Source organism: Zea mays, chromosome 3 (genome assembly GCF_902167145.1).
Source record: "Zea mays cultivar B73 chromosome 3, Zm-B73-REFERENCE-NAM-5.0, whole genome shotgun sequence".
In the NCBI taxonomy this organism is placed as follows: Eukaryota; Viridiplantae; Streptophyta; class Magnoliopsida; order Poales; family Poaceae; genus Zea; species Zea mays.
The window spans coordinates 22,590,197-22,662,046 of NC_050098.1; the positions used below are offsets into that span (position 1 = coordinate 22,590,197).

A 71,850-nucleotide genomic window follows, 5' to 3' on the forward strand; every position below is an offset into this window, starting at 1 on the left:
TAGGGAGATCACCATCCTCCGGCATGCCAAGATGGTTGCCTTCGGTGGGATCCCCTAGCTCGATGTGGAAACATTCGCGGCTTGGGCCACAGCTCTTGTCGCCAAGGCTGCGGCTTCCATCGGAACAGTCGGATAGGCAGTAGTCACATGCAGTCATGAAGTCCCGCACGGCACTGGGGTTGCCAAGTCCGGAGAAATCCCAACCGATGCCGGGATCGTCATCTTCCTCGGACCCAGAGGGCCCGTAGGTCGAGACGTCCGTCAGTCGGTCCCAAGGCGACCGCATACGGAACCTCAGTGGGGTTGCACTCGCCTCAATGGGAGCGCCCGCCAAAACGAGGTCGTTTGGCGGGTTGAGGCCGAGTCGAAATGACGCAAGATGGGAGTTAGTCGTTACCTTTTGGTCGACGAGGAGCGACGTAGTCAAATCGGGGACTGGTTGCGCCGTCATCTCTGGTTCGAGGGCGACGTCCCGCAGGCTTTCCGCGAGCGCGCCGGCGTCGTCTTCTTGCTCGGGGTCAGCGCGCCGCGGGGGGACAGCGCTTGCCTCCGTCTTGAACGCGAGGTCGACGTCCGGCGTGCCTTCCGTCGGGGCGTTGGGGGCGTCGATTCGCTCGACGGCCGAGGAAGCGCGGCCTCCCGTCTGGCCTTGACGGCCCCGCCTCCTCCTCCGTTGGCGGGGGAGGGAACGGAGCGAGCCCGAATGTTGCTCTTCCACCATGCGGGGAAGACGTCGTCGATTCCGCCGCCGGCGGGCGGGTTGTCGGCCGCCATTGTCGTAGTCGCGCGGCGGTGGAAGGAGTATCATGTCGTAGCTGCCGTCGAAGGACATGAACTCAAGAGTCCCGAAACGAAGCATCATCCCGGGCCGGAGAGGTTGCTGGAGACTGCCCATCTGGAGCTTGACGGGGAGCTGTTCGTCAGCACGCAGCGTGCCCCTACCTGGCGCGCCAACTGTCAGCGTTTCGAGACAGGGGGGTCCCTAAGCCGACGAGTGAGTGTGCTGCGTGCCCCAGCCCAGATGGGTCGAGCGCGTGGGCGAGCGCGAAGGGGGGAGAGGCGAGGTGGCCGGAGTCGACCGTGAGAGAGGTGTAAGTCCCGCGGCCTTCGTGTTCGTCCCGCGCCCAGGTCGGGTGCGCTTGCAGTAGGGGGGTTACAAGCGTCCACGCGGGTGAGGGAAGCGAGCGGCCCCAAGAGAGCGCCTGTCCCGTCCTCGGTCCCGCGCGGCCAACCCTCTCTGAGAAGGCCCTGGTCCTTCCTTTTATAGTCGTAAGGAGAGGATCCAGGTGTACAATGGGGATGTAGCAGAATGCTACGTGTCTAGTGGAGGGAGAGCTAGCGCCCTAGGTACATGCCAATGTGGCAGCCGGAGAGATCTGGGCACCCTGCTGGCGTGATGTCGTGGCTGTCGGAGGTGCGGCGGAGCCTGATGGAGGGACAGCTGTTGGAGCGGTCGACTCCCTGCTGACGTTGTCCTGCTTCCGTAAGAGAGCCGGGGGCCGCTGTCGTCACAGAGCTTGCGGAGCGCCATCATTGCCCCTCCGGCGGAGCTGGCCGGATGGGACGCCGGTCTTGTTCTCCGTGACCCGAGTCGATTCGGGGTAGGATGATGATGGCGCCTCCTGTTGGCGTGGCGGTCTATGCCCTAGGCAGGGCGACGTGGGGGTTCCTCCGAAGCCAAGGTTGAGTTTGCCTTTTGTTGCCGTGGCCGAGCCCGAGCCAAGGGGTCGGGCGAGGCGGAAGTCGTTCGGCCGAGGCCAGGGCGGAGTCCGAGCCCTAGGGTCGGGCGAAGCGGAGTTTCGTCGTCTTCCGGGTGCTAGCCCGAGTCCGAGCCCTGGGGTCGGGCGGAGCGGAGTTCGCCGTCTTCCGGGTCTTAGCCCGAGTCCGAGCCCTGGGGTCGGGCGGAGCGGAGTTCGCCGTCTTCCGGGTCTTAGCCCGAGTCCGAGCCCTGGGGTCGGGCGGAGCGGAGTTCGCCGTCTTCCGGGTCTTAGCCCGAGTCCGAGCCCTGGGGTCGGGCGGAGCGGAGTTTGCCGTCTTCCGGGTCTTAGCCCGAGTCCGAGCCCTGGGGTCGGGCGGAGCGGAGTTCGCCGTCTTCCGGGTCTTAGCCCGAGTCCGAGCCCTGGGGTCGGGCGGAGCGGAGTTCGCCGTCTTCCGGGTCTTAGCCCGAGTCCGAGCCCTGGGGTCGGGCGGAGCGGAGTTCGCCGTGGCGCCTTTGGCAAGGCCTGACTGCCTGTCAGACTCACTCTGTCGAGTGGCACTGCAGTCGGGGTGGCGCAGGCGGCGCTGTCCTTCTGTCAGACTGGCCAGTGGAGCAGTGGAGTGACGGCGGTCACTTCGGCTCTGCCGGGGGCGCGTGTCAGGATAGAGGTGTCAGGCCACCTTTGCGTTAAATGCCCCCGCAATTTGGTCAGTCGGTGCGGCGATTTAGTCAAGGTTGCTTCTGAGCGAAGCCAAGGCCTCGGGCAAGCCGGTGATGTGTCCGCCATAAAAAGGGGGCCTCGGGCGAGACGGAAGTCTCTCGAGGTCGGCTGCCTTTGGCCGAGGCTAGGCTCGGGTGAAGCGTGATCGAGTCACTCGTGTGGACTGATCCCTGACTTAATCGTACCCATCAGGCCTTTGCAGCTTTATGCTGATGGGGGTTACCAGCTGAGAATTAGGCGTCTTGAGGGTACCCCTAATTATGGTCCCCGACAATATCCTTCTTTGAGCTTGAATTTCCAGGAATAAATAATGTTTCATATAAAGAGCTCAAGGAAGAAAATGAGAGGCTAAGAATGAGCTTGACACAACTGAAAGGGAAGTGCATTGCTCAACCTTCTCAAGATAACCATGATGACATGGTGAAGAAGCTTGAGTCGGGAACAACCGTGGCATGCACAAAATCTCTCAAGAAAAATGTTAAGGACTTGAGGAATGTCAAGAGGAAGCAATGTTGGAACTTGCTCTCTGTCGCAAGGGGATCCAACGGGGGTGTGTGGTGACGTAAACAGGGTTCTCGCGCAAGATGGCAATAGCTCTGTTAATCTAGCCTCTCAAGGGCACTGTGCGGGGGTATTTATAGGTATCTGAGTGCCCAGCGTCTTGTGTTAAGGACGCATGTGCCCTCAGACACCTAGGTTATCCCCAGAATATTCCCATAAAGCGGGGTTACAGACTGTAATTACAGGGATGCCTTTACAAATTAGGCCCGTAACACGCAGCGGCCACGCAGGGCCCGTTACAATGGGCCGGATCACACGTGGGCCTCCATGCTGGACAAGGCCGCAGGTGGGATGACTTCGTCATAGGTCTTCGTTCGATGTCGTATGGGGCGAAGGGTGTCCCTGCCCGTTGTCTTGTCTCCGTTGGACCAACGACTACGGCGAAGGCCTCGAGCGAAGGGTGGCGTCTTCGCCTTCGCCCCAACATTTGCCCTTCGAGGGACCAGTTCGACTAAGTCATCTGGTGTCGAAGACGTCGCTAGATGGCGGAGACGCTGCCCTCGCTCGAAGTGGTTCCGCGGGGGTTTTTGACATGACCGTTGATTGACACCGTACTGTTGGACTGCGGGTTTCCCGAAGCGCCGTGCCCTGTGTATAAAAGGGGGCGGGGGGCGGCGCGTTTTGAACTTTATCTTTCCGCATTCCGTGAAAACCCTAGCCGCCTTTTCCACCGTCTTGCTGCTCGTCTGCCCTCCTTGCTCTTGTTCGCCGGAGATCTGGCTCGAGTGAAGCAGACCGCCCGCCGCCGCCGACGGTACGTAGCGATGTCGACCTCTTCTTCTTCTGCTGCCGCTACGCCGCCGGCCGACGCTTCGTCTGAGGAAACGCTGAGTACTGTGGTGGCGGAGGAGTTGCGCGCCGGCGATACGGTGGATTTTGGTGTGTCGCGGATGTCGTCGGTCCGCGTGCAGGATATGCAGCGGCTGGGTTACTTTGGCGGCGGAGTCGCTCGTGTCCCGGGGACGGAGGAAGTCCCCGAGCCGGAAGGCGAGTTGGTTGTGTTCGAGGCGTTCTTCGCCGCTGGTCTCCGCCTGCCTGCGCACCGATTTGTTGGGGAAGTCCTGCGCAGATTTAACGTTCAGATCCATCAGCTGACTCTGAATGCCGTGGTGGCTCTGTCGAAGTATGTCTGGGCGACGACTTCGTACGACGGACAGCCATCAGTCGAAGTCTTCGCGAAGTACTATTGCCTGCACTGGCAGAAGAGGATGATTGGAGATGAAGTTGCCCAGTTTGGGTCTTGTACATTTACGCCGAAGACCAGCAAGACCACGATGGAGGTAGTTGAGTTGGTTCCTTGCGCCCGCAACAAGTGGGGCAATTGGCATGAGTTTTGGTTCTACGTCGCGGAGGGTACAGTCGAAGACCATCCGGGGCTCCCCGTGTCCGAGATGTGCTCGCATTTTTACTCAGCATACCCGCCTTTTGAAGTGGCGGAGGAGGATGCGGACGAAGGGGCCCTTCGGTGCGCCGCCGGCCTGAGCAGCGGGCGCGATTTGGTTGAGGAATTTGTGGCGTACGGGGTATGGCCTTTGGCGCATGGCTGGGCGTTGGGCGAAGTGTGCCCTCGCCAGATGCCTTCCCATGGTGGGAAGCTGGTGCGAAGTCCTGCCTTCGCGCTGGATCTGCATAGCCGCGATCTGGCCGCCTTTGTGCGTGAGGCGGAGGATGGGGCGGTGCAGATCGTTGGTCGGTACGTGCCGAGGACAGAGGGCCAGCGTAGCTGGGATATTCGCGGGTCGAATGACCGCTTGAACAGGGTTTTTGAGTTGAATCATCTGCCGTATGGCGGTTATCCCGGCCAAGACGATGTGGATCGTCGCGGGAAGAAACCGTGGTAGAGTCTGGAGACGACCCCGCGCCGGCGGCCGCCCCGTCCTCTAAGAAGAGGAAACTAGGTACTTCTATGGGAGGACTTGGGGTTTCCGATGGTTTTGCTAGAGAATTGATGAGGACATGCGCGGCCCCGGCGGGAAGGATGTCTTCACCCGAGCTCCGGGAGTCTTCGGCGCGGATGCTGAGGGTTACCGGGGGTTGGTGGCCTAAGAATGTTCCTATCCCCCGCGCGGCCGGCGAAGACTTTTTTACATCTCGCATGGTTCGTGAATGGAAAGTGTTTCCTTACGGGCGGAATATTGCTGGTGTTGTGTCGGTAGTGATGGACAAGGATTGCCAGGGAGCTGCACAGAAGCGCCAGGCGGTCGTCAGACTTCATGAAGCCAGGCCGAAGAGGCAGCGGGGGGTTGCGAAGGCTACTGCCCCCGGCGGAGGCCAGCCGCCGCTGGCGATGAAGTCGGCCGTCCCTGCATCCAGCAGGGCGCCAGAGGCTGCGGCTGCCGCCGGTGGTTCCAAGTCTGCAAAGGCTGCACCAGCGTCCAGCAGGGTGCCGGAGGCCGCGAAGGCGGCCCGAGAGTTGCTGCCGCCGGGCAAGCGCGTCGTCGACTTCGCCACCGACATTAGCGTGGACGACTATCTTGTTGGTAAGCCGTTGGCTCGATTTTTTTTGTAATTTGTTGATACGTCGCAGGGTCGGACGAAGGCCAACTTGTTGTTGTTCCGCCAGTCGCGGCGACCACGGCGGCTGCCGTAGTGCCAAAGGCGAAGGGCGGTGCTCTTAGAGCCGGCGGCGAGATACCGACACTCACTGCTGTCAGAGACGAGGCGGGCGCTGTGTCCCGCCGACTGAAGGAGATGAAGGAGGCACTAAGTCAGGTACGTTGAGCTAGACTTTGTTTTTTTACCGGCTTTGTTGGGGCTGCGGCCTTATGTGTGTTTTGCAGGCGGCTGACTTCGCAGACCGCGCGGCGTCGGGGGCCCTCACGGCAGTTGTGTCTGCCGAAGTCGAGAGACTTCGGATGCAACATGATGACGTCGTCCGGGAAAAGTCGGCCGCCGATAGTAAATGCCGCAAGCTGGCGGATAAGGTGGACGTGCTGGAGAGTGAGAAGACTGTCCTCCGGCGCCAACTGGTGGAGGAGAGGAAGGAGGCCAATGAGGCCCTCACCAAGGCGCAGTCTGCGCAGGCGGAGGCCAATTTGGCGCGGGCGGAGGGCAGTCTTGCCAAGCAGCGCGCCGAGCAGTTGGAGGAGCGGCTCAGCGCTCTGCAGGCTCGTGTGGAGAGGGCCGAGGCCTCGACGCGCGCGGAGGCAGAGCGGACACGCAAACAGCTTATGGATTCATACCATGAGCTGGGCGTGCGGACCGCTGATTTCGAAGTGCCGGACCGAGAGCCCGGACTTCGCTGCCTTGAGTGGGTACAGGAGGAGTTGCAGGCGCTCCCCACCATCGTGGAGGGGTTTATGTCTTATGCCTCCCTAGTCACCTGCGAGGGGGCGATGAACGCGCTCTCTCGCGAAGGGTGCCGACACTATGAGGTCTTTGACCAAGCTGATGAGGATTTCGAGTGTGATATCTACAAGGTTGAGGACCCTATAGTGAAGGAATCCGCCGGAGCCCTCTACGACTGGATGTGGGGCCCCCACGGTCGAGAGGTGGTCAGGGAGCGGGCCGAGACGGCGAGGGGTCAGGTAATGTTTGGCTTTTGTTTGGTGTTTGTTGAATGTGGGCTATGTACGGGTTTGCTGAATTTGTGTGCTGTGTCTCAGGCGGCGCGTGGCGAGAGGGTGGATGACTTTGGGGCTTTGAACAGTGCGCTGCCTGACCCGGAGTCGAACCTGGCGGCGGCTGTGTCCGAGGCTGCCCTGGAGCCGCCCCCGAAAACCGCCGAAGGCGCTCCTGATGCCCCCGCAGCCGCCGTGGCCGGCGGGGGCCCGCCGCCAACTGCTGCGCCGAGGGCTGAGGATCCTGTGACGGTGGCGGCGGAGGCGACAGCGGAGGCTCCCGCGACGGCTGGGTCTTCGCAGGTGGCCTAGTGGGTGTGGGTAGTTAGGAAATTTTGGATATTGTTGCTGAACCTTGGTTGCTGCGCAGGTTCAAGATTTTGGGCCTGCGCACGCAACCGCTACTGCTAATTTTTTGGCGGCTTCGACTGTGGATGATCGGAATAAATCGGATGAGTCTGCATCTAGGTTTTCCGAGTTTGGTGATTCTGGGAGCTCTGTTGAGTGGACCGAAGAGTCGTCGGATGAGGACTTGGACTACTTTGCGGCCTTGGATGTGGCAGCGGCGGAGGCTTCGTCGCATGCTGCGGATGCTGAAGCTATGCCTGGTCCGAGTGCTGGGCGCAGGCGGCGAACGGCGGTTGCGAAGCGTAGAGTGAGTGAGGCGGACGACGGTTGGCTTCGTGTGAGCAGGGCTGGCAGGCAAGAACTGTTGTCCTTGCCGGCCACTATGAGTTCAGGTGAGGGGGAGCTGCGAAGTCTTTTTGCGGGTGAGGAGCAGAGGATAATGTTGTTTAACTATAAGGAGATGGGAATTATTCCGAAGGTTGAGCCGATGTAAGGTGTGATGCCCTCGCTTGTGCATATGTAATGGCTTGTATGATGAGGTTGTGTGCCTTCGCACGTTCGGCTATGCTCACGAAGGCATGACGTTGTCTGGTGTATTTGTTGTGTTAGTCGGGTACGCATGTAGCCGGTATTTGCACGGACAGATTGGTGTATGCTTGTTAAGCTTCGCCCGACTGCACCCTTAGGCGACCGTTGTGCGGATAGTTTTCGCGGAAGACTTCGATTTGTCGCATTTGTTGTGCTAGTCCGGCTGCACCCTTAGGCGACTTTTGCACGGATAGTCTTTGCGTAAGACTTCGATTGTTCGCAATTGTTGTGCTGGTCCGGCTGCACCCTTAGGCGACTTCTGCACGCATAGTCTTCGCGTAAGACTTCGATTTTACGCACTTGTTGTGCTGGTCCGGCTGCACCCTTAGGCGACTTCTGCACGGATAGTCTTCGCGTAAGACTTCGATTTTTCGCACTTGTTGTGCTGTTCCGGCTGCACCCTTAGGCGACTTTTGCACGGATAGTCTTCGCGTAAGACTTCGATTTTTTGCACTTGTTGTGCTGGTTCGGCTGCACCCTTAGGCGACTTTTGCACGGATAGTCTTCGCGTAAGACTTCGATTTTTCGCACTTGGTGTGCTAGTCCGGCTGCACCCTTAGGCGACTTCTGCACGGATAGTATTCGCACTTGTGCACGGAGTTGTCGCACGCAAGGGTGGTTAGCGCTGAGCCTCGCGGTGACTTTGTTTTGGTCGAATGTTGAAGACCGTCGGCGCGGTCTTTTTTCGACGCGGGTTTTTGCGGGGGATTTTTCACTTGTATATTACATGACTCCGCCTCGTTAAAAACCTCACCCCCCGAGAGGAAAAGAGTGCGGGCCAGAATAAAATTGTTTTCGCGAATTACAAGGGCGAATCGGCCCTGATGAGTCAAACAAAAAATTTGCGGATATTGTCGATGTTCCAGGAGTGCTCCAGGTCTTCGCCGTTTCGCGTTGCGAGCCTGTAAGCGCTAGGGGAAGCCTTCGTCTTGACGATGAAAGGGCCCTCCCACTTGGGCTCCAGCTTGCCCCTGGACTCTGTCCGAGCTGTTCGGACGAGTACGAGGTCCCCTTCGCTGAATTCCCTCGGGATGACTGTGTGGTCGCGCCATGCTTTTGTCTGAGCTTGGTACTTATTGAGAGCCTATAGGGCGAAGACTTGGTCTCCATCGATGAGATCCTTCGAGGTGGGCTCGTCGACGTCGGGGACAACTGACGAAACTGTTCGTGGGGACCCATGTTTTATTTCTTGTGGGGTCATGGCCTCCGATCCATATAGGAGGCAGAAAGGGGTGAACCCGGTCGCCCTGCACTCAGTTGTGTTTAGCGCCCAGAACGCCTCAGGTAGCAAATCGGCCCACTTGCCCTTTTTTCGTCGAGGAGCATCTTTTTGACAGCTGTGAAAATTTTTCCATTGGCGCGTTCCACAACTCTGTTGGACTGGGGGTGATATACTAAGGCGAAGGCAAGCCTGGTGCCAATGGAGAAGCAAAAATCCTTGAAGTCTTGGCTGTCGAACTGCTTGCCGTTGTCGACTGTTAGTTCGGACGGTACTCCGAAGCGGCAAACAATGTTTTGCCAAAGGAATTTCTGTGCAGTCTTTGATGTTATTGTGGAAACAGCCCTCGCCTCGATCCATTTGGTGAAGTATTCGACAGCGACGAAGGCGAACTTAAGGTTCCCCTGAGCCATGGGCAGGGGCCCGACGATGTCTAGGCCCCAGCGCTGGAGAGGCCATGTGTGGGCGATCAGTTTTGTGAATTGCGAGGGGCTGCCTGAACGAGGAGAAAACTTCTGGCAGGCTTCGCAGGACCTTGCTACCCGATTTGCGGCGCAGATCATTGCGGGCCAGTAGAAACCTTGGCGGATCACCTTTGCGGCTAGGGCCCTCGGCCCTGCGTGAGAGCCGCAAGTACCACTGTGGACTTCGCGCAGGATTTGGACGCCTACGGTCTCGGTGACACATTTAAGCATTGGCTGACTGACCCCTTTCTTGTAGAGTTGGCCCTCAATCAGTGCGAAGTCCCGGCTTCGATGTTTGAGGCGCTTGGCCTCGTTGATGTCGGTTGGGTGGTAGTACCCCTGTAGGAACAGGGTTATTGGTACCCGCCAGTCTTCGGTCATAATAAGGTTGACTATGCGGTGGCCCTCGCTATCATTGGTTATTTGGAGCCCTTTGGGGCTCCGGACGACTGGCGTGCTGATGACGTGGTAGAACACGTCGGAGTGCAGGGACTCGCCTCTCGCGGCAGCCTTGGCCAGTGCGTCGGCCTCTTCATTCTTGGCCCGGTCCACATGCTGCAAGGTGAATCCCTTGAATTGTCTCTCGAGACTTCGGATGGCCGCGAGGTATTGCATAAGTGTAGGGTCCTTTGCTGCATAGTCTTTCTCGACTTGGCCGGCAACTACCTTGGAGTCTGTCCTGATAATGCAGGTGGTGACCCCAAGGGCCCTCAGCTTGCGGAGGCCGAGGATGACTGCTTCGTATTCTGCTATGTTATTTGTGCATCTGTCAGATTCTAGAGCGAAGCTGAGTCGTGCTGCATATCTGTGCTTGACCCCGGCGGGTGAGGTGATAACCGCAGCGGCGCCTGCCCCGCATGGCACCATGCGCCGTCGCAGTGGATCGTCCAAACCTTCTTTGCGGACGGGTCCGGCTGTGTTATTGGCCCAGTCTAGTCGACGACGAAGTCTGCCAGGACTTGTGACTTGATGGCTGTCCTGGGCTCGAAATTGATGTGGTAGCCGGAGAGTTCGGCCGCCCACTTGGCAATCCTCACCGATGCCTCCGGGTTTCTGAACAATTCACCGAGTCCCCTGTCTGAGGTGACTCGGACTTTGAATGCTTCAAAATAATGGCGCAATTTGCGCGAAGACATAACGACTGCGTAGGCAATCTTCTCTAGTTCTGTCATGTTACATTTTGACGGTGTCAGCACTTCGGAGACGTAATAAACTGCGCACTGCCTGATCGCGCCCTCAACTGTCTGCTCCTGCACCAGTGCCGCGCTGACCGCATGCGGCGAAGCCGCAACATAGAGCAACAAGGGTAGCGAAGAGTCGGGGCTTGTAAGAACTGCCAACTCCGACAGGTACTGTTTTAATGAGGTGAAGGCCGCTGCCTGCTCTGGTCCCCAAGCGAAGTCTTTTGCGCCACGGAGAGTTTTGAGGAAAGGGAGACTTCGCTCAGTGGACTTGGAGATAAATCTATTGAGGGCGGCCAACCTGCCTGTCAGGCGCTGAACGTCTCTGGCGGACTGCGGAGGCGTCATGTTGATGATGGCTTGGATTTTTGTTGGGTTGGCCTCGATGCCGCGGTGTGATACCAGGTAGCCCAGTATTTTCCCTTGGCGAACGCCGAAGACGCACTTTTCTGGGTTCAGGCGAAGTCGTGCGTCTCGCATGTTCGCGAATGTCTCGGCGAGGTCGGCGAGATGGTCCTCCTTGCTCTTGCTGGCGACGACGATGTCGTCCACATATGTGAATATATTTCTGCCAACTTGCCCTTCGAGCACCGTTTTGGTAAGCCGGGAGAAGGTGGACCCGGCGTTCTTGAGTCCCTCTGGCATTCTGATGAAGCAATATGTGCCGAAGGGTGTTATAAAGCTGGTGCTAGCCTTGTCTTCCTCTTTCATGTATATCTGGTGGTAACCGGAGAAGCAGTCGAGGAGTGACATGACTTCGCATCCGGCCGCGCTATCGACTTTTTTGTCGATCCGCGGCAACAGGAAGTTGTCCTTTGGGCAGACTTTGTTGAGACTGGTGAAGTCGATGCACATTCGCCACTTGCCGCTCTTTTTCTGCACCATTACAACGTTGGAGAGCCACGTGGGGTAAGCCACCGGCTCGATGAATTTGGCTTCCAGGAGGCGGTGTACCTCTGCCTTGGCGGCCTCTGTCTTCTCGTCGGACATTTTGCGAAGCCTCTGTTTTTTCGGTCTCACCGAAGGGTCGATTCCCAAGTTGTGCTCAATTATGGATCGGCTGACCCCGACCAGGTCGAGGGCTGAACAGGCGAAGACATATTTGTTCTTGGACAAGCAGCAGAGGAGTTTCTCCTCCTCATGCGAGGTGAGGTCTTCGCTGATAGTGACTGTCTGCTTGGGCGTGGACTGGTCGAGGGGGACAGTCTTGGTCCCGTCGTTGCCCTGCAGTTGTGCCTTGTCGTGATCTTTGTCGGTTGAGCTGACGGACGTAGGGACCTCGCGCTAGGCCGTGAGGCAGTGCACGTTTCTTTGTCCGGGGACGAAGTCCCGCTCTATGTTGCGCGCAGTCTGTTGATTGCCGTAGACCGAAATGGCACCTAACGGACCTGGTATCTTCATGCACAGGTACAGTCCGTGAATCGCTGCCTCAAACTTGTTGATGGAGCCCCGACCCATGATGGCGTTGTACGGGTACACCATATCGACGATATCGAAGGTTATTTGCTCACTTCGGGCATTGGGCGCTACACCGAAGGAGAGAGGCAGCTCTATTTTGCCGACAGGAAAAGTGCCCTTGCCGCCGAAACCATACAATGGGTTGTCTGAAGCCTTGAGCAGGCTGTGGCTTATGCCCATGCGGTCGAAGGCATGGAGGAAAATAATGTCTGCTTGACTGCCATTGTTGACTAGGACTTTGTGCAGATCCCAGCCTGCCACGCTGCAGTTGATAACCATGGCGTCGATGTGGGGGGCGCTGCGTAGGTCGACGTCTCGTGCGTCGAAGGTTAGCGGTACGTGGGACCACTTCGTCTGCACGACTGGGCCGGTGATGGCGACGTGGTTGATGCTGCGGTAGTGGTCTTGCTTTTGTCGCTTTGTGTCGAAGTCGGTGCTGGACCCCCCAGTGATCATATGAATGACTCCGCGATACGGCTGATCGGCGAAGTCTTCTTGTTTTGGGGCGTGGGGGTGGGGGATGTTCTGGTGTTGCTGGTGTTGCTGGTGTGGGGGTGGGGGTGGGGGTGGAGGAGGTACGATTTGTACTTCCTGGTGTTGTTGGTATGCGTGGTGCGGTGGATGCGGGGCGGGGGCGTGGATGTATGGTGGAGGGGGTTGCTGATAAGTGTGCGCGACAACTCTGGGGTTGTCGGCTGGCTGCGCCCGTGCCATCCTGTCTTTGGTGGCCTTCGTTTCTGGGCAGTCTTTGGTTTGGTGGGCGCAGTCTTTGCCATGAAAAAGACAGTAGAATCGGTGTGGCGGCTGCGCACGCCCCCGACCCCTACCGCGGGTTCCGTTTCCGCGGCCCTAGGGGGAAAATCCTGGCGGCGAGGGGCGTCAGCAGCGGGGTGCTGGTTGGCGATGTTGTGCACTTGCTGCTGGTTGCGGCCGTCTCGACCGGAGTCTGGTTGCGGAGTCCTCATCCACGTGCGGCTGGACTGTGGAGCGTCTTTGGGTTTCCGCTGAGACTCAACCTTGCGCTGGTGGAGCTCTTCGGACTTGGCATATTTTTCGAAGAGCTGATATAATTCCTGGAGGTTCTTGGGCGGGTCCCTGATGCAGTGGCTGTAAAGGACTCCGGCGCGAAGGCCACTGATGGCGTAGTGGATGGCGATCTGGTCATCAACTGAGGGCAGCTGTGACTTGAGTGTAAGAAACTTGCGGTAATACTCCCGCAGAGTCTCTTTTTCCAGCTGTTTGCAGAGTGAGAGTTCGGCCAAGGCGTCGGTGTCTGGGCGGTACCCTTGGAAGTTGAGCAGGAATTTGTCCCGGAGGCTTCTCAGGAGTCAATGGACAGCGGAGGCTACCTGGTGAACCAGGTGAGAGCTGGGCCTTCGAGGGCGATGATGAAAGACTTGGCCATTGTGGCGTCGTCCCCTCCGGAAGATGCAACGGCGACCTGATAACTCATGATGTATTGTGCTGGGTCAGTGCTGCCGTTGTACTTGGGATAGGTCCCTGCCCGGAAGTTGGCGGGCCAGGGCATCACTTGCAGATGTGGCGTCAGGGGACTTCGCTCGTCGAGGTAGTTGACCCCTTGGAATGGCGCGGCGTGTGGGAAGGTGTGGTCGCGCTGGGGGAAGCGCGGGTCTTCCAGTTGTGCGCGATGTTGCAGGGGTGGCCCATGCTGCAGGCCAAGGTGGCCTTCGCGCATGTCTTCCAGTTGTGCGTGCTGTTGCAGGGGTGGCCCATGCTGCAGGCCAAGGTGGCCTTCGCGCTGCATCAGCGCGATCTCCCGCTCAAGGTCCTGGGCCTTCTGCTCTTCGTCGCGTATCATTTGCCGCACCTTGGCTAGTGCGGACACGCGCTGGCGCTTGGCCTCCAGTATCTCTTTTTGCCTCTGGAGATTGCGGTTCTTGAGGCGCAGGGCGCGCAGCTGTAGCTGTTCTTCCGCTGAAACGCCGAGGACCTCGCCGTCCTCGGTGAGGTCCGCGCCCTCCGGTGGGGCGAAGCCTGGGGGTTGCGATTGTCCTTCAGGGCCGTAGGTGCGGAGAGCATCGTCTTCGCAGGTGCGGAGAACGTCGTCTTCAGTAGCCTCGTGGTGAGTAGAGTGGGTGAGGGCGAGGGCCTTGCCTTTTTTTGCGGCCAGCAGTGCTGCCTTCGCAGCCTCGTCAACCTTTGAGTTAACTTTCTTGGGTGCCATCGCGGGTGGTTTTTTCGTCGCACGAACGGTGGGCGCCAAATGTTGGAACTTGCTCTCTGTCGCAAGGGGATCCAACGGGGGTGTGTGGTGACGTAAACAGGGTTCTCGCGCAAGATGGCAATAGCTCTGTTAATCTAGCCTCTCAAGGGCACTGTGTGGGGGTATTTATAGGTATCTGAGTGCCCAGCGTCTTGTGTTAAGGACGCATGTGCCCTCAGACACCTAGGTTATCCCCAGAATATTCCCATAAAGCGGGGTTACATACTGTAATTACAGGGATGCCTTTACAAATTAGGCTCGTAACACGCAGCGGCCACGCATGGCCCGTTACAATGGGCCGGATCACACGTGGGCCTCCATGCTGGACGAGGCCGCAGGTGGGATGACTTCATCACAGGTCTTCGTCCGATGTCATATGGGGCGAAGGGTGTCCCTGCCCGTTGTCTTGTCTCCGTTGGACCAACGACTACGGCGAAGGCCTCGAGCGAAGGGTGGCGTCTTTGCCTTCGCCCCAACAAGGAACAAAAGAATAAAATCAATACCTCTATGAAAAGCCTCAACCATGCCTCAATACAAGGTAACATCCAAGGAAATGATCGAGCCACACTTCACACTAAGAAAAGTAAGAAGTGTAGTGAATGCTTTGAAAAGGGGCTCTTGATTAGGTCATGTCCCTATATTAAAGAAAATGGCTTGGTTATTAACAAGGAAGATAAAAAATGTTTTAGATGCTCTGAGAAGGGACATATGGTTAAGTCATGTCCCTATGAAAAACAAAAAGGCATAGTGTTAGAAAAGAAACTATTTACTAACCATGTAGCAAGCAAGAGACAAGGAAAGAAGAAATCTTCAAAACATGAAGATCGCCTTTGCTACATATGCCGAAGGAAGGGACATCTATGCAAGGATTGTCCCATTGGTAACTATTTCGCTCTTAGCTTGTCAATTAATTCATATATAACTAGGCAACCCAAAATTGCAACTTATGCTATAAAGGTAATGAGTTTACCAAGTACTAGCACAAAGGACATTTGGGTTCCTAGATCTTTGTTGACTAACTTTGACGGACCCATCAAGATATGGGGACCAAAATATGCTTGACAAGCTTTGCAGGGGAAAGTAGATGATATGAAGCACTTAAGAATGTTGTTAAATTATGTCACCATTATTTGGAGAAAGATACTCTCATATGGTAGATTGCATTTTCATCATTTTTGTATTATTGCAATCTACATGCTTTAAATTGTTGTAAGTACCTTATGACATGTTTTACATTACTGATCTTATTGTTGCCATGTTCTAGACATAGAGAGAAATATTCCATGTTCTTAAAAGAATAAGATGTCATATAAGGAATTCAAATCCTTAGGACACTTATAAAAGGGAGATTCTCTCTATGACTAGAATCATGAGACTAATGTTTTTGTCCAAGTGACTTAAGTAGTCTTACATTAAGAGAATATAGTTTCTCTATGGAATGCGTAATCTAACATAAAAATAAAATCAATCCAATGATATGTTATGTTATGTATTTTTTCTTGCTTAAATTGGATATGATTCTTCTAAAATTAATCACTCTCCATGTTATGAATTAGATTTATTCCCATGATCTTGAGAGATTAATTATGCTTGTTTTATGAGTTAAAATGGTGCAAAATATATTTTTGGGATAATCTAGTTCATGCCATGAAGTTTACATGTTTTAATAATCTACCTGTCATTCCAACTCAAAAATGATTGCTAAAAACGAAACTAGTGCTTGTGTTACTAATGACATCTCTTTTGAGCACATTTATGAAAATCTACAAGAGAGTGAGTGCATGTTCAATTTATCAAAAGACACAAGCCTCAAGGTTGCTCTTCACCTAAAGGAAGAAAGGTAAAAGCAAAGGTATGGGAACTCATCTCCTTATCAATATCCAATCAATGATAGTTTCCATCAATTGGTGGTTCTTTTAAACTATCATAATCTACCAATATGGAGATTAGATTGTTTATTTGACTTAAATCTGCTAAAAGTGCATATAATCTTGCTTTCATATGTGCACTAGTTCATTAGAATCTAATTCATGCCTTTGTAATATCTGTTATCATATTGATATGCTTCTAAGTTATGTTCGTCAATTCTGTGTGAAGAAACATCAATATGAAGAAGTAAATTTCCTATGATTGATTATAATTGTTAAAAGGTGCATATTCCTCTTTTCTGACGCTATGCACTAATGCTAAGGATTTTACCTTCATGTCTGTGTGACTTGTGGATGATGATTTTCCTGTATCTCTCACCTAAAGAAATCATCATTTATATACTCCCTTGTGCTACTAATATCTCTTTTTCGAGTATTTTCAATAAGTTTGAAAGGAAAAAGAGACAATTATAAAGGGAGGGTACTCAAATGAAAAAGAAGATGTCAAGAATAACAACACCCACTTAGACAGTAAGATCTTCAAATCAATCAATGGTGTGGTTGTAAGTATTCTAAATCTTTTTCATTTCGAGAATACCAGGCATAAGCTGATTATTGCAAATTTTATATGCCTTGATCAATATGTACAAATGAATTCCCCTATTTGCCTTTAAGAGAGAATGCATCTAACCAAGTCATTCAAATACTTGATGCACATCTTTAGGGGGAGCCCATTTCTATATCTTGATCATGTTGAGACTAACACTTTCTCTTAGTAATTTTATGTAGTCTCAAGTATGAGAATAAGTTTCTCATGAAGTATGCTACTACAACTCAATCCAATTTGGTAAAGAAGTATCACTTTTATCAAGGATTGCAACCTTCATTATTAAAGTAGCATAATTACTGGATTCTCCTATTATAAGCTTATTTGATAAACTAGTGCATATGTTACTGAATAGCTTCAATTGATACTTATGTTACTTCGTGCGTCATGTACTATCAATTGATGTATCTCTTTAATATGCACTAAGTCAAAAGGAGAGTTTAGGATAAATTTATGCAACTTGTGATCTACTTGATATATGATAATAATGATTTGTTTAAAGAAAAGGATCACTAGTTGTAGAATTCTCTCTTGTGCAAAATAATTTTATATATTGTCTTGAGCATAGGACTTAAGTAACCAAGACTAAGGACAAAGCACAATGAAGAGAGCATCTCTATGTGAAGGTACAAAAGGGTAAACTACTTGCTATCATTTACACATGTTCTAGATTTCCCTCTTATAAGTATATTGCATATCTTTAAGTTACAAGAGCAAGAAAAAGCATGTCTATGCATAACCCTGCTTCATACCTAGTTTAACCTCTCAAAGTCTCATTCCTGCTTTGATGCATTTTTGTTAAAACTGGGAGAAGTGATATTCTTGTCAAAGTCCTTAAAGCTTAACCTTGTAACGAGGATGAGCTACCTTTGTTCCAAAGGTGGACGTTCCTTAAGCTTCTTTGAATCCTTAAGGGTAAATGCATCAAATGTTTATAACATGCTTTCTTAAGTGTGTAGTCTATCATGAGCATCATGTTTATATTATGACATATAACACTTCACAATTCCTATGATATAGATATGTTCTCTTTGACCTCATTATGTGCATTTGGCATTTAAGGCCTAACTATGTATTCCTCTCTATGCACATACTTAGGGAGAGCAATCTATATTGAAGAACTATAATAAAGCTTAATTGACATATCTTTTTATCTAATATATCTCTTTCAATTAAGTACCTGCTCTTAATTAATATTTTTGCTTAAAACAAAGTTCAATGTGTAGAACTTGCATCCTCAGACCTCACAAGTCCTAAAGTGCATTGATTCATCACTTGTATGCACAAGTTTAGGGGGAGCAATTATCTACACGTTAAATCTTTAAGACTAACCATTCTTAAAGTATATGTTGTGCTTAGTCTTAAATTGAAAGGGAAATGAAGTTTTGAGCAAAGGGAGCGCCTCCACTTCATATTCGTTCGGTATCAAACACCCTTGCTAAAACTCATGTACTTCAACTCCATATATATTTTGAAAAGGTCTCAAAATTTCTTTATTTTTGGTGCTTAATGCCAAAGGGGGAGAAAGTATTAGGCCAAAGCAAAAGGATTGCACCATCACCCTATTTTTTGAAAACGTTTTAAACTATTTCTTCAGGGGGAGTTTTCAAATGGCTAAAGGAAAAGCATTTAAAAAAGGGGGATAATCTTTAAATCTTAGAAATGCTCTTAAAATTTCATTCTTGTTCCTTAGGCCATATGCAAATAATTTTGAAAAGATTTTATCAAAACTTTGCAAAAACCATTATATGTGGTGCAAATATGGTCCAAAATTACAATCATGTCAATATCACTCATATTCACTTAGAACTGCTTTCATTTCAGTAGCTTATGAACACTTGACCAATTGCAAACTAGTTACAATTTCATACTTCATATTTGCTTTGATTTGTGTTGGCATCAATCACCAAAAAGTGGTAGATTGAAAGGGAAATGTCCTTAAAACCATCTCTAATATTTTGGTGCTTGATGACCTTAACAACCATTCGAACTAACTAGTTTGCCTAGTCTTTGATTCACAGGTTCATAAGATCAACATTTTAGTTTCTAAGTCATAATCAACTCAGTTCCAACCAAATAGGGGTAAAACATGGAATAGATGAACTACCAATAGTTCTACTCTTTGGATAAGTTCTAAATACCCCGAGAAACCTATTCAACACCTCTAGAAAGGTTGGAAATCTCGAAATCAACATATCACTATTTTGGAGCTAGTATTGGGCAAAAGAAGATATATGAGTGAAAGAATCAAAATGCAAAGAGGATTGGACTAAGGCAATGAGGATGCAACAGCTCAAAAGAAGACATAAAAAGAAGCAGAGAAGTCCAAGACTTAAGAACAAAAGAAGCCCAAAAGAATCAGCGAAGAAATCTAATAAAAGGGCAGTCAGCTAGCACCTGGTGGCACCGGACATTAAACAGTAGTTGTCCAGTATGCACTAGATTGTCCGGTGGGACAACCGGACAGTCTACGCAGAGACGCCCATAACGGGCGCTCTCGGGTCGTGGCACCGGACTGTTCGATGTGCACCACATAGTCTGGCAACGGTCGGATCCAACGGTCGACTGTCACAGACCTCAATGGTCGACTGACTTGACCAGGGCACCGGACTATCCGGTGTGCACCAGACAGTCTGGGTAGCGATCTGTGATACCCAATTTTCTTAAAAGAAGTTAAATTTATTTTCCCATTGGGGTTGGTGTTTTTAGGAAGCATTTACCAGTAAAACAGTAGAATGCTTGTTGGATTTGTGCGCTGGGGTCGGGAGCAGACGTGAGAGCGAGTTTGGGCCGTGGATCTCGATCCAGCGGTGGGGAGCCCATTAGTTTCCCCCCCTTAACCCTAGTCGCCCCCTCCCTCTCACTCCCCCACCCCTTTGGCCGCCCCCCTCTCTCTTCCTATATTCCACTCTTGCAGCCGCTCCAATCCCTCTCCTTCTTCCCCAAGTGATTGCAGCGCCACCCCTCAACCCTAGCCGCCCCCCACCTCTTCCTCTCCAAGGTGGAGCCTCCCCGCTTGGTGTCCGTCGTGTGGGTGCGAGTCTTCCATGGGAGTTTGGAGGGACGAAGAAGGAAGAAAAGAAGGAGGAAAGGAGGAACCCAAGGTGATTTTCGTGATCATTTTGTTGTATTTGTGCTGCAATCCAATTGGTTACATGTTTACCTATGCGATTTGGTAGAGGTGCTGTCCAGAAATTTAGTGGATGGACGAACAGCAGTAGTTCTAGGGATTTCTGGGAATTTTTCGTGGGCAATTAGTGGGGATCAGTGGGAGAATCATGTAGAGCTTTGTCATACCTTTCCAACAAGTACTTATGCGCTCGATTCGGAGTTATAATTTATGAGATATCGTTGTTTGAATCAGGTTATGTTGCTGTCCAAAAAAAACAGAATTTTCAGGTGGGTGAACAGCAGTAGTATTAGCAGTTTCTGGAAATTTTTCGTGGGTAATTAGTGTTAACCAGTATGATAATCATGTAGGGCTTTGTCTTATCTTTCCAATGAGTACTTATGCGCTTGATTTAGAATTCTATTTTAAAAGATATCGCTGTTTGAATCCGGGTATGTCGCTGTCCAAAAGACAAAAAAACAGATTACAGGGTTCATCTTGTGGACTGTTTTGGGCTAATTAGATGTTGGAATTTAATTATAAATTGTATACAAAACTTGTGTGGAAATTAATGTAGATGCCTCTGGAGTTTTTGTTTGTTACCACTGCTGTCATAATTTTAAAGTTATGAAATTATTAAGCAGCGCCGCTGCAGTTTGGTGGGTGTGGGGAGAGATGTAACCCGCGGCGGGGTTTGAGTTTGTGCGTAGGTGCGGCGTCGCTTATGAGCCTGATTATGTGAAATTGGTCCATTAAGTTGTGTGTCAAAAACAGGTGGTGGACTTCCGGATCGTACTTAGGGATTTGCCCGAACTTCCGGTAAAGGCAAGTAAATACAGTGGTGGTTGCTACCGTTTGGTTTACATCCTATTCCCTGTCATTGAGTATGCATAAGTTTTAATTATGTTAATCATTAAATTCTATGATGAAGCTTATTGTTTGGAAGTATTAATTCTCAATTGTCTAATATTGTGGATGATCATAATTTGGTAATGATATATGTGGTTGATTCCCATCTTGGATGAAGTTGAAGTATCTTTTTGAATCACGTTATATGAAGTGTTGTAGGCATGACATGCACATCGCATCATCCATCTTGCATTTTGAAGCTATGTCGTGATCTTATGGTCCGACCGTACCGGTACATTTTTAGCATCGTACGTTGACCGAGGAGGGGTACGATGCGGCTTCATATCCTTAGAGGTATGAAGGCAGAAGTCATCCTTGCATTTGCAGACATTTGCACTCATGAGGTATATATGAAGTGTGACATTACTATGTTACTATTGTGGTTTCTACCTGCGAGGTGTGGTGACTAGGTGTGTTGTACGTTGTATACGTGCTGCACCTTCGTAATAAGAAGGTTGTGGAATCAAGTGGTGGTAAAACAATGTTCTTATGTGGTTAAACAGTTTGATATTATTTTACTTGCTGGGATGTGTCATCTCACTCTTGCATTACTCAATGCAGGTACTTGATACATGTTGGGAATGAGGGGAGTAGCAGCACGTCCACTTTCACTCTCACAATAGCGCTGCCCAGGCGCAGCCATGATTTAATTTGAAATTTATTGTCAAAGGAAGTTTGTTTTTTTAACTAGTCGTGCGCACTAGTTAATCCAGTTCATGTCATAAGTTTAACTTCTCTTTGCTAGCTGATTAATAATACTTAGTATGTTTTTGTCATGATATATGTTTATACACTGTTGCCCCCTCATTTATGCAATTTTGCAAAGGGGATGCTGCCGAAATTTTATATATAGATGTCAGAAGTGTTGTTTAGTAGCATTCCGGGGTGTTTGTGGACCCCGGGGTGTTACACGATTGGACCCAACGTTTGACTGCTACAGACCCCAACGGTCGGCTGACGTGGCAAGCACCGAACAGTGTCCGGTGTGCATCGGACTATCCGTTGTGCCCGTCGACAGAAAGCTGCTGCTTTCTGTCCAACGGCTATATGGGGGGTTGGGGCCTATAAATACCACCCCAACCGGCCATTTCAAGGTGTGGGAGCCCAAGCAACATATCAAGGCATATAATAGACATATCCAAGTCCTCCCAACCACCTCCATTCATTAATCTATCTCATACACAAGAGTTGGACCACATCAAAACCTCACAAGTGCCACAAAAGAGAGATCAAGCAAAAAAGAGCTACTCGTGTGCGTTTAGTGATAGCGCCTTGTGCATTGAGAAAAAGTGTGTGCTACATCTTGTGATCATTTGAGCGTGGAGTTTTGACTCCCATTCATTATAAAGCTAGCAATAGCCCCTTATCTTTGTGGTTGGCCATGCGGAGACTTTGGTATTTTGTTGACAAAGAAGAAGGAACGCTCGCTGGTCTTGGTGGCCGTTGGAGAGAGGGAAAGGGTTGAAAAAGACACGTCCTTAGTTGACTCCTGAACGGGGATTAGGTTCTTGGTGAACCGAACCTCGGTAATACAAATCCCTCGTCTCACTTGTGTTTATTGCTTGCGATTTGTTTGTTTTCTCCCTCTCTAAGTTCTCTTGCACTATTCTTTGTTGATATTACTTTGTGTTGCTTCAATTTAAATTCTCATATATAGAAGCAACGCCTTGCAAGAAAGAACTTGTGTTATTCCTCTTCTTGTATAAGCCCTCTTGCTTTATTCTCCATAGATATTTTAGTAGTGTTGCCTTTTGTTAATTCCGCATTTTTAAAAGCAATACTCTTTGCAAGCGAAGACTTAGTTTTATACTCTGATAATTGTTCATCTTGTTCTAACCACTAATCGAGGGATCAAGTCCAGGTTTAAAGTTATAATTTTCAGGTTTCGCCTATTCACCCCCCTCTAGGAGACTTTCATTAATAATAAACAAATTAGCCTTAGAAATTCATGGAAATTTATGGAGGTGTAGCTTATATCCACATATTATCCTAAAAAATGTTTGGACTTAGGGAGTGGCTAAATGACTACAAGAACCATGATATGTGTGGAATGATGTCTTACATGATATTTGTAACACCCTAAAAATTAAACCATGTTTATAATCCAAATATGGTGTGTCCTATGGATGATCGGAGGCCGTAGATGTATAGATCTCATCGAGATGATTCCAATCAATTACTAGTTTGCCTTGTTTGGAGTCAGGCTGAGTCTTTTCGAGTGCCGATTGATCTGAGCCATTGAACATTAGTATTGTGGAAGTTTTCTTCAATTTATACCTCCCTAACCCTAGAAGCCACATCCTCCCACGCCTAGCAGTCATCACCCTTTTGTGCCTTGCCCCATGAGAAGAGAGAAACAACAAGGGAGAGAAGAGAGGGGAGATGAGGGCATATCGTCGCCCATCGTCGTCGTTCCTCTCCAAGAATTGGTTGGATTTCCTTTACTCTCTCTCTCTCTCTATTTTCTCCACTTGATGAATGCTTTCCCTTGTTTTGGATGAGTTTTAGTAGCCTGTCTTGGTTGGATTAGATGCAGGATTAGATTTTGATCTCAAAATTAGTCCCTGCAGAGTGATAGATTCGATAGTTTCTATTCATGCCAGTTTTCCGTGGTCTTAGTGGCCTAAAAAAGTCTATCTATGAGTCGTAGATAATTTGTAGATCTTTCTATGGCCCAAAGAACACCTCAATCGGACTTTAGGTCAGAAAGTAATTAAAGTTTGATTATAACAGTTTTTCAGTCTCATAATTCTGTGCAGAATCTGTTTTCCTAAAATTTGGGCAATTCTATCAACAGAATTAAACTTTGAGTTAGTGAGAGAAGTTGTAGATAATTTCATAAGCTTTATAGATTGATAAAGTGTGTATTTATATGAATTTTGAAACTCCAGTTATGTTTATTTTTCTGTGGTTGTATCTGTTTGCCTCGCAAACCGAGCAGGTCTGTTCACTGGTGGGTTTTATCTAGTAAATGGCCGAATTGGCTCTTCCAACTATGAAGACTTTTGTAGAGGGATTAAAGTACTTACTTCTAGTAAAATTTCATAATTTTTGGATGAGTAGTTTGGAAGATATTGAACTTTGAAGTTAACTATACTGCTGTCTGAAACAGATTCAGTTAGTTATCTTGTCGGATGTTTTAGAACTTATATATGGCAAAACTTAATTATCCATCGAATACCAAAGTGGTATGTCAGGTGTTTCATACATTGATGATATATGGATGTTTGGCCTTAATGGTATTAACAAACGAGGTTGTTGAATTCAATGATTGTTCTGCTTAGTGTTCTAACGTATTTGGTGAAGTGTTGTTTAAAGACTGGGGAGCTGCATCCAAATTTGATGATGGGAAATTCTAGTGTTGATTGCACCTATGACAATGCCTTGGGTTTCATTTTATATTGTGTTATGATTGTTGTCAAGGTGTATTGTTTTCTTTGATAAATTAGTCTGAGTTAGAGGTTGTTTCGGGAAAAACTTTTTTCAAGATGGCATCAATGCCACTAATATATTATATGAGTCTATTTAGGGAGTTTGACTGAATTTTACCGTTGGTGAATGTCTTGATTTGTAGAAATGGCAGAATTTGAGGACGAATTCTTTTAAGGGGGGGTAGAATGTAACACCCTAAAAATTAAATCATGTTTATAATCCAAATATGGTGTGTCCTATGGATGATCGGAGGCCGTAGATGTATAGATCTCATCGAGATGATTCCGATCAATTATTAGTTTGCCTTGTTTGGAGTCTTTTCGAGTGCCAGTTGATCTGAGCCATTGGATATTAGGATTGTGAAAGTTTTCTTCTATTTATACCTCCCTAACCCTAGAAGTCATGTCCTTCCACCCCTAGCAGCCATCACCCTTTTGTGCCTTGCCCCATGAGAAGAGAGAAAGAACAAGGGAGAGAAGAGAGGAGAGATGAGGGCATACCGTCGCCCATCGTCGTCGTTCCTCTCCAAGAAGTGGTTGGATTTTCTTTCCTCTCTCTATTTTCTCCACTTGATGAATGTTTTCTCTTGTTTTGGATGAGTTTTAGGCCCTGCAATTATCATTTCTTAGTTGGATTAGATGGGGGGTTAGATTTTGATCTCGAAATTAGTCCCTGCAGAGTGGCAGATTCGACAGTTTCTGTTTATGCCAGTTTTCCGTGGTTTTAGTGGCCTCAAAAAATAAAAAGTCTATCTATGAGTCGCAGATAATTTGTAGATTTTTCTATGGCCACAAAGAACACCTCAATCGAACTTCATATAAGAGAGTAATTGAAGTTTGATTATAACAATTTTTCAGTCTTAGAATTCTGTGCAGAATCTGTTCTCCTAAGATTTAGGCAATTCTATCAATAGAATTAAACTTTGAGTTAGTGGGAGAAGTTGTAGATAATTTCATAAGCTTTCCAGATTGATAAAGTGTGTATTCATATGAGTTTTGAAACTCTAGTTATGTTTGTTTTTCGGTGGCTATATCTTTTGCCTAGCAAACCGAGCAGGTCTATTCACTGGTGGGTTTTATCTAGTAAATGGTCGAATTGAATCTTCCAACTATGGAGACTTTTGTAGAGGAATTAAATTACTTACTACCAGCAAAATTTCATAATTTTTGGATGAGTAGTTTGGGACATATTGAACTTTAAATTAACTATGGTGTTGTCTAAAACAGATTTAGTCGGTTATCTTGTCGGATGTTTTAGGACTTATAGATGGCAAAATTTAATCATCCATCGAATATCGAAGTTGCAGAGTATTTTGTGTAGATGCTTCCAGATATTTTGTTTGATAGCACTGTTGTAATAATTTTAAAGATACAAAATTAACAAACAGCGTTGCTGCTGTTGGTGGGTGGTAGGGAGCAGTGGTTGTTCACGTAAGTGTTGGGATTGTGCGTAGGAGCGGTGTTGATTATTAGCAAATGCTATGTGAATGTTTGTACTAAGTTTAATTCCCATAACAAGTGATGGGTCTCTGGATCATACCTAGTGCCATTCCAATTTTTCGGAGAAGGCAAGTAAAATGCAGTGGTGGTTTGCTATCGCTTGATTCGTATCTTATTCCCTATCATTGAGTATTCATAAGTATTGCATGTGTTAAACATGGAATTCTACAATGAGGTTTTATTTGATCGAAAGTATTGATGGTATATGTTAATAATGTTGATGAACATGATTTGAGAATGGTATATGTGGTTGACTCACGTCTTTGAGGAAGTTGAAGTTTCTATTATGAAGCATGTTATACGTAGTGAAGTGTTGTTGGCATGTCATGCACATTGCATCATCCATATTGCATTTTGAAGTTATGTCGTGATCTTATGGTTCGACCGTACCGGTACTTTTAGCATCGTACGTTGCCCAAGGAGGGGTACGATGCGGCTTCATATCCTTAGAGGTATGAAGGCAGAAGTCATCCTTGCATTTGCAGTCATTTGCACTCATGAGGTATATATGAAGTGTGACATTGCTATGTTACTATTGTGGTTTCTACCTACGAGGTGTGGTACTAGGTGTGTTGTACGTTGTATTCGTGTTGCACCTTCATAATAAGTAGGTTGTGAAATCAAGTGGGGGTAAAAATATGTTCTTATGTGGTTAAACAATTTGATATTATTTTACATACTGAGATGTGTCATCTCACTCTTGCATTATTCAATGCAGGTACTTGATTCATGTTGGGAATGAGGGATGTAGCAGCACGTCCACCTTCACTCTCATAATAACGATGCCTAGGCACAACCATGATTTAATTAGAAAGTTCTTGTCAAAGGATGTTTGTTTTTAACTAGTCGTGCGCATTGGTTAATTTAGTTCATGTCGTTATGGTTATCTTCCCATTGCTAGCAGATTATTAATGTCTAGTATGTTTTCTTATCGTGATATCTATTTATACTCTGTTGCTTCCTCGTTTTATGCAACTTTTCAAAGGAGATGCTGTCAAAAATTTATATATGAATGTTAGATGTGTAGTTTAGTAGCATTTCGGGGTGTTTGTGGATCCTGGGGTGTTACAATATCCGACAAAAATATTTGTTAGTGACGCTATTTGTGTACGACTAGTTCCAGATTCGGCACACGATTATTCGTATTTGTATCCGAGAACATCAATATTTGTATCCGTATTTGAAGTTATCCGTATTCAAATTCAAATCCGAATAAAAATACGAAAATAAATATGGTTTCAATAATATCCATTCGTATTCAATTCGATTATACGTCTAGATCAAGATTATTTTTCCATAAGACCAATATGAGCCAGCTAAAGTTCGATGAGCTCCATGTCTCTTTGTGTATAGTTATTGCTTTGGTGTGTCCTGGCGTTAGATCTGATCATGGGCTATACGACCCAACGACGAGCGGGTATGGACCATAATTTTTTACCCGCAACAATCCACAGGCCAGCTACGAGCCGTGATTTTTTACCCTAAACTCGACCTAATACGGAAAAACCCAACGCGTTCGTCCAATCGGGGGGGGGGGGCATGAGGCAACCTAAACCGACCCGACACTATGTATGGATCGGGTACGGGACATGCCAAACGACCTACAACCCGACCTTGTCCCGACCCGACGTTTGAACAGTTCCAACTGATGTCAAGTTGTCTGATATCAAGGCTTCCTCTGGGTGCGACCACGTAAGGCTATCTGCATCTATTCCTTCTAAATTTCTCACTCCATATCTCACTCACGTCAAGATTCTATCCGTTATTTTTTCATCTCTCACAGTGGTTCTCTCTAAATACTCCCTCTATACGCCACTGTAATCATAAAATATAATTCTCTATTTCTACTTTTCATTTATTATTAATTTTTATCTATTAATAATTACTCGTGGACACAAAATACAAGGAATGAACAGTTCAAAAGACACACATGAGTCGTGAGAGAGAGAAAACCCACCGTGTGGGGGACTAGGTACGGGATGCAGTGCAGCGGCTGGAGGTACGGTGTAGCCGCTAAACATGCGACATTGTTAGGCTATGCCTAGTCTCACTATTACACTCTTTATCTTACTCTTTATTTTAAATTGCACTCTATAAATAGTATTATGTATAGTATAAAACAGTATTAACATACACGTCTTGCCGGAGACGGGAGAGCTGCATCGTGCGCTGCAGGTGGTCTAAGGTCTACACCGAATGGCCCCTACTAAGTGAACACTGGTAAATTTGAATGTCTTTTGGTGGTTGACTTGAGTATAACATTTTTTTTGACGTGGACAGGCATAAATATAATGATGTCGGTTTTTATGCTCTAAACTTATACATAAATTGACTAATTATTGATTAATTTGTTTATAAAGCCTAACCTTTTGGAGTCTAATACGCGAGCACGAGCATCCACGGGAAAAACCTGATGCGTGCGTGACAAAGAAATAGTCCTATACGTGAAGTTCATCTTCTCCCGGTACGATCTTTTGGAATCCAAGGACGCCATGTCTGCACCGTGCCTGGGATTCACATGGCAAGTGGCTAATGTTCTGCTCGTACCGCACTTGGGCACTTCGGAAGATGGAGGTCGCGGGGCAGAAAGGGAAAGGGTTAACAGACTTTGGGCAACGCGACGTGGAAAACAGCCAGGGCGCAATGCGTGCGTGGCAGGGGCCGCCGGCCGGCCGGCCTTGGACCCTTGCGCGGCGCGGCTGGCACGCCGAGATGCGTGCCCGTCGTCATCTGGCGGCCGCCACCACGCATACCCAGGGCCGCCTGCCCGCTGCCCACAGCCACAGGCCGCAGCGCGCGAACCGCGAAGCGAGCGCGGGAAATAACAGTAGACTCCCGTGGGGCCCGTGGCGGAGTCGTTGTCGGTTGGTGAGCCCAAATTGACTATTCGGATACTCCCTCCGTTTCTTTTTATTTGTCGCTGGATAGTGCAATTTTATACTATCCAGCGACAAATAAAAAGAAACGGAGGGAGTACCTGTTTTCTTTCCTCCTTTCCGCACTCTCGAGGCGTGCGGCGTGCCACTGCCACCGTACCCAGTGCGTCTGGGCCCTGACTGGGATGCACGTGAGCGGCTCGTGCGAGGTTTATTTAGCTCCGTCAGATATTTATCGGAAACCATTTCTTTTTTTTCCCTGAAGAATCGGATGCTGAAGATTTGTGCGGTCGTGCGTCGAAAAGGTACGGGCGTGGCGCGAGCGACGCCGGCGGCGAGCTACACGTATGCGCGCACGCCCGTGGCATGCCTGCCACGTTACAGTACACGGCGCACTGGGACCGCCCGCTCTCGTGCACAAAGCCTTTTTTTTCATTGTGCCACTGCCACTAGCCCACTACAGAATTTTATTTTGAGGGGAGTCAGTAAGCTCTGCTCGAAGCATCGCTAGTGTGTTGAGGAGGTAGATACTTTCTTGTCGTCCAGTCCTGTGGACTGCTCTGCTCGGCGTAAACCGTAAAGTCACACAGTCAGTCCCCCCGGTGCGTGCGTCCAGTCTTATGGACTGTGCACGCAACGTGCGCCCATGTGCGGCACTGTCAAAAACAAGATAAGATAACAACGGCGTGGGGTGGTGTGTGGAGGGGTTTCTTAACCTCGTGGCCTAGCGCATGCGGTGATTAACGTTAATCTGTAGGAGTAGGAGTAGGAGTACTCATGGACTGATGACGATGCTGTCTCTCCTTCGTGGAAGGTGAAAGCAGCTGATGACGAGTGTCCAAAGGCCTCTTCTCTTCTGCTCATAAAATAAAATTTTGCGTGAATAACGGGGTTTTTTCTCTGCAAATGCTAATGATTTGATATAGTTCTTGTTTAGAGATGCGGGCCGTGCAAGTCCTGTGTGGTCGTATCGAAGTAGTCGCTATGCGATCCACGGGAATCTCGGCACCTGCTTTGTGTGGCCATAATAAGCCCACAACTGAGGAAAAGAGCCCTGTGTGTCTTTGGGCCCGCCTGCCTGTACCGGGTACAGTACGACTGGGGGCCCGTCTCTGCCATGGACGTTTCTCTCCGAAAAAAAATTTAACTCTGCCAAGGAAACACAAGGAGAGAGAATCCTAATTCCAAGATCAGAAATCTCTGTTGTAGTACTACAATTTTGTTTTTATAAGAGATCACCGATGCCAAATGGCATCGAACCAAAATATCACTGGCATCATGATCTCTTTTGGCATGGTATATATTCCTCGGTCCCAGAATAAGTGTCGGTCGGTGAGGCATTTGTTTCTCCTTTTCTTTAAAGAAAAAAGACTAACTATATTTATATTAAATATTAACAACATTTGCATTTTTGAAAGTAATGCATATTATAAAATAGATTTCTTTCGATATTCCCATTGCATCCACCCCACGCAAACTCCATATAGTGGCTTCAACGTGTTTCTTTCTCTATCTTATTTTCTTTTGCTCACAATTAAGTAGTATCTACATATACAAAGTTCAAGATGGGTTTCAATTTCAGCTCTATTCTTAATAAAAATATAAGTCAAGTCACCAACTATCCTTAAAGCTCTGTAGAGATGTCATCAGACTATGTAAAGTTTGAAAATAAATATTTGGCCCTCTAAGGTCGCGGCTGTTTTCGTCTAGATTCAAATGAACGTTTACCCAACCAGTTATACCTACATTCCTACATGGCATATAGATCCATTCGATACTTTTATTAATATGATAAAAGGGATCCATGTGTCAGCGGCAAGGCATCACCGTAGAAATATGGTAATTTTTTTTCATATAACCTTAGATGAAGATAATTTTTGTATATAAAAGTTGTGTGCTCAAAGAGTCGTACAAATTTCTAATTTTGATTTTTTTTTTTGAGATTGTTAAGATGCTCAAAAAATAATGTAGAGTTCCATCAGACAAACAAAAGCCCACGTAAAAATTGGAGGCAAGGAAATAACGCCCCACCTTTGGCATTTCGAGGTTAGTTGGGCCACGGTCTATCCAATGGAACAAACAAAAGCCCACATAAGATTGGCTTTTTACAAAAAAGAAGTTGTTGCGGTTTTTAGATTTGGCGTCCTGCGTCCTCTACCCGATCCCTCCTGGTCCGGCTGGACCGGACACAGCCAGGCAAACAAACACGATCGTGCGCCACACACCCACCGTCCTTCCGTTCCGAGCGCGAGGAGCATGCATGCAAATTGCTGCTCCACCTGCCCGGGCCGGCCACGCGTGTCATCGAGATCTCGCAGGCTGGCAGTGGCAGGCCGTGCAGCGGTGCGGGTGCCCACTCCAACTCCACCACCTTCTTTTAAAATGCCTTTCGCCACGAATTAATTGCCACCTCTGGTCTGCTGTTGCAGCGCCTCTCTGTCTCCGCTACTAGCGTGCAGAGGCCCCGGGCAGTCGTGCGCCGCCGCCGCGGCGCATGTGATCACCTCCCCTACCCCCTGCCCCGATGGGCGATGGCAACTACCTTTCCAATCCAACCGACGGGCGACGGTGCCGGTGCATGCTGCTCAGCTACTGCGCTGCGCCGACTCACCGAGTACAGCTCCAATCCAAGCTAACGGCACCAGTGCAGCGAATCGAATGATTTGGGTGGCGTGATCGTCCACGACGGCAAGGCCGAAACCAGCTTTGGCGATGACGAAAATAGAATCCCCGTCAGCTACTTGAGCAGCGCAGTCGCATACCACCGCCCGCCGCCCGTTGCGGGGTGGAGATGGATCGGCCGTGCACGCCGCGGCAACTTGGGTGGGTCCGGCAAGCAGACCACATGCGCCGGTCGGTTCGGTCCGGTTCGATCCGATCCGGTGCGCTGGACTGGATGGACTGGATCCGTTTCGTCTGAGCGAGAGGAAAGGAAAAGGGGTGGACGGGTGGTAGTGGTAGATCGTAGACCGACGGGCTGCCCCGGCTCCAGTCGTTCGTTCCCTGGCGTGCCCACCTTTTGTACGGGCTCGGAATGACTCCACGGCCCGCGGCATGTGTCTTTGCCTGGTTTCGTCGGACCCGACCTATCGGGTTGGTGACGATGCTTCGGTTTCAGATCGACTCCTTTTCCTCTCTGAAAAAATCTGAATCAGGTGCAGCAGCATATATATCGGGGAGGAAATACCGAACGTGAGATTCCTGGCGTCTTTACAAAAACATTCACAAAGATTAACAAGACTAGAAGACCCGTAGTTGCCATACATTTTCCCAACGCGTCGTCCGCCACGAGTGAAGACAAAAAGGCCACGTCTTATAGACGTGTTCGACGCGCATAATATATCGATATGTGTATATGTAGAAAAGGCAGTCAATATCACGTAAATCAGATGTCCCGTTTGCGTCGTGCACTGACCGATCTCCGGAACGAACCCTATTTGTTCAGTTATATAACTTTTGACTAAAACTTAGTCCATCATCATGATCATGATAATACACTAAGGCCTAGTTTAGAAACTTAATTTTCTTAAAAGTATTTCTATTTTCCAAAAGAAAAGTTAACTGTTTTTAGAAGAAGAAAACAATAGAAAGTTCTAGGAAAATGTAGTTCCTAAACTAGTCACGCAAATCTGCTACATAAGTCCACCGGGGCTAAATGGGTTCGTAAATTACTCCTCCCAGTTGGCGTTCAAAATCCATGTCTAGTTTTTAGGTTCTGTTTGTATCACAGATGACCATGGGCTATGCTGATAGACTAAAAAATACTAGTGTATGGCGCGCGTCCATGCGCGCGTGCCGATCCGTTTAGCAGCATAGTATAATGTATAATGATTGTATATATGTTTAAGAGTAAATAAACATATAAGAGCAAAGCAAAGGAAACTAGGTTCCAGTGTTTGAAGTAGTTGTAAGATAAAAGGGTGTATTATAAGTTGTAACAATATTATATTGTTTCAAGCAAGTTGTACATATACATACACATTTCATAATATAAGAGATAGTTCAGTAAACTATTTATAGTTTTGAACATATGGTTTTCTCACATTTTATGACACATTTTTTCAGTGCAAACATATGGAAGGGAAACATTGATGAGTTTAACATTTTAACTGCATATATGTCCATTTATAGTTTTGAAGAAAATGAACATATATTATAGGCAGAACATACTTCAATTGCAAGTGGTTGCACAGGAATACTTAGGTCATAAAGGTATACCTTGTGCTAGCTCTGAACATTAAAAATCAATGTTAATCACGTTTAAGTATGCAACATACCTTAACATAACTATGCTTCTATAAATCAATAAATACTTCACATGAATCCTCGCAGTCTATAGTATAAAACACAATGTGTTTGCTGCTCTTTCGGCAGTTTTCATTAATAAACAACTGAAAAAAAGCATGATGAGCATGAAAACTTTCTGTAGAGTTACTGAAGTGACATATTAAAAAGTAGAACTATTTCCAGAGAAGAATATGCAACTTCATTTTAAGAGATGCAATGCTAAGTATAACAATGTCAAACTTGTCAAGAAATTCTCCATCAATTAATCATGGATCACCTGAAGAAAACAACAAATCAAGATACTCAGAAGTATCAAAACAGTTAGGAATCCTTAGCAATATAATAATATGGTAACAACTTATATTATTGTACCTAAGCTTGTAGAATTCTAGAGCAACTGCGCAACTTATTAGTTAGGACTAAGAAAACATCATGTAGTCACTTAAGGTTTTTGTTCTTAGAAAAAAATATTAACAACCACCATGAGTAAAAAATGCACATTAACGTAGAATATCCCCTTAGTATAAGAAAGTAGGATCACGACAATTCAAGAATGGGAGGAAGAAAATCCTTCTTACCTGAGATTGAGTAGCCTAGATTTGATCCCGCTCTTTGTGTGAGGCTGTGTAACCGATATAAGTTCGTAGATATGTAAAACACATATATAGTATGTGTGGCAATAAATTATGTTTTTGTGTATACGGATTACCGTGTATGGACATAAAAACGTTGTTAAATAGAATATGGCTGCTGACTTGTACATTCATTTATTTATGCAGTTAAGGGGCATGTTTAAATACTATGTTGTATATTTTCTTGAAAAAAATTGGGGTAAAAAACTGACTACAGTTTGTTTATCGGATAAACTATATTGTTTCAATGGAAATTAAAAGATGAAAAGAACAACATTGCATTGTCTTCAATGGAAAAGGCATATCTGTGTTCAGTAGAACACGTAGTTTTTGGTGATGGGTTTGCACGATCCCAAATAGCGAATGAACATATAAAATTAATAAGTAAATAAGTCATATTTCAAGTGAAGTTAACATTGTATCGAGAAAAAGTAAGATGATTGGTGCTTCATTATTTCACTGATTTAATTTACTGCCCTTAAAAATAGGGTTTTTAATTAATTACAGTGAACATATGTGACTCCCTTGGAACGGTATTTGTATTGACCAAGGATGATGATAATGATGATGGCAGAAATGCAAAATCACAGGACCATTAGCAGCTGAACCTCATACACCTACAATTTGAACAAAAAACAAACAGAAGAACAACCGTAAATAAGGTGTATTGTACAAACCATCAAAATTATGCAGAATGTACATTTTGTAAGTAATGTACAACTATTAATGCCCCTGCAAATCAAATTTAGATAATGAGTATAACATCGAGATCATGTACCTCTTCTATTATGGGCTGCAATGTCTCAGTGATGTAGCCTACTTTAGAAGTGATTATAGACCTCCTCTTGCCTGCACATTACACATCAAGTCATGATAAAGGTTAGGATTAAATAATTGTCCTAAAACCATAGTGTCAAGCCATCAAGATTCACATCATTATAAGAAAAAAATAGAATTTACTATGTCCCACAGAATTGGAACTAAGCTTATATCCAAATCACCTCAAGCTTTCATCGGAATCAGGACGTCTTTCAAGACTCGTATGAGCTGCAATGTCTCACTGATGTAGCCTGCGTTAAAAAAAGATTATAGACTTGCTCTTGCCTGCATAGTACACACCATGTCATGAAAAATGTTAGAAATAAAATGATTGTTCTAATATCATATTGTCAAAGCATTAAGATTCACATCATTATAAGAAAAAATAGGAATTACTATGTTGCCTAGAACTGGAACTAAGCCAATACCTAAATTACAGTAACCTGTATTGGAGTGAGTGGCTTAAAATTATAGTTGACATAAATGGAGTAGTCCTATCAGCAGCTAGCGGCATGTACTTTGTGGTATTAAAAAGAATTCACATCGAGCACATTCCACACTATTGTAATCTGAAATGCATAAAATCAATGGTCACGTGTGAGAGAAATCCGGCTTTCCAACTCAGGAGATGTTTTTTTAAATAATAAACAAAATACTGCGGCTCTCATGTCTTTAATAAAAAAGAAGAAGAGGTGGTAATAAGATAATTCGAGTAGTATTAATTCATAGGAAAGACATAAGATCATTTGGCCGGTTAAAATACCTAAAGAGATCTTGTAGGTCAGTTATATATGATCAGGACTCATGAGTATACATAAGCTAAAAAAGAACTCGCGCCTGTAGAGTCCGAATATGTTCTAATATATATTTGGTTCTATTGCAACACACAAGCATGTTTCCCAATAAAAACAAATGATTTTTAGTTAGAAAGAACGAATCACTAGGGTGAAACTGAAGGGGTGTTTAGTTCCCCTGAAGTCATGTGCGCTGCAGAACTTAAAGGCATCCTTAGTTTCTGTGTGTGTGGCAGGAATATGTCAAAAAAAGGAGAATTTATCAGGATCAATTTGGCTTATCTAAATGAGCATTCTATTGTAAGTTACGTAGTTACTCTCTCTTCTTTAAAGGGTCCACTGGGAAGTCACATGCTTTGCACAAGCCACATGTGTGCACGCTTCAGATTAATTTAGAGTCAACTATTGCAGACACTTGTCTAAATATATGCACATGGCATCAAAGGGGCACATATTGGTCTATCATTCCATCAACACAATTAAGTGAGATACGACTTTTGAAGCTAAAGCGGTGTAAATTTCTTTTAAATAAAATCTGCTCGAAAACATTGACGTAACATCATAAATCAATACATTCTATCTTTAATTTGGTTTGGTATCTAAAAATGACCCTACTCGGTGCTAAACCATAGGACCATTTTCAGTACTAGGGACCTGTATGATGCAAATATAAACCAATCTATGTAAAACATAAAAAAACCAATCCATGCAAAATATAAGAGGCACAAACTGACGCTCTAATTCTACAAGAGACTACAGTACATATCACTACCCATTTACTATACATACAGGCCAAATATTTGAGAACGGAGGTAATATCATATCATTTGGGAAATCATGCCGAGTTCATTCACCAGATGCTAAACATACAGGCCAAAACTACCATATCGAGGCTCTATCGTCAGAAATCGATATATAGTTCCCTCCATGTGAAGCTGAGAAGGCGGTGTACATTACCCTGAGACGCTCGGAGAGGACGGATGGGGTGATCTGCTTGTACTTGGGCACATCGGAGAGCAACTTGTCATAGGTGGCCTGGTCGAAGAGCACAACGTTGTTGACCTTCTCCTTTTGCTTACCCTTGCTCCACTTCTTCTTTTGCTGCTTCCCGCCTCCGGACTTGGCTGGCTTGGACGACGGCGGCGGGGCCTTATCCTTCTTCGGGGCCTAAGAGAACAACAAAAACGGTCAGCAACAGACGGTTAGGCCGCAGGTGCGTGGAGAGGAGAGGCGGCAGATGCACCATGGCAGAGGTGGTGGCGTAGGCGTGAGGCGAGCGACGAAGAGGAAGGGGCGGCGGCGGAAGTTGATGCGCGTCGGGGCGAGCAGCAGGTATATGAGTTGGAGGCTAGGGTTTTGAGCTGGTGTTACTCTCCACCGTCTGATACGATCGAAGGTCTGCGATGCCTTTTCGGTGATGTAGCAGGCGCTACGCATACATCCAGAGCAATGTAGAGAGGAGGAAAGCGAAGGAAGATGAAACATATCTGGGAGAGAAAGTGAGATGAGGTGGAAGGAGAAGTATCCCGAAGGGCAGCAGAATTCTCTCGACACTCTTCTGGATAGAGTAGACGGTTGCTTTTTATTTCCTTTTTTAATCCGCCAATACTACTGTTGCATCGGTGCATAGGAAGTGTCGATTAGAAATCGAACGGTTCACATTTTTCTGATGACGTGGACGTCCTGGTTGGCCTCGTTTCGAACCGCGTTTGTAATATAGGAAATTTGATTCTTTATTCTTAATTATATAGTGTTCTGGTTTTTCTGCATAAATAGATATTTTTAACAACACATAAAATTATGTATAGGTATGCAGTAAAACACTTTATTATCTAGAATGAGTGTGGAGTAATTGTTTCATAGATGATAGATGAAACATAAAACTGGTATTAGAGCACCTCCAAGAGATACTCTTTATTTTTTAATCTATATTTGAATATCTATTTATCTTTTTATAAAGACTACACTTTTTATATAGCATTTAACTCCAACATACTATCTATCTATTTTGGCTAGTTAGGTGACTAGTCAAGTTTGGTTAGTGAGAGAGCTAATTTGAAAGTCAGATAGCTAGTCTGTTGGAGATTTATTTTGATGTTGATTTACCAAAATTTGGCTTGACGAGTCATTTAGCTAGCCTTAGCTAGCCTCTTGCAGATGATCTTGGTGCCAAGACCATACTCAGTCTTTAAAATACTTCCCTGACATCATGAAATGAACTATAGCTTGGTAAAAGTCTTCCCAATAAACTGACGATAAGAAAATGAGGAAACGTCAGGTTCAGTTAAGACTTAGGAGTAGGGACACGGGCACACGGCAGTGCTCCACGCCACAGCTGTTCCCGGACAACGTTTCCTGTGTGCGCAGCGACTACCTCACAACAACGGCGAACGGCTAGTCCTGCGAGCCGGTGGCTCACGGTCTTTTCCCTGTTAGGGCATGTACAGTGGAGAGACACCAAAACGGTTCTCCAAGCACAGGAGACAACTAAGAGACTATATTGTACAATGGAGTGTCTATAAACGTAGTTTATTAATAAATACAGAATTAAATGTATTTATATAGCATCAGATCGATAGAACAGACGACAAATTTGTATAGTGGGAAGTGAGGCGTCTGTTGTTACTTGGTTTACGAGCCAGAGGCGTCTCTTCACGGAGAGACGGCTCTAAGATTTTTTTGCAAATAACCCCCTAAAACACCTTAAGAGCTCCCACATTAAATACCACTGTACATGCCCTTAACTTAATCTCGTTCCCAGGCAAATGTAAAACAGTTTCCTGCTCATGGTCAACCGTAGCAGCCAGAATTATTCTTCCCCGTCTAAAAGGTTGCGAAAATTCGCGGACTCTTCCAATTCCAATTTGGAGTGCTGGATCCTTGCAAGTATTTTTTCCAGATAACAATTCATGAAAACATTATTTTTTTCCTCTCAGTATAATCGCCCACCTCCATCTGTTTTTTGAAAACTTGTCGGCATCTGTCTTTTGCTTCACTGTTTATTATTTTTATTTTAATAGCTTTATGTATGTACTCGCTTCCTCTTATTTTCTTTTTCTATTAAGCGAGAGGTAGATTCCGAGGGCAAACAAAAAAAAGGGAGGCCATTTCCAGAACCTTCCGCCTATCTGAAATCTTATCTTCCCAAGTTTTGCACGGCTCTGTTTTAACCCTCCTAAGAAACTTTACATTCAGGTTAGCCAAAAGGTAAAAATAAAAACGAGAAAAAAAGATAGGGGCTAATCCCCTGGGTGCGGCCGCACGCACGGGGGACGCGTCATCAGACGGCGGGCATGGACTCGTGGCGCAGCGCCGCGAGATCCGACGGCGCGCACGCGTCGTCGCCGAACGCGAACAGGCCGGCGCCGAAGACGTCGTCGTCCCACGCGGCGGCGGCGGCGGCCGCGGCGGCAGCCTCGGGCGAGTAGCCACCGAAGCCTCCGTCGATCTCGTCGTCGAAGCCCCAGATCTGGCCGTAGAGCGCGGCGGCGGGCTCCGGCGGGCCGGCGAGGCCGGCCTCCTCCGAAGAGGCGGCGGCGGCGGATCCCGCCGGCGGCAGCCCCAGCTCGTCGTCCGAGGCCTCGAGCAGGAACCCCAGCTCCGGCTGCTGCGACGGCGCCGCCTCCGCGGCCTCGTCGAAGCTGGCTATCTCCTCCTCCAGGCTCCGCATGACGGACGCCAGGTCGCCGGCGGCCGCCGCTTCGGTGTCGTCGTCGAGCATGTCGAGCAGGTCCTGCGGCCGCAGCCTCTTGGCGTCGGCCTCCGGCCACACGGCCTCTCCGGCGGCGGCGGCGAGGTCGACCGCCTCCCGCGCCCGCTTGTGAGAAGAGGTCTCCATGGAATAAGTTGGAGGAAAGGAAGCGACTCTCTCTCTTTTCTTTCTTTTCTTGCTCCTCCTTCCTCTCGCTGTGTATAGTACACGACGTAGCAAGCAAGCCAAGGCAGGCAGCTAGCTAGGCCAGGCGAGACGAGCGCGTTAACGCGAGGGCAAAGACGGAAGAGTACAAAAAGCGAGGTGTTGTGCGCAGCGTCGCCGAGTTCGGGGCCACCTTATATAGCGTTGCACGCGGTGGGCGGCTCTGCGGACGACGTTTCTCGCAGGGGGGTTTCCGGAAAAAAGTTTGCTCGGGCGGTTTTGGTTTGGTCGCCAGTGCGGTGGTGCATCGAGGTCTATAGTTATCAGCTCAGGTACCTCCCGGAGCTGGCGGGCGGGCGGTGTAGTTTGAGAGTTTCGTCGGGTGCCAGAGGTATTGTCCACACGCTCCCGTGGCGGCCCGTTGATGCGAATAACCAGAGCAGGCACCATACCATGGACGACCGCTCGAGTAGTCGAGTCTCGTGTTCCAGGCTTCCAGCCAGCACTCTCGCCCCGCTGGCGTCAGACCTCAGAAGTGCATTTTTGTTCGGTTGCCTATTTTCTCTCGCCTGCTTTTGTGCCTTTGCTGGTAGGTGACGGCAGTGCTTGTTGAGTATAATTCTTCAAACCTGAACGTGTGGCTGCGTATAGATTCAATTGAATACAGACCGGCCCAAGTTGCAGTTATATTTCCGTTACCTATGAGTGATTTCTGATATTTTGAAACCTTGTAAGGCCTTGTTCGTTTCTATCGGATTGGTGGGTCGGAACGATTCCTGACCGGATTGGTTCTCTAATTTATATAAACTTTGATTAGCTGGAATTATTCCGGGTGCAATCCGATGGAAACGAACAAGGCCTAAATGAATTTAAAAAATGGCATGGACGGGGATGTGTGCGTGTCTGGCTGCCTGCCTGCGTGAGGCTTGCCATCCCATCTGGAAGTGCGTGGGCGTGGCCGCGTCTCCGTCCGCGCGCGCCTGCCTGCCTGCTTTTATTTGTCCACGCCCTGGACTGGATGGGTGGATTGGGGCGTGTGTGGTGGTTGAACGGCGACGGCCTGCAGCGGTCCAGTCAGTCTCCCCCCTTCGATATTTCTGGCACTGCTTTTTTTTAAAACCTTTGAAAAGCCACCTGTGTGTCTGGCTGGCTGTACTGGTCAGTGGCGATCTTTATCCCGGGCGGCGGGTCTCTTTTTAGTCAGGCCGACGAGTTGGACCCAGCTATATTTTTTAAAAAAAAGGTTTATTCTCTCCCATCTGGAAAAAGATTTCGAGGGCGTGCCTGCTCGGTGCGGACAATAATAACTGGGTGAAAAGATGTTGGTTCTGAACCTCACAGAATTTCATTATTAATTTCATTTTCTTTTTTTTGTCGCCGCATGCACTGCTACGCATATAGCACTACTCAATAACAAAATTTATAAACTAAAGAATTATATAGCTACTACTAAGGGGAAAAGTGCATATCGGTTCCATTCCTGTAAATTCTGCATTTGGGAAGGGCTGTGCCTTGAGATTCGACGCGCGCCGTACGCAATGAATGACCGCAGTTCCGGGGACCGGGAGCCAAGCCAACCCGACCCGGTCGACCCGAATGTACGGTGCGCCCAACCACCCTTTTTATTTATTTAGGGACAAAGGCCACGCTCCGAAGCAAAGCAGGCACACCAAGCATGTGACCCAACCGTCCCGAGCATCTGCGAGGCCCGGCTTCTCCCGGGGTGCGCGGCGCAAAACGGGGTGGGCCACACGAATTGACCCGGCTAGGGGCACTTTTGCGAATACATCTAAGTAACCGGGAGAGGCGCGGGATAACGAATCGTGGCGGGGGGGTCTTTACGCAAAAGGCGCGGGAGCGTCGAGATCGGGATTCTGGGGCCAACAGTCACGGGCGCGTTGCCTTTTTTTTCTCTCTCCATTTCCCACCCCAGTTTCCTGATTTAAATTCGATTCCTGGGTTCCGCTATCAGCTGCGGTTCAAGTCCGGCGCCTGCGCGATTCGCGTCCGCGACCGGAGCCGACAGCGATTTGCCTTTTGCTCGGCTTGAGCCGGCGAACCGTCAGCGGCTCGCCTTCGGATCTGGGTAGCCCGCTCTCGGTGTGTGTTTGCGTTGGGGCTACTGTACTTGCTTGGCCCCGGTCCACGTTTAGCCAATTAGCCGGCAGTAGTTTCATATTGTTCCGGTTTTACCGTTGCTGCGTTGGGGTTCCTGTGTTCCACTTACCAAGGCGGGGAACTTGACCTTTCAACGGCGGGGCTAAAGACGCGGTATAATACAAGCAACACCATTTGTTTTCAATTAATTAACTGGCTAAACTAATAAATCTAACGAGTTAATAAAATAAGCAGAAACTTTATTTACTTTCATCTTCAATAGTTTACTATATTAGCTTTATAAACGATATTTTTATTAAAAATCATCGATTTTGTCTACCAAATCTATTTTGTTTAATAAATCAAATCTTAGCATATAGTGGTGCTGACGCTACGATCTCGATGAGGGAGGAGAGGAGTCGACGTCGACGTGAGTGAGGAGGCTCGGGTGCTGGGTCGCGGGAAAGGGAGAGAGGGATGGATGAGTGATCATCTAAATAATATTATCCATTGGATTTGAGTGAATAAGAGCAACTCTAATAGAGGCCCTAAACTCGTGGACAATTTAAAATATACGGCCCGAACAAGAAAAAAGAGGTCCAACAGGAACCCTATTTTAATGACATTCATAAAAAAAATTAGGGACCAATATCACAAGCAGTATATTTGAGACCCACGTAGGAGCGCCCCAATACTGTTCCCGCTTATCTCAACTCCCACGGAATTTTCACCTAGCAGTTTCTTTCCTTTGCTGCCGTCATCTTTGAAGTCCCGATCCTGCTATGACCGCCATCCTGCAGATCCCCTGGTACGTCGCCCGTACTACGTCGAACTACTCCTTCGTTCCCTTGTTCTACTGATCCCGATCTGGATTTGACGGCAGACTCGATGGATGGTCGGCCTCCTTCCCCCCTGTCACGGCCGACGGCGAAGAATCAACGTTTATCTTTGAATAGAGTTCTTGATGCAATCTGCGGTGGTTCCCAGCCCGCCCGTGGCGCGTCTCGCCAGGGTCCCGCACTGGTGTCTCGCCGTCGGCCATCAAACGTTGCTGGCGACCATCGCTCTGCATCACAGGCGACACACCAAGCTCCTTTGCCGAACATGGATAACTACAGGTGTGAGATACGTATCTCAATATGTAATATCTAATTCATCTGAATGCATTGTTTTTCTGAGCTTATTTTTTGTTCGGGTCTGTTTCATTGGAAGATATCACAATCACTCCTCGGTGGAAAGCTTCAATTCAATTGTTCTGTAAATGTATATGAATATGTAAAACCTATTTGTTCTATTTCTGTTTCATTGGCCGATATCATAGTGTCCCCTCGATAGAAATTCTGAAAGTTTCAACTTGTTGTTTGCCTCATTCTATTTATTCAGTGATATTGTAGCTGATTGCAATATCTAAATGGACAGAAGTATTGTGCATCATCATGTAACGTATAGCATGATGCATACATACTGTTGACCTTTTCTTCTACAAGAGGTAGGAATGGACAGTAGTAACGTACAACATCATGTATGTATTCTAATTCAAGAGATTAGTAAACTCCCTGCTATGTCATTTAATATATGCACCATGAATATTTATTCATTTTATCCTAAATCTATGTGACTGTCAAATAAGTTAGTTTATGGCTCCTGGAGGACAGTGGTGTGGTTGTTTAAATGTTTACTCAAATGTTTTGCAGCTCCATGTCACCTGGGTACTTTACTAACCTACTGAACTAGGACAACGACGATGTTTTTATCCTTGATGAAAACATGGGAAACGAATATGAAGTTATGGAGTCCGAGTCCCCACCAGTGAACGACATGATTTCACAGTCAAAACCAAAGGATCGTTCCAAGAATTTCAATGAAGCTGAAGATATATTGTTGATTTCATTATATCTTAATTGTCGGGGACCATAATTAGGGTACCCTCAAGACGCCTAATTCTCAGCTGGTACCCCCCATCAGCAGAAAGCTGCAGAGGCCTGATGGGTGCGATTAAGTTAGGGATCAGTCCATACGAGCGACTCGATCACGCCTCGTCCGAGCCTAGCCTCGGACAAGGGCAGCCGACCCCGAGGGATTTCCGTCTCGCCCGAGGCCCCCTTTAACGGCGGACACATCTCCGGCTCGCCCGAGGCCTTGCCTTCGCTAAGAAGCAACCCTGACTAAATCGCCGCACCGACCGACCGAGCCGCAGGAGCATTTAATGCAAAGGTGGCCTGACACCTTCATCCTGACGCGCGCCCCCCGGCAGAGCCGAAGTGACCGCCGTCGCTTCGCCGCACCACTGACCGGTCTGACAGAAGGACAGCGCCGCCTGCGCCACTCCGACTGCGGTGCCACTTGACAGAGTGAGACTAACAGGCAGTCAGGCCCTGCCAAAGGCGCCATAGGAAACTCCGCTCCGCCCGACCCCAGGGCTCGGACTCGGGCTAAGACCCGGAAGACGGCGAACTCCGCTCCGCCCGACCCCAGGGCTCGGACTCGGGCTAAGACCCGGAAGACGGCGAACTCCGCTCCGCCCGACCCAGGGCTCGGACTCGGGCTAAGACCCGGAAGACGGCGAACTCCGCTCCGCCCGACCCCAGGGCTCGGACTCGGGCTAAGACCCGGAAGACGGCGAACTCCGCTCCGCCCGACCCAGGGCTCGGACTCGGGCTAAGACCCGGAAGACGGCGAACTCCGCTCCGCCCGACCCAGGGCTCAGACTCGGGCTAAGACCCGGAAGACAACGAACTCCGCTTCGCCCGACCCCAGGGCTCGGACTCCGCCCTGGCCTCTGCCGAACGACCTCCGCCTCGCCCGACCCAGGGGCTCGGGCTCGGCCTTGGCAACGGAAGACAGACTCGACCCCAGCTTCGGAGGAGCCCCCACGTCGCCCGGCCTCGGGCGCGGGCCCGCCACGTCAACAGGGAGCGCCATCATCACCCTACCCCGAGCCGACTCGGGCCGCAGAGAACAAGACCGGTGTCCCATCTGGCTAGCTTCGCCAGATAGGCAATGATGGCGCCCCGCGTGCCCTGTGACGACGGCGGCTCTCAGCTCCCTTACGGAAGCAGGGGGACGTCAGCAAGGACTCGACCACTCCGACAGCTGTCCCTCCGCCAAGCTCCGTTGCTCCTCCGACAGCCACGACATCACACCAGCAGGGTGCCAAGATCTCTCCGGCTGCCACATTGGCATGTACTTAGGGCGCTAGCTCTCCCTCCGCTAGACACGTAGCACTCTGCTACACCCCCATTGTACACCTGGATCCTCTCCTTACGATTATAAAAGGAAGGACCAGGGCCTTCTTAGAGAGGGTTGGCCGCGCGGGGACGAGGACGGGACAGGCGCTCTCTTGGGGCCGCTCGCTTCCCTCACCCGCGTGGACGCTTGTAACCCCCTACTGCAAGCGCACCCGACCTAGGCGCGGGACGAACACGAAGGCCGCGAGATTTCCACCTCTCACGCCCATCTCCGGCCACCTCGCCTTCCCCCCTTCACGCTCGCCCACGCGCTCGACCCATCTGGGCTGGGGCACGCGGCACACTCACTCGTCGGCTTAGGGACCCCCCGGTCTCGAAACGCCGACAGTTGGCGCGCCATGTAGGGGCCTGCTGCGTGTTGACGAACAGCTTCCCGTCAAGCTCCAGATGGGCAGTCTCCAGCAACCTCTCCGGCCCGGGACGGTGCTGAAAGTCGCCTAGAGGGGGGTGAATAGGGCGAAACTGAAATTCTCAAAAATAATCACAACTACAAGCCGGGTTAGCGTTAGAAATATAATTGAGTCCGCGAGAGAGGGTGCAAAACAAATCGCAAGCGAATAAAGAGGTGAGACACGCGGATTTGTTTTACCGAGGTTCGGTTCTCTCAAACCTACTCCCCGTTGAGGAGGCCACAAAGGCCGGGTCTCTTTCAACCCTTCCCTCTCTCAAACGGTCCCTCGGACCGAGTGAGCTTCTCTTCTCAAATCACTTGGGAATCAAACTTCCCGCAAGGACCACCACACAATTGGTGTCTCTTGCCTCAATTACAAGTGAGTGTTTGATCACAAGAAAGAATGCGAAAGAAAAGAAGCGATCCAAGCGCAAGAGCTCAAATGAACACTACAAATCACTCTCTCTCTAGTCACTAGGGCTTTGAATGAAGTTGGGAGAGGATTTGATCTCTTTTGGTGTGCCTTGCAATAAAAGCTAGCTCTTGTAAGGTGGTTGGAAGGTGAAAACTTGGATGCAATGAATGGTGGGGTGGTTGGGGTATTTATAGCCCCAACCACCAAAAGTGGCCGTTGGGAGGCTGTCTGCTCGATGGCGCACCGGACAGTCCGGTGCACACCGGACAGTCCGGTGCCCCCTGCCACGTCATCATTGCCGTTGGATTCTGACCGTTGGAGCTTCTGACTTGTGGGCCCGCCTGGGTGTCCGGTGCACACCGGACAGGTACTGTTTGCTGTCCGGTGTGCCAGTATGGGCGCGCCTGACTTCTGCGCGCTCAGAGCGCGCATTAAATGCGCGGCAGAGAGCCGTTGGCGCGGAGATAGCCGTTGCACTGGAGTCGCACCGGACAGTCCGGTGCACACCGGACAGTCCGGTGAATTTTAGCGGACTAGCCGTTGGAGTTTCCCGAAGCTGGCGAGTTCCTGAGGCCGCTTCTCCATGGCGCACCGGACACTGTCCGGTGTACACCGGACAGTCCGGTGAATTATAGCGCGAGTGCCTTTGGAAATTCCCGAAGGTGGCGAGTTTGAGTCTGAGTCCCCCTGGTGCACCGGACATGTCCGGTGGTGCACCGGACAGTCCGGTGCGCCAGACCAGGGGTGCCTTCGGTTGCCCCTTTGCTCCTTTGTTGAATCCAAAACTTGGTCTTTTTATCGGCTGAGTGTGAACCTTTTACACCTGTATAATCTATACACTTGGGCAAACTAGTCAGTCCAATTATTTGTGTTGGGCAATTCAACCACCAAAATTATTTAGGAACTAAGTGTAAGCCTAATTCCCTTTCAATCTCCCCCTTTTTGGTGATTGATGCCAACACAAACCAAAGCAAGTATAGAGATGCATAATTGAACTAGTTTGTACAATGTAAGTGCAATGGTCGCTTGGAATTGAGCCAATATAAATACTTACTAGATATGCATGGATTGTTTCTTTCTTATATAACATTTTGGACCACGCTTGCACCACATGTTTTGCAAATTCTTTTGTAAATCTTTTTCAAAGTTCTTTTGCAAATAGTCAAGGGTAAATGAGTAAGATTTTGCAAAGCATTTTCAAGATTTGAAATTTTCTCCCCCTGTTTCAAATGCTTTTCCTTTGACTTAACAAAACTCCCCCTAAAGGAGATCCACCTCTTAGTGTTCAAGAGGGTTTTGATATACATTTTTGAAAAACTAATTTTCTTCTCCTTTTGAACAAATAAGATACCAATTGATAAATACTCTTGGAAAGCACTAAGTTCTTTGAAATTGGTGGTGGTGCGGTCCTTTTGCTTTGGGCTCATACTTTCTCCCCCTTTGGCATGAATCGCCAAAAACGGAATCATTAGAGCCCATTAAGTACTATCTTCCCCTTTGGTCATAAGTAAATGAGTTAAGATTATACCAAAGACGAAGTCCGGTCCTTTTGCTTTGGGCTTTTACTCTCTCCCCCAAAGACAAGGTCCTTTTCTTGGAGCGATGGCGAAGGATGAGTAGTAGAGTGGAGTGGAAGCCTTGTCTTCGCCGAAGACTCCAATTCCCTTTCAATATACCTATGACTTGGTTTGAAATAGACTTGAAAACACATTAGTCATAGCATATAAAAGAGATATGATCAAAAGTATATAAATGAGCTATGTGTGCAATCTAGCAAGAGAAGTTGCGTGAATCAAGAATATTGAGCTCATGCCTAAGTTTGGTAAAAGTTTGTTCATCAAGAGGCTTGGTAAAGATATCGGCTAATTGATCTTTAGTGTTGATGTAAGAAATCTCGATATCCCCCTTTTGTTGGTGATCCCTAAGAAAATGATACCGAATGGCTATGTGCTTAGTGCGGCTATGCTCGACGGGATTGTCGGCCATTTTGATTGCACTCTCATTATCACATAGCAAAGGGACTTTGGTTAATTTGTAACCATAGTCCCGCAGGGTTTGCCTCATCCAAAGCAATTGCGCGCAACAATGACCTGCGACAATGTACTCGGCTTCGGCGGTGGAAAGAGCAACCGAATTTTGCTTCTTTGAAGCCCAAGACACCAAGGATCTTCCCAAGAACTGGCAAGTCCCCGATGTGCTCTTCCTATTAATCTTACACCCTGCCCAATCAGCATCGGAATAACCAATTAAATCAAAAGTGGATCCCCGAGGGTACCAAAGCCCAAACTTAGGAGTATAAGCCAAATATCTCAAGATTCGTTTTACGGCCGTAAGGTGGGATTCCTTAGGGTCAGATTGGAATCTTGCACACATGCATACGGAAAGCATAATGTCCGGTCGAGATGCACATAAATAAAGCAATGAACCAATCATCGACCTGTATACCTTTTGATCCACGGACTTACCTCCCGTGTCGAGGTCGAGATGCCCATTTGTTCCCATGGGTGTCTTGATGGGCTTGGCATCCTTCATCCCAAACTTGCTTAGGATGTCTTGAGCGTACTTCGTTTGGCTGATGAAGGTGCCCTCTTGGAGTTGCTTCACTTGAAAGCCTAAGAAGTACTTCAACTCCCCCATCATAGACATCTCGAATTTCTTTGTCATGATCCTACTAAATTCTTCACATGTAGATTCGTTAGTAGACCCAAATATAATATCATCAACATAAATTTGGCATACGAACAAATCATTTTCAAGAGTTTTAGTAAAGAGAGTAGGATCGGCCTTGCCGACTTTGAAGCCATTTGCAATAAGGAAATCTCTAAGGCATTCATACCATGCTCTTGGGGCTTGCTTGAGCCCATAAAGCGCCTTAGAGAGCCTATAAACATGGTTAGGGTACTCATTGTCTTCAAAGCCGGGAGGTTGCTCAACATAGACCTCTTCCTTGATTGGTCCGTTGAGGAAGGCACTTTTCACGTCCATTTGATAAAGCTTAAAGCCATGGTAAGTAGCATAGGCCAATAATATGCGAATTGACTCAAGCCTAGCTACGGGTGCATAGGTTTCACCGAAATCCAAACCTTCGACTTGGGAGTATCCCTTGGCCACAAGTCGTGCTTTGTTCCTTGTCACCACACCATGCTCATCTTGCTTGTTGCGGAAGACCCATTTGGTTCCTACAACATTTTGGTTAGGACGTGGAACCAAATGTCATACTTCATTCCTCGTGAAGTTGTTGAGCTCCTCTTGCATCGCTATTACCCAATCCGAATCTTGAAGTGCTTCCTCTACCCTGTGTGGCTCAATAGAGGAAACAAAAGAGTAATGTTCACAAAAATGTGCAACACGAGATCGAGTGGTTACCCCCTTATGAATGTCGCCGAGGATGGTGTCGACGGGGTGATCTCGTTGGATTGCTTGGTGGACTCTTGGGTGTGGCGGCCTTGGTTCTTCCTCATCCTCCTTTTCTTGATCATTTGCATCTCCCCCATGATCATTGCCATCATCTTGAGGTGGCTCATCTTCTTGATTTTGCCCTTCATCAACTTGAGCCTCATCCTCATTTTGAGTTGGTGGAGATGCTTGCGTGGTGGAGGATGGTTGATCTTGTGCACTTGGAGGCTCTTCGGATTCCTTAGGACACACATCCCCAATGGACATGTTCCTTAGCGCTATGCATGGAGCCTCTTCATTACCTATCTCATCAAGATCAACTTGCTCTACTTGAGAGCCGTTAGTTTCATCAAACACAACGTTACATGAGACTTCAACTAGTCCAGTGGACTTGTTAAAGACCCTATATGCCCTTGTGTTTGAGTCATAACCAAGTAAAAAGCCTTCTACAGTTTTAGGAGCAAATTTAGATTTTCTACCTCTTTTAACAAGAATAAAGCATTTGCTACCAAAAACTCTAAAGTATGAAATGTTGGGCTTTTTACCGGTTAGGAGTTCATATGATGTCTTCTTGAGAATTCGGTGAAGATATAACCGGTTGATGGCGTAGCAGGCGGTGTTGACCGCTTCGGCCCAAAACCGGTCCGGTGTCTTGTACTCATCAAGCATGGTTCTTGCCATGTCCAATAGAGTTCGATTCTTCCTCTCCACTACACCATTTTGTTGTGGCGTGTAGGGAGAGGAGAACTCATGCTTGATGCCCTCCTCCTCAAGGAAGCCTTCGATTTGAGAGTTCTTGAACTCCGTCCCGTTGTCGCTTCTTATTTTCTTGATCCTTAAGCCAAACTCATTTTGAGCCCGTCTCAAGAATCCTTTTAAGGTCTCTTGGGTTTGAGATTTTTCCTGTAAAAATAATACCCAAGTGAAGCGAGAATAATCATCCACTATTACAAGACAATACTTACTCCCGCCGATGCTTATGTAAGCAATCGGGCCGAATAGATCCATGTGGAGTAGCTCAAGCGGCCTGTCGGTCGTCATGATGTTCTTGTGTGGATGATGGGCTCCAACTTGCTTCCCCGCCTGGCATGCGCTACAAATCCTGTCTTTCTCAAAATAAACATTTGTTAATCCTAAAATGTGCTCTCCCTTTAGAAGCTTGTGAAGATTCTTCATCCCAACATGGGCTAGTCGGCGGTGCCAGAGCCAACCCATGTTAGTCTTAGCAATTAAGCATGTGTCGAGTTCAGCTCTATCAAAATCTACTAAGTATAGCTGACCCTCTAACACACCCTTAAAAGCTATTGAATCATCACTTCTTCTAAAGACAGTGACACCTACATCAGTAAAGAGACAGTTGTAGCCCATTTGACATAATTGGGAAACAGAAAGCAAATTGTAATCTAATGAATCAACAAGAAAAACATTGGAAATGGAATGGTCAGGTGATATAGCAATTTTACCCAGTCCTTTGACCAAACCTTGATTTCCATCCCCGAATGTGATCGCTCTTTCGGGATCTTGGTTTTTCTCATATGAGGAGAACATCCTTTTCTCCCCGGTCATGTGGTTTGTGCACCCGCTGTCGAGTATCCAACTTGAGCCCCCGGATGCATAAACCTACAAAACAAATTTAGTTCTTGACTTTAGGTACCCAAACGGTTTTGGGTCCTTTGGCATTAGACACAAGAACTTTTGGTACCCAAACACAAGTCTTGGAGCCCTTGTGTTTGCCCCCAACAAACTTGGCAACTACCTTGCCGGATTTGTTAGTCAAAACATAAGATGCATCAAAAGTCTTAAATGAAATGCTATGTTCATTTGATGCATTAGGAGTTTTCTTTCTAGGCAACTTGGCACGAGTTGGTTGCCTAGAGCTAGATGTCTCACCCTTATACATAAAAGCATGATTAGGGCCAGAGTGAGACTTCCTAGAATGAATTTTCCTAATTTTGTCCTCGGGATAACCGACAGGGTATAAAATGTAACCCTCGTTATCCTGAGGCATGGGAGCCTTGCCCTTAATAAAATTTGACAATCTTTTAGGAGGGGCACTAATTTTGACATTGTCTCCCCTTTGGTAGCCAATGCCATCCTTAATGCCAGGGCGTCTCCCATTATAAAGCATGCTACGAGCAAATTTAAATTTCTCATTTTCTAAGTTGTGCTCGGCAATTTTAGCATCTAGTTTTGCTATATGATCATTTTGTTGTTTAATTAAAGACATGTGATCATGAATAGCATTAACATCAATATCTCTACATCTATCACAAATAGACACATGCTCAATAGTAGATGTAGAGGGTTTGCAAGAATTAAGTTCAACAATCTTAGCACGTAATATATCATTTTTATCTCTAAGATCAGAAATAGTGACATTGCAAACATCAAAATCTTTAGCCTTAGCAATCAGATTATCATTTTCTACTCTAAGGCTAGCAAGAGAAGTGTTTAATTTTTCAATCCTAGCAAGCAAATCATCATTATTATCTCTAGGATTGGAAATTGAAATATTACAAACATGTGAATCAACCTTAGCATTTAAACTAGCATTTTCATTTCTAAGGTTGTCAATCATCTCTCGACAAGTGCTTAGCTCACTAGATAATTTTTCACATTTCTCAATTTCTAGAGCATAAGCATTTTTAACCTTAACATGCTTTTTATTTTCCTTGATTAGGAAGTCCTCTTGGGAGTCCAAGAGATCATCCTTCTCATGGATGGCACTAATTAGCTCATTTAATTTTTCTTTTTGTTCTATGTTAAGGTTGGCAAAAAGGATACGCAAGTTGTCTTCCTCACCACTAGCATTATCATCACTAGACGATTCATATTTAGTGGAGGAGTTGGATTTAACCTTCTTCCTTTTGCCGTCCTTTGCCATGAGGCACTTGTGGCCGACGTTGGGGAAGAGGAGTCCCTTGGTGACGGCGATGTTGGCGGCGTCCTCGTCGTCGGAGGAGTCGCTAGAGCTTTCGTCGGAGTCCCACTCCCGACAAACATGGGCATCGCCGCCCTTCTTCTTGTAGTACCTCTTCTTCTCCTTTCTTCTCCCCTTCTTGTAGTCGCCCCTGTCACTATCACTTGATAATGGACATTTAGCAATAAAGTGACCGGGCTTACCACACTTGTAGCAAACCTTCTTGGAGCGGGACTTGTAGTCTTTCCCTCTCCTTTGCTTGAGGATTTGGCGGAAGCTCTTGATGACGAGCGCCATTTCCTCATTGTCGAGCTTGGAGGCGTCTATAGGTTGTCGACTTGGTGTAGCCTCCTCCTTCTTCTCCTCCGTCGCCTTGAATGCGACGGGTTGAGCTTCGGATGTGGATGGATCATCAAGCTCGTTGATCTTCCTCGAGCCTTCGATCATGCACTCAAAACTTACAAAATTCCCGATAACTTCCTCGGGGGTCATTTTAGTATATCTAGGATTACCACGAATTAATTGAACTTGAGTGGGGTTAAGGAAAATGAGAGATCTTAGAATAACCTTAACCATTTCATGGTCGTCCCACTTTACGCTCCCGAGGTTGCGCACTTGGTTCACCAAGGTCTTGAGCCGGTTGTACATGTGTTGTGGCTCTTCCCCTTTGCGAAGCCGGAACCGACCGAGCTCCCCCTCGATCGTCTCCCGCTTGGTGATCTTTGTGAGCTCATCTCCTTCGTGCGCGGTTTTGAGCACATCCCAAACCTCCTTGGTGCTCTTCAACCCTTGAACTTTGTTATACTCCTCTCTACTTAAAGAGGCGAGGAGTATTGTTGTCGCTTGAGAGTTGAAGTGCTCGATTTGGGCCACCTCATCCTCATCATAATCTTTATCCCCTACGGATGGTACCTGTGCACCAAACTCAACAACATCCCATATACTTTTGTGGAGTGAGGTTAGATGAAATCGCATTAAATCACTCCACCTAGCATAATCTTCACCATCAAAAGTTGGTGGTTTGCCTAATGGGACGAAAAGTAAAGGTGCATTTTTAGAAATGCGAGGATAATGTAGGGGGATCTTACTAAACTTCTTACGCTCTTGGCGTTTAGAAGTTACGGAGGGCGCATCGGAGCCGGAGGTCGATGTTGATGAAGTGTCGGTCTCGTAGTAGACCACTTTCCTCATCCTTTTGTGCTTGTCCCCTCTCCGATGTGGCTTGTGGGAGGAAGATCTCTCCTTCTTCTCTTTGTGGTGCGAAGAAGATTTCTTCTCCTTCCCTTTGTTGGAGGAGCTCTTCTTCTTCTCCTTCCTCTTGGTGCGGGACTCTTCCGATGAAGTGCTCCCGTGGCTTGTAGTGGGCTTTTCGCTGGTCTCCATCTCCTTCTTGGCGTGATCTCCCGACATCACTTCAAGCGGTTAGGCTCTAATGAAGCACCGGGCTCTGATACCAATTGAAAGTCGCCTAGAGGGGGGTGAATAGGGCGAAACTAAAATTCTCAAAAATAATCACAACTACAAGCCGGGTTAGCGTTAGAAATATAATTGAGTCCGCGAGAGAGGGTGCAAAACAAATCGCAAGCGAATAAAGAGGTGAGACACGCGGATTTGTTTTACCGAGGTTCGGTTCTCTCAAACCTACTCCCCGTTGAGGAGGCCACAAAGGCCGGGTCTCTTTCAACCCTTCCCTCTCTCAAACGGTCCCTCGGACCGAGTGAGCTTCTCTTCTCAAATCACTTGGGAATCAAACTTCCCGCAAGGACCACCACACAATTGGTGTCTCTTGCCTCAATTACAAGTGAGTGTTTGATCACAAGAAAGAATGCGAAAGAAAAGAAGCGATCCAAGCGCAAGAGCTCAAATGAACACTACAAATCACTCTCTCTCTCTAGTCACTAGGGCTTTGAATGAAGTTGGGAGAGGATTTGATCTCTTTTGGTGTGCCTTGCAATAAAAGCTAGCTCTTGTAAGGTGGTTGGAAGGTGAAAACTTGGATGCAATGAATGGTGGGGTGGTTGGGGTATTTATAGCCCCAACCACCAAAAGTGGCCGTTGGGAGGCTGTCTGCTCGATGGCGCACCGGACAGTCCGGTGCACACCGGACAGTCCGGTGCCCCCTGCCACGTCATCATTGCCGTTGGATTCTGACCGTTGGAGCTTCTGACTTGTGGGCCCGCCTGGGTGTCCGGTGCACACCGGACAGGTACTGTTTGCTGTCCGGTGTGCCAGTATGGGCGCGCCTGACTTCTGCGCGCGCAGAGCGCGCATTAAATGCGCGGCAGAGAGCCGTTGGCGCGGAGATAGCCGTTGCACTGGAGTCGCACCGGACAGTCCGGTGCACACCGGACAGTCCGGTGAATTTTAGCGGACTAGCCGTTGGAGTTTCCCGAAGCTGGCGAGTTCCTGAGGCCGCTTCTCCATGGCGCACCGGACACTGTCCGGTGTACACCGGACAGTCCGGTGAATTATAGCGCGAGTGCCTCTGGAAATTCCCGAAGGTGGCGAGTTTGAGTCTGAGTCCCCCTGGTGCACCGGACATGTCCGGTGGTGCACCGGACAGTCCGGTGCGCCAGACCAGGGGTGCCTTCGGTTGCCCCTTTGCTCCTTTGTTGAATCCAAAACTTGGTCTTTTTATCGGCTGAGTGTGAACCTTTTACATCTGTATAATCTATACACTTGGGCAAACTAGTCAGTCCAATTATTTGTGTTGAGCAATTCAACCACCAAAATTATTTAGGAACTAGGTGTAAGCCTAATTCCCTTTCAGGTGCTCCGTTTCGGGAGTCTTGAGTTCATGTCCCTCGACGGCAGCTACGACATGATACTCCTTCCACCGCCGCGCGACAACGACAATGGCGGCCGACAACCCGCCCGCCGGCGGCGGAACCGACGACATCTTCCCCGCGTGGTGGAAGAACAACATTCAGGCTTGCCCCGTCCTCTCCCCCGCCGTCGGAGGAGGAGGCGGGGCAACCTAGGCCAAGCGGGAGGCCGCGCTTCGTCGGCTGACGAGCGAATCGACGTCCCCAGCGCCCCAACGGAGGGCACCCCAGGCGTCGACCTCGCGTTCGAGACGAAGGCAAGCGCCTTCCCCCCGCGACGCGCTGATCCCGAGCAAGAAGACGACGCCAGCGCGCTCGCGGAAAGCTTGCAGGACGTCGCCCTCGTACCTGAGACGACGGCGCCACCAGTCCCCGACGTGACTATGTCGCTCCTCGTCGACCAAAAGGTACTGACTGATCCCCATCCTACGTCATTTCGACTCGGCCTCAACCCGCCTAGCGACCTTGCTTTGGCGGGCGCTCTCGTTGAGGCGAGTGCAACCCCTCTTGGGTTTCGTATGCGGTCGCCTTGGGACCGATTGACAGACGTCTCGACCTACGGGCCCTCTGGGTCCGAGGAAGATGACGATCCCAACATCTGTTGGGATTTCTCCGGATTTGGCAACCCCAGTGCCATGCGGGACTTTATGACCGCATGTGACTACTGCCTCTCCGACTGTTCCGACGGTAGCCGCAGCCTTGGCGACAAGGACTGCGACCCAAGCCGCGAATGTTTCCACGTCGAGCTAGGGGATCCCTCCGAAGGCAACCATCTCGGCATGCCGGAGGACGGTGATCTTCCTAGGCCGGTGCCTCGCGCCGACATCCCGCGGGAGCTAGCTGTGGTCCCCGTTCCGGCGGGGGGTCACGACCCACAGCTCGAGCAAGTCCGCGGGGCGCAGGCCAGGCTCGACGAGGGAGCAGGAGCGCTTGAGCCGATCCGCCGGGACGTCGGGCAGGTATGGGCGGGCCAACCCCCGGCCGGAGAAATGTGTCACCTGCCCCAAGGTTTCCAGCACCGCGTCGCCAACGACGTCAGGGTCAGACTGCCACCCGCATCCAGTGGGGGCGGTCAGAACCTGGCTGCCGCGGCGATGCTCCTCCGCGCGATGCCGGAGCCATCAACCACCGAGGGTCGGCGAATCCAGGGAGAGCTCAAGAATCTCCTGGAAGGCGCTGCGGTCCGACGGGCCGAGAGCTCTGCCTCCCGAAGGCAGGGATATCCCTCGGAACCTCACGACGCGACTTCCCGATTCATGCGGGAAGCCTCGGTCTACACCGGGCGCACGCGCAACACCGCGCCTGCGGCCCCGGGCCACCTCGGCAACGAGCACCATCGTCGCGACCGTCGGGCCCACCTCGACGAAAGGGTGCGCCGAGGCTACCACCCCAGGCGTGGGGGCGCTATGACAGCGGGGAGGATCGGAGTCCCTCGCCCGAACCACCCGGTCCGCAGGCCTTCAGTCGGGCCATCCGACAGGCGCCGTTCCCGACCTGGTTCCGACCCCCGACTACTATCACAAAATACTCGGGGGAAACGAGACCGGAACTGTGGCTCGCAGACTACCGCCTGGCCTGCCAACTGGGTGGAACGGACGACGACAACCTCATCATCCGCAACCTCCCCCTGTTCCTCTCCGACACTGCTCGCGCCTGGTTGGAGCACCTGCCTCCGGGGCAGATCTCCAACTGGGATGACTTGGTCCTAGCCTTCGCCGGCAATTTCCAGGGCACGTACGTGCGCCCCGGAAATTCCTGGGACCTCCGAAGCTGCCGGCAACAGCCGGGAGAGTCACTCTGGGACTACATCCGGCGATTCTCGAAGCAGCGCACCGAGCTGCCCAACATCACCGACTTGGATGTCATCGGCGCGTTCCTTGCCGGCACCACCTGCCGCGACCTGGTGAGTAAGTTGGGTCGCAAGACCCCCACCAGGGCGAGCGAGCTGATGGACATCGCCACCAAGTTCGCCTCTGGCCAGGAGGCGGTTGAGGCTATCTTCCGAAAGGACAAGCAGCCCCAGGGCCGCCCATCGGAGGAGGCTCCCGAGGCATCTACTCCGCGCGGCGCCAAGAAGAAAGGCAAGAAGAAGTCGCAATCGAAACGCGACGCTGCCGACACGGACCTTGTCGCCGCCGCCGAGTACAAGAACCCTCGGAAGCCCCCCGGAGGTGCCAACCTCTTCTACAAGATGCTCAAGGAGCCGTGCCCCTATCATCAGGGGCCCGTCAAGCACACCCTCGAGGAGTGCGTCATGCTTCGGCGCCACTTCCACAGGGCCGGGCCACCCGCAGAGGGTGGCAGGGCCCACGACGACGACAAAAAGGAAGATCACCAAGCAGGAGAGTACCCTGAGGTCCGCGACTGCTTCATGATCTATGGTGGGCATGTGGCGAATGCCTCGGCTCGGCATCGCAAGCAAGAGCGCCGGGAGATCTTCTCGGTGAAGGTGGCGGCGCCAGTCTACCTAGACTGGTCCGACAAGCCCATCACCTTCGACCAAGCTGACCACCCCGACCACGTGCCGAGCCCAGGGAAATACCCGCTCGTCGTCGACCCCATCGTCGGCGACGTCAGGCTCACCAAGGTCCTGATGGACGGGGGCAGCTGCCTCAACATCATCTACACCGAGACCCTCAGGCTCCTGCGCGTCGATCTGTCCTCCGTCCGAGCAGGCGCTGCGCCCTTCCACGGGATCATCCCTGGGAAGCGTGTCCAACCCCTCGGACGACTCGACCTTCCCATCTGCTTCGGAACGCCCTCCAACTTCCGAAGGGAGACCTTGACGTTCGAGGTGGTCGGGTTCCGAGGAACCTACCACGCGGTACTGGGAAGGCCATGCTACGCGAAGTTCATGGCCGTCCCCAACTACACCTACCTGAAGCTCAAGATGCCGGGCCCCAACGGGGTCATCACCGTCGGCCCCACGTACAAACACGCGTTCGAATGCGACGTGGAGTGCGTGGAGTACGCCGAGGCCCTCGCCGAATCCGAGGCCCTCATCGCCGACCTGGAGAACCTCTCCAAAGAGGTGCCAGACGTGAAGCGACATGCCGGCAACTTCGAGCCAGCGGAGACGGTTAAGGCCGTCCCTCTCGACCCCAGTGGCGACACCTCCAAGCAGATCCGGATCGGTTCCGGGCTCAACCCCAAATAGGAAGCAGTGCTCGTCGACTTTCTCCGCGCAAACGCCGTCGTCTTTGCGTGGAGTCCCTTGGACATGCCCGGCATACCGAGGGATGTCGCCGAGCACTCGCTGGATATTCGGGCCGGGGCCCGGCCCGTCAGGCAGCCTCTGCGCCGATTCGACGAGGAGAAGCGCAGAATGATAGGCGAGGAAATCCACAAGCTAATGGCAGCAGGGTTCATCAAAGAGGTATTCCATCCCGAATGGCTTGCCAACCCTGTGCTCGTGAGGAAGAAAGGGGGGAAATGGCGGATGTGTGTAGACTACACTGGTCTCAACAAAGCATGTCCGAAGGTTCCCTACCCTCTACCTCGCATCGATCAAATCATGGATTCCACTGCTGGGTGCGAAACCCTGTCCTTCCTCGATGCCTACTCAGGGTATCACCAAATCCGGATGAAAGAGTTCGACCAGCTCGCGACTTCTTTCATCACGCCTCCGGCATGTACTGCTATGTCACCATGCCGTTCGGTTTGAGGAATGCGGGCGCGACGTACCAGCGGTGCATGAACCATGTGTTTGGCGAACACATCGGTCGCACAGTCGAGGCCTACGTCGACGACATCGTAGTCAAGACAAGGAAGGCTTCCGACCTCCTCTCCGACCTTGAAGTGACATTCCGATGTCTCAAGGCGAAAGGAGTCAAGCTCAATCCCGAGAAGTGTGTCTTCGGGGTGCCCCGGGGCATGCTCCTGGGGTTCATCGTCTCCGAGCGAGGCATCGAAGCCAACCCGGAGAAGATCGCAGCCATCACCAGCATGGGGCCCATCAAGGACTTAAAAGGCATACAGAGGGTCATGGGATGTCTCGCGGTCCTGAGCCGTTTCATCTCACGCCTCGGCGAAAGAGGTCTGCCTCTGTACCGCCTCTTGAGGAAGGCCGAGTGCTTCGCTTGGACCCCTGAGGCTGAGGAAGCTCTCGTGAACCTGAAGGCGCTCCTTACAAAGGCGCCTATCTTGGTGCCCCCAGCTGATGGAGAAGCCCTCTTGGTCTACGTCGCCGCGACCACTCAGGTGGTTAGCGCCGTGATTGTGGTCGAGAGGCAAGAAGAATGGCATGCATTGCCCGTTCAGAGGCCAGTCTACTTCGTCAGCGAGGTACTGTCCGAGACCAAGATCTGCTACCCACAAGTTCAGAAGCTGCTGTATGCTGTGATCCTGACGAGGCGGAAGTTACGACATTACTTCGAGTCTCATCCGGTAACTGTGGTGTCATCCTTCCCCCTGGGAGAGATCATCCAGTGCCGAGAGGCCTCGGGCAGGATCGCAAAGTGGGCGGTGGAAATCATGGGCGAAACAATCTCGTTCGCCCCTCGGAAGGCCATCAAGTCCCAGGTGTTGGCGGACTTCGTAGCCGAATGGGTCGACACCCAGCTGCCGACGGCTCCGATCCAACCGGAGCTCTGGACCATGTTTTTCGACGAGTCGCTGATGAAGACGGGAGCCGGCGCAGGCCTGCTCTTCATCTCGCCCCTCGGGAAACACCTGCGCTACGTGCTACGCCTCCATTTCCCGGCGTCCAACAATGTGGCTGAGTACGAGGCTCTGGTCAACGGGTTGCGGATTGCCATCGAGCTAGGGGTCAGACGCCTCGACGCCCGCGGTGACTCGCAGCTCGTCATCGACCAAGTCATGAAGAACTCCCACTGCCGCGACCCGAAGATGGAGGCCTACTGCGATGAGGTTCGGCGCCTGGAAGACAAGTTCTACGGGCTCGAGCTCAACCACATCGCTCGGCGCTACAACGAGACTGCGGACGAGCTGTCTAAAAAAGCCTCGGGGCGAACAACGGTTCCCCCGGACGTCTTCTCCCGGGATCTGCATCAACCCTCCGTCAAGATCGACGACTCGCCCGAGCCCGAGGCACCCTCGGCACAGCCCGAGGCACCCTCGGCTCAGCCCGAGGCGTCCTCGGTTCAGCCCGAGGTACCCTCGGCCCCCGAGGGCGAGGCACTGGACGTCGAGGAGGAGCAGAGCGGGGCCACGCCTGATCAAAATTGGCAGGCCCCGTACCTGCAATATCTCCGCCAAGGAGAGCTACCCCTCGACCAAGCCGAGGCTTGGCGGGTGGCGCGACGCGCCAAGTCGTTCGTCTTGCTGGGCAACGAGGAGGAGCTCTACCACCGCAGCCCCTCGGGCATCCTCCAGCGATGCATCTCCATCACCGAAGGACAGGAACTCCTGCAAGAGATACACTCGGGGGCTTGCGGCCATCACGCAGCGCCTCGAGCACTTGTCGGGAATGCTTTCCGGCAAGGCTTCTACTAGCCAACGGCGGTGGCTGACGCCACTAGAATTGTCCGCACCTGCGAAGGGTGCTAATTCTATGCGAAGCAGACCCACCTGCCCGCTCAGGCTCTGCAGACGATACCCGTCACCTGGCCCTTTGCTGTATGGGGTCTGGACCTCGTCGGCCCCTTGCAGAAGGCGCCCGGGGGCTACACGCACCTGCTGGTCGCCATCGACAAATTCTCCAAGTGGATCGAGGTCCGGCCCCTGAACAGCATCAGATCCGAGCAGGCGGTGGTGTTCTTCACCAACATCATCCATCGCTTCGGGGTCCCAAATTCCATCATCACTGACAACGGTACCCAGTTCACCGGCAAAAAATTCTTGGATTTTTGCGAGGACCACCACATCCGGGTGGACTGGGCCGCCGTGGCTCATCCCATGTCGAATGGGCAAGTAGAGCGTGCCAACGGCATGATTCTACAAGGGCTCAAGCCCCGGATTTACAACGACCTCAACAAGTTCGGCAAGCGATGGATGAAGGAACTCCCCTCGGTGATCTGGAGCCTGAGGACAACGCCGAGCCGAGCCACGGGTTTCACGCCGTTCTTCCTGGTCTACGGGGCCGAGGCCATCTTGCCCACAGACCTAGAATATGGCTCCCCGAGGACGAGGGCCTACAACGATCAAAGCAACCAAGCTAGCCGAGAAGACTCACTGGACCAGCTGGAAGAGGCTCGGGACAAGGCCTTACTACACTCGGCGCGGTATCAGCAGTCCCTGCGACGCTACCACGCCCGAGGGGTCCGGTCCCGAGACCTCCAGGTGGGCGACCTGGTGCTTCGGCTGCGGCAAGACGCCCGAGGGAAGCACAAGCTCACGCCCCCCTGGGAGGGGCCATTCGTCATCGCCAAAGTTCTGAAGCCCGGAACATACAAGCTGGCCAACAATCAAGGCGAGGTCTACGGCAACGCTTGGAACATCAAACAGCTACGTCGCTTCTACCCTTAAGATGTTTTCAAGTTGTTCATATACCTCGCACCCACGCAAAGTTTAGTCATCAAGGAAGGGCCGGCCTCGCCTCGGCAAAGCCCGACCCTCCCTCGGGGGCTAAAAGGGGGGAGACCCCCTCTGCGTCGAAATTTTCCTCGAAAAAAAGATCTCTTTTAGCAGAATACCTTTCGTGCTTTTTGACTACTTCGAAAAGCGGATCCTGGAAACGACGGAGTACACGTAAGCAGCCAAGGCTGACCGAGCCGAGGGACTCCTACGCCTCCGGGATACGGATACCTCACTCATCACCTTCTGCGATAAGTAACTCGCGTTCGGATAAAGTGATTCCGCGAACCGAACAAGTCTTTACGTTCGGAAGCTCTTCTGCCGAAGCGGTCCTTCAAGCCTTCTCGACCGAATCGGTGACAGGGCCTCATGGACGGGTGAAAGTACGCGTAAGCGGCAAGGCCGACCGAACCGAGGTATTCCCACGCCTCCGGGATACGGATACCTCACTCATCACCTTCCGCGAGAAGCAACTCTCGCTCACACAAATATCCCTGTTATCGACAAAAAGTCCAGATGCTCGAAATAAGAGGAAAGGAGACGCAGCTTTACAGCGCGGCGAGGGTGTGTTTTCTGGCCTCAGCGGCCGCAGAAGGCACACGCTACAAGACAATCTGATCCTGCAGGCTCGGGTCTTCACGCTGGAAGAGGGCTGTAACACCCTCGGCATCGACGACACCTCCAGCGAGGATCGACCCAGCCTCGGACGACGACGCGGTCCAGGGACTTCTCCGGGAATCCGGCCCGAGCAGGCGGCTCGGCCGGTCACCCCCGGGGGCCTCGGCCAACCATCCTCCAAGGGCGCCAGCCCGGTCCGAGGCCTCGGCTGGTCAACTCCGGCGTCGGTCCCGCCGACGGACAACCCGGCAAGGCTCCGGCCAACCAGGTTCCCATTTTCGAGCCAACTCCGCCTCTGTTTGTGCTGATATCGCTACCCCTGGCCTCGGCTCATCGAAGAGCGGCCGAGGGGTCTCTTTAACTAAGCTAGAGGAGCCTCAGACAACAAGGCCGATCGAGCCGAGGGACTCCTACGCCTTCGGGATACGGATACCTCACTCGTCACCTTGACACGGGGCGACTCATGCTTGGTGAAGCGGTTCAGATAATCAACAGGCGAGACTTAGTGCTCGAAAATGAGGAAAAAACACGGCTCCGTGCCGAAATTACATACATGTTCAGGCCTCGACAGCCATGATGAACAAACACACTGGCATTCAAGGTGCCCTTACAAACGGAACTCCGGTTCCGTCCCCGTGGGTATGAGCGACCTCGAGCCTGCGGGGCGACGAACATCGGGAGGCTCGCCGGCGACCTCTGCCGCAGCAGCCATGGTCCCGGGTGGACGCGGCCACCGGAGGGCTCTTGTTCGCGGTCCCGCTCAAGGGACACGAACCAGCTGCCAAAGCCAAAGAGCGGGTGAGAGCACCTAGAGGGGGGGGTGAATAGGTGATCCTGTGAAACTTAAACTTATAGCCACAAAAACTTGTTAAGTGTTAGTACAATAATTGCCAAGTGGCTAGAGAGGAGTCTCAACAAAACACAATACCACAAGAGATCAAACACAGAGATGACACAGTGGTTTATCCCGTGGTTCGGCCAAGACCAACGCTTGCCTACTCCACGTTGTGGCGTCCCAACGGACGAGGGTTGCAATCAACCCCTCTCAAGCGGTCCAAAGACCAACTTGAATACCACGGTGTTTTGCTTTGCCTTTCAATATCCCGTTTGCGAGGAATCTCCACAACTTGGAGCCTCTCGCCCTTACACTTAAGATTCACAAAGAAATACGGAGTAAGGGAGAAACTAGCAACGCACACAAGACTCAAAATCAGGGCAACAGCACGCACACAAGTCGCAACAAGAGCTCGCAACACAACTCAATGAGTTCACAACACAACAAGAGCTCTAGATGCTATCACAATGAACCAAATGCGTGGAATCGATGTCTTGGTGCTTAGGAATGTTGTAGGAATGCTTGGTGTGCTCCTCCATGCGCCTAGGGGTCCCTTTTATAGCCCCAAGGCAGCTAGGAGCCGTTGAGAGCAATCCAGGAAGGCTGATCTTGCCTTCTGTTGACTGGCGCACCGGACAGTCCGGTGCACACCGGACACTGTCCGGTGCCCGATTTCTTTCCTTAAACGGCGCAGCCGACCGTTGGCAGCCAGAGAGCCGTTGGCGCACCGGACATGTCCGGTGCACACCGGACATGTCCGGTGCACACCAGACAGTCCGGTGCCCTCTTCTAGCCGTTGGCTCGGCCACGTGTCCCAGTGCACACCGGACAGTCCGGTGAATTATAGCCGTACGTCGCCGGTAAATTCCCGAGAGCGGCCACTTCGCCCGAGCTAGCCTGGCGCACCGGACACTGTCCGGTGCACCACCGGACAATCCGGTGTGCCAGACAGAGCTGAGTCTTGGTTGTACACAGCCAAGCCTTTTTTCACCTCTTTTCTTTTCTTCTTCTTTCTGTTTCTAACACTTAGACAAGTATATTAGTACACAAAACCAATGTACTAAGGCTTAGAAACATACCTTTACTCTTGATTTGCACTTTGTTCATCCATGGGCATAGATTCACATTTAAGCACTTATGTTGGCACTCAATCACCAAAATACTTAGAAATGGCCCAAGGGCACATTTCCCTTTCAATCTCCCCCTTTTTGGTGATTTATGCCAACACAACATAAAGCAACTAGAACAAGTGCAATATCACTTCAAATAAAAACTCAAATTTATTTTGATTCAATTTGGCATATATGGATCATCCTTTGCCACCACTTGGTTTGTTTTTGCAAATCAAACTCAAAATCCTATCTCTAAGTCAAATCCACTTGTAGAGACATAAAGAGAGGTTTTCCAAAGAAAATTGATTCAAGATTCCAAAAACTCCCCCTTTTTCCCATAATCAACACTTCTCCCCACAAGAGGCCAACTTTTGACATAAGAGACAATAAAAGAGTTTTGAAAAACCAAAAGCTCTAATCTACTATTTTCAAAATTTCTCAAGTGGTAGCTGATCCATTTATCGCTTTGGCCTTTATTTTCTCCCCCTTTGGCATCAAGCACCAAAACGGGATCAATCTTGGCCCTTTAACCTCATTGTCTCACCAAATTCTTCAATTAAGAGCAAAATAGGCAATAAGAGTTTAAAGATGAACTTGGAAAAGTTACTCTTTTCATCGGAGTGCAGTGGAAGTCTTGCATGGTCCAAGTCCACCTTTTCCCTTTCAATCCTTCTTTGAGACTAAAGCATCAAACTCAAGCACAGGATTAGTCTCAAAGGGTCAAGTTGTAACACATCTCCCCCTAAACATGTGCATCACTTTGCAACGGACTTGTGAGGTCCAGGGAGTGTTTGTACACCTTGAGCACCACAGCAAGCAACAAAATGCATAAGGAAAATGATCAAAGGCATAAACACATGTATGCTACACTTCAATCCAAGTTCCGCGAATCTAAGACATTTAGCTCACTACGCAGCCTGCAAAAGGTCTTCTCATCTAGAGGCTTGGTAAAGATATCGGCTAGCTGGTTCTCGGTGCTAACATGAAACACTTCGATATCTCCCTTTTGCTGGTGGTCTCTCAAAAAGTGATGCCGGATGTCTATGTGCTTTGTGCGGCTGTGCTCAACAGGATTTTCCGCCATGCGGATAGCACTCTCATTATCACATAGGAGTGGGACTTTGCTCAGATTGTAGCCAAAGTCCCGGAGAGTTTGCCTCATCCAAAGCAGTTGCGCGCAACACTGTCCTGCGGCAACATACTCGGCCTCAGCGGTGGATAGGGCAACAGAGGTTTGTTTCTTAGAGTTCCATGACACCAGGGACCTTCCTAAGAATTGGCATGTCCCCGATGTACTCTTCCTATCGACCTTACATCCAGCATAGTCGGAGTCTGAGTATCCAACCAAGTCAAAGGTAGACCCCTTTGGATACCAGAGCCCGAAGCAAGGCGTAGCAACCAAATATCTAAGAATTCGCTTCACCGCCACTAAGTGACACTCCTTAGGATCGGATTGAAATCTAGCACACATGCATACGCTAAGCATGATATCCGGTCTACTAGCACATAAATAAAGTAAAGACCCTATCATTGACCGGTATGCTTTTTGATCAACGGACTTACCTCCTTTGTTGAGATCGGTGTGTCCGTCGGTTCCCATCGGAGTCTTTGCGGGCTTGGCGTCCTTCATCCCAAACCGCTTTAGCAGATCTTGCGTGTACTTCGTTTGGGAGATGAAGGTGCCGTCCTTGAGTTGCTTCACTTGGAACCCAATGAAGTAGTTCAACTCGCCCATCATCGACATCTCGAATTTCTGCGTCATCACCCTGCTAAACTCTTCACAAGACTTTTGGTTAGTAGAACCAAATATTATGTCATCGACATAAATTTGGCACACAAACAAATCACCATCACATGTCTTAGTAAAAAGAGTTGGATCGGCTTTCCCAACCTTGAAAGCATTAACAATTAGAAAGTCTCTAAGGCATTCATACCATGCTCTTGGGGCTTGCTTAAGTCCATAGAGCGCCTTAGAGAGCTTACACACGTGGTCGGGGTACCTTTCATCCTCGAAGCCAGGGGGTTGCTCCACATACACTTCCTCCTTGATCGGCCCGTTGAGGAAAGCGCTCTTCACATCCATTTGGAACAACCTGAAAGAATGGTGAGCGGCATATGCTAGCAAGATACGAATTGATTCTAGCCTAGCCACAGGAGCAAACGTCTCCTCAAAGTCCAAACCTGCGACTTGGGCATAACCTTTTGCCACAAGTCGAGCCTTGTTCCTCGTCACCACCCCGTGCTCGTCCTGTTTGTTGCGGAATACCCACTTGGTTCCCACAACGTTTTGCTTGGGACGAGGCACCAGTGTCCAAACTTCATTGCGCTTGAAGTTGTTGAGTTCCTCCTGCATGGCTAACACCCAGTCCGGATCTAGCAAGGCCTCTTCTACCCTGAAAGGCTCAATACAAGAGACAAAGGAGTAATGCTCACAAAAATTAACTAATCGAGATCGAGTAGTTACTCCCTTGCTAATATCACCCAGAATTTGGTCGACGGGATGATCCCTTTGAATCATCGCTCGAACTTGGGTTGGAGGTGCCGGTTGTGCTCCTTCCTCCATCACATGATCATCTTGTGCTCCCCCTTGATCACACTCCTCTTGATGAACCTATTCATCGTTTTGAGTTGGGGGATGCATCATTGTTGAGGAAGAAGGTTGATCTTGCTCCAATTGTTCCTGTGGTCGCACATCACCAATCGCCATGGTGCGCATAGCGGCCGTTGGAACGTCTTCTTCATCTACATCATCAAGATCAACAACTTGCTCTCTTGGAGAGCCATTAGTCTCATCAAATACAACGTCGCTAGAGACTTCAACCAAACCCGATGATTTGTTGAAGACTCTATACGCCTTTGTATTTGAGTCATAACCTAACAAAAACCCTTCTACAGCTTTGGGAGCAAACTTAGAATTTCTACCCTTCTTTACTAGAATGTAGCACTTGCTCCCGAATACACGAAAGTAAGATACATTGGGTTTGTTACCGGTTAGTAGCTCATACGAAGTCTTCTTGAGGAGGCGATGAAGGTAGACCCTGTTGATGGCGTGGCAAGCCATGTTCACGGCTTCCGACCAGAAACACTCGGGGGTCTTGAATTCTCCAAGCATCGTCCTCGCCATAACGATTAGCGTCCTATTCTTCCTCTCTACCACACCATTTTGCTATGGTGTGTAGGGAGCGGAGAACTCGTGCTTGATCCCTTCCTCCTCAAGGAACTCCTCCACTTGAAGGTTCTTGAACTCGGACCCGTTGTCGCTCCTTATCTTCTTTACCTTGAGCTCAAACTCATTTTGAGCTCTCCTGAGGAAGAGCTTGAGGGTCCCTTGGGTTTCAGACTTATCCTGCAAAAAGAACACCCAAGTGAAGCGAGAAAAGTCATCAACGATAACTAGACCATACTTACTTCCTCCTATGCTCAGATAGGCGACGGGTCCGAAGAGGTCCATATGTAGCAGCTCTAGGGGTCTTGATGTTGTCATCACATTTTTGGTGTGATGAGAGCCTCCCACTTGTTTCCCTGCTTGACAAGCTGCACAAGGTCTATCTTTTTCGAAATGAACATTGGTTAGACCTATCACATGTTCTCCCTTTAGAAGCTTGTGGAGGTTCTTCATCCCCACATGTGCTAAGCGGCGATGCCACAGCCAGCCCATGCTAGTCTTAGCAATTAAGCATGCATCTAGACCGGCCTCCTCTTTTGCAAAATCAACTAAATAAAGTTTGTCGTCTAATACACCCTTAAAAGCTAGTGAACCATCACTTCTTCTAAAGACAGACACATCTACATTTGTAAATAGACAATTATATCCCTTATTGCATAATTGACTAACAGATAACAAATTATATCCAAGAGACTCAACTAAAAACACATTAGAGATAGAGTGCTCATTAGATATTGCAATTTTACCTAACCCTTTTACCTTGCCTTGATTCCCATCACCGAATATAATTGAATCTTGGGAATCCTTATTCTTGACGTAGGAGGTGAACATCTTCTTCTCCCCCGTCATATGGTTTGTGCATCCGCTGTCAATAATCCAGCTTGAACCCCCGGATGCATAAACCTGCAAGGCAAATTTAGGCTTGGGTCTTAGGTACCCAACTCATGTTGGGTCCTACAAGGTTAGTGCAAATATCCTTAGGGACCCAAATGCAAGTTTTGTCTCCCTTGCATTTTGCCCCTAACTTCCTAGCAACTATTTTCCTATCCTTTCTACAAATAGCAAAGGAAGCATTTAAAGCACGATAAATTGTAGAAGATTTATTCATTACTTTCCTAGGAGCATGAATAATATTCTTTCTAGGCACATGATGAATAGCACTTCTCCTAGACATATTTCTACCATGCATATAGGAAGGACTAGAAGCAAACATGGCATGAGAATCAAAATCATCATAAGCATTATAACTCCTATAAGCATTTCTAGTTTGTCTCCTATCATGGTACATAAAAGCATGGTTCTTTTTAGCACTACTAGCCATAGGAGCCTTCCCTTTCTCCTTGGCGGAGATAGGAGCCTTATGGCTTGTCAAGTCCTTGGCTTCCCTCTTGTAGCCAAGTCCATCCTTAATTGAGGGGTGTCTACCAATTGTGTAGGCATCCCTTGCAAATTTTAGCTTATCAAAATTACTCTTGCTAGTCTTAAGTTGAGCATTAAGACTAGCCAATTCATCATTAAGTTTGGAAATTGAAACTAGGTGTTCACTACAATCATCAATGTCAAAATCTTTACACCTATTACAAGTTTCAACAATTTCTACACAAGATGTTGATTTACTAGCTATTTCTAACTTAGCATTCAAATCATCATTAACACCTTTTAATTTGGAGATGGATTCATGACAAGTAGATAATTCACTAGAGAGCATTTCATTCCTTTTAATTTCTAGAGCAAGAGAATTTTGTGCATTAACAAATTTATCATGCTCCTCATATAAAAGATCCTCTTGTTTTTCTAGTAATCTATTCTTGTCATTCAAAGCATCAATCAACTCATTAATCTTATTAATTTTAGATCTATCTAATCCCTTGAATAAGCATGAGTAATCTATCTCATCATCATCACTAGACTCATCCTCACTTGAAGAAGCATAAGTACTAGCATCATGAGTGCTTACCTTCTTTTCCCTTGCCATCAGGCAAGTGTGACGCTCGTTGGGGAAGAGGGATGACTTGTTGAAGGCGGTGGCGGCGAGTCCTTCATTGTCGGAGTCGGAGGAGGAGCAATCCGAATCCCACTCCTTTCCGATATGTGCCTCGCCCTTGGCCTTCTTGTAATGCTTCTTCTTCTCCCTTTTGTTCCCCTTTTCCTGGTCACTTTCATTATCGGGACAGTTAGCAATGAAATGACCAATCTTACCACATTTGAAGCACGAGCGCTTCTCCTTTGTCTTGGTCTTGCTTGGCTGTCCCTTGCGACCTTTAAGCACTGTCTTGAATCTTTTGATAATGAGAGCCATCTCTTCATCATTAAGTCCGGCCGCCTCAAACTGTGCCACCTTGCTAGGTAGCGCCTCCTTGCTTCGTGTTGCCTTGAGAGCAAGGGGTTGCGGCTCGTTGATCGGGCCATTCAAGGCGTCGTCCACGTACCTTGCCTCCTTGATCATCATTCGCCCGCTAACGAATTTCCCAAGAACTTCTTCGGGCGACATCTTGGTGTACCTGGGATTTTCACGAATATTGTTCACCAAATGAGGATCAAGAACGGTAAATGACCTTAGCATTAGGCGGACGACGTCGTGGTCCGTCCATCGCGTGCTCCCGTAGCTCCTTATTTTGTTGATAAGGGACTTGAGCCTGTTGTATGTTTGTGTCGGCTCCTCGCCCCTTATCATCGCGAACCGTCCAAGCTCGCCCTCCACCAACTCCATTTTGGTGAGCAAGGTGACATCATTCCCCTCATGAGAGATCTTGAGGGTGTCCCAGATCTGCTTGGCATTGTCCAAGCCGCTCACCTTATGGTACTCGTCCCTGCACAAGGAGGCTAGCAACACAGTAGTAGCTTGTGCATTTTTATGAATCTGTTCATTAATAAACATGGGACTATCCGTACTATCAAAGTGCATTCCACTTTCTACAATCTCCCATATGCTAGGATGGAGAGAGAACAAGTGACTACGCATTTTGTGACTCCAAAATCCGTAGTACTCTCCATCAAAATGAGGAGGTTTACCAAGTGGAATAGATAATAAATGAGCATTAGTACTTTGAGGAATACGAGAGTAATCAAAAGAAAAGTTCGAATTGACCGGTTTCTTTCTCTCGTATTCGTTGTGGTCGTCGTCCTTTTGGGAGGAAGTAGACTCATCGCTGTCGTAGTAGACGATCTCCTTGATGCGTCTTGTCTTCTTCTTCTTCCCATCTTTGCGTCTTTGGCCCGAGCCCGAGTCGTTGGACTTGTCATCCCTTGGCTCGTTGACGAAGGACTCCTTCTCCTTGTCGTTGATCACGATTCCCTTCCCTTTAGGATCCATCTCTTCGGGCGGTTAGTCCCTTTGTGAAGAGAACGACTCCGATACCAATTGAGAGCACCTAGAGGGGGGGTGAATAGGTGATCCTGTGAAACTTAAACTTATAGCCACAAAAACTTGTTAAGTGTTAGCACAATAATTGCCAAGTGGCTAGAGAGGAGTCTCAACAAAACACAATACCACAAGAGATCAAACACAGAGATGACATAGTGGTTTATCCCGTGGTTCGGCCAAGACCAACGCTTGCCTACTCCACGTTTTGGCGTCCCAACGGACGAGGGTTGCAATCAACCCCTCTCAAGCGGTCCAAAGACCAACTTGAATACCACGGTGTTTTGCTTTGCCTTTCAATATCCCGTTTGCGAGGAATCTCCACAACTTGGAGCCTCTCGCCCTTACACTTAAGATTCACAAAGAAATACGGAGTAAGGGAGAAACTAGCAACGCACACAAGACTCAAAATCAGGGCAACAGCACGCACACAAGTCGCAACAAGAGCTCGCAACACAACTCAATGAGTTCACAACTCAACAAGAGCTCTAGATGCTATCACAATGAACCAAATGTGTGGAATCGATGTCTTGGTGCTTAGGAATGTTGTAGGAATGCTTGGTGTGCTCCTCCATGCGCCTAGGGGTCCCTTTTATAGCCCCAAGGCAGCTAGGAGCCGTTGAGAGCAATCCAGGAAGGCTGATCTTGCCTTCTGTCGACTGGCGCACCGGACAGTCCGGTGCACACCGGACACTGTCCGGTGCCCGATTTCTTTCCTTAAACGGCGCAGCCGACCGTTGGCAGCCAGAGAGCCATTGGCGCACCGGACATGTCCGGTGCACACCGGACAGTCCGGTGCCCTCTTCTAGCCGTTGGCTCGGCCACGTGTCCCAGTGCACACCGGACAGTCCGGTGAATTATAGTCGTACGTCGCCGGTAAATTCCCGAGAGCGGCCACTTCGCCCGAGCCAGCCTGGCGCACCGGACACTGTCCGGTGCACCACCGGACAGTCCGGTGTGCCAGACAGAGCTGAGTCTTGGCTGTACACAGCCAAGCCTTTTTTCACCTCTTTTCTTTTCTTCTTCTTTCTGTTTCTAACACTTAGACAAGTATATTAGTACACAAAACCAATGTACTAAGGCTTAGAAACATACCTTTACTCTTGATTTGCACTTTGTTCATCCATGGGCATAGATTCACATTTAAGCACTTGTGTTGGCACTCAATCACCAAAATACTTAGAAATGGCCCAAGGGCACATTTCCCTTTCAGCGGGCCACTCCCAAGCGCACCGGCAGATCCTCGCCGCGAATGCGAGGGAAAGGACGGAATGTTGCATCCTAGCTGGGCAGCAACAGTTCGCCTTCCCCGGCATGACTGGAGGACGTCTCCGTCGCAATGCGGGAGGACGATTGCCATCACCAGAAGCTGGAAGAGGAGGTGGTCCGCCGACCCGCGCAGGAGGTAGAGCCCCAGCTCGCCTCGCTCCCCGCCCCAGCGAGGATGACGAACACCCCCGATGCTGAGGGCGGGATCACAGCCTGGTTTGCCTCTCCCCATCCAGGAGCTGGAGGTCACCGTCTTGGGTGACCACCAGCGGAGGGGAGCAACCGGGCTGTGTGATGAAAATCCTTGAAGCCGATCGATGGCTGAAAGGTACCAACTCCCGCGGAGTTGCGTTCCTCTAACGATGAGGCGAAAAGACGGCGGATGCCCCCCATCCGGGGGCTTGGAAGGTGGAAAGACGCGACGCATAAGGGAGGAAGAAGACATGGTTGCCTTCCGAAAGGGGTTACCCTCCTTTTAAAGGCAACTCTCCCTACATGCGCTCCCAAACGCCATGGGCTGAGTCTTCTCCAACACGCTCCAAGGCCCTCCCCTGCGGCGCGGGGGCTGGGTCCCGCATGTCATGCAAACCGGCTCAGAGCAGAAGAAGCCAAAGCGCCGCGCGTGGTGCACACAACCGCGCCAAGTGGACACGCTTCTCCGACTCCCAACACGCCAGCATGGGGGCCCAGGCCCACGCGTCACGCAACCGGCGCGCCAGATGCTGCATGCAGGCAACTGCACCGCCACTTGCGCCACCACCGCGCCTCTTCGGTTGCGGAACCGATACCGCGACTCGAGGCGGCCCAGCGCACGACCCAGCGGCGCCAGCCTGGCGCGACGGTCAATGCGGCCGAAAGTGGGCCGGCAGTAATGACGGTGGCAGGCGGGCAGGAGCAGCGGTCACGTCGTCAGCCAGACTCACGTCCCATCCAGGGGCAGCAAGAGAGCCTCCTCTCACGGCGTGAAGACGTCGCACCCGTGATCCGTCCCTCGAGCGGCTCGCGCACGCGC

General features: G+C 49.3%; 1 protein-coding gene and 1 long non-coding RNA gene across 2 annotated transcripts; both read right to left on the minus strand.

Moving 5' to 3' along the window:
• Positions 1-30,320: 30,320 nt before the first annotated feature.
• Positions 30,321-36,404, minus strand: LOC103649848 (uncharacterized). The gene is made up of 5 exons (XR_563746.4): positions 36,099-36,404; positions 35,813-36,022; positions 34,244-34,346; positions 34,021-34,091; positions 30,321-33,859 (listed from the first exon to the last, which is right to left on the minus strand). It is a non-coding gene; the product is annotated as an uncharacterized lncRNA (long non-coding RNA).
• A 1,590-nt stretch (positions 36,405-37,994) lies between these two features.
• LOC100278084 (uncharacterized) lies at positions 37,995-38,867 on the minus strand. Its single transcript, NM_001151477.2, has one exon. It carries the CDS (start codon positions 38,691-38,693, stop codon positions 38,136-38,138), a length of 558 nt encoding a protein of 185 aa, NP_001144949.1. The 5' UTR covers positions 38,694-38,867; the 3' UTR covers positions 37,995-38,135.
• Between the last annotated feature and the right edge of the window lie 32,983 nt (positions 38,868-71,850).

Coding starts and splice junctions, on each gene's coding strand:
- LOC100278084 (NM_001151477.2), bottom strand. CDS start 38,693: ATGGAGACCTCTTCTCACAAGCGGGCGCGGGAGGCGGTCGACCTCGCC.